The 65,428-nt window shown below is 63.4% G+C and overlaps 6 protein-coding genes across 13 annotated transcripts in view; 2 read left to right on the forward strand and 4 right to left on the reverse strand.

Moving 5' to 3' along the window:
• Positions 1 to 5,261: 5,261 nt before the first annotated feature.
• TMPRSS13 (transmembrane serine protease 13) lies at positions 5,262 to 31,532 on the reverse strand. Of its 5 annotated transcripts, none has more exons than XM_074848867.1 (15): positions 31,470 to 31,518; positions 29,389 to 29,505; positions 23,572 to 23,936; positions 10,726 to 10,897; positions 10,282 to 10,383; positions 9,407 to 9,529; positions 9,191 to 9,320; positions 8,816 to 8,908; positions 8,689 to 8,732; positions 8,250 to 8,409; positions 7,972 to 8,144; positions 7,417 to 7,515; positions 6,991 to 7,133; positions 6,711 to 6,863; positions 5,262 to 6,588 (listed from the first exon to the last, which is right to left on the reverse strand). In XM_074848867.1, the coding sequence occupies exons 1-15, from the start codon at positions 31,483 to 31,485 to the stop codon at positions 6,574 to 6,576; spliced, it is 1,905 nt and encodes a 634-aa protein (XP_074704968.1). In that variant the 5' UTR covers positions 31,486 to 31,518; the 3' UTR covers positions 5,262 to 6,573. The 5 variants fall into 5 exon arrangements, with proteins under 5 accessions (XP_074704968.1, XP_074704967.1, XP_074704969.1 ...); XM_074848866.1 differs by having other exon boundaries at positions 9,407 to 9,634; XM_074848868.1 differs by lacking the exon at positions 29,389 to 29,505 and having other exon boundaries at positions 9,407 to 9,634; positions 31,470 to 31,532.
• On the forward strand, positions 21,101 to 23,516 carry LOC141933814 (interleukin-10 receptor subunit alpha-like). Its single transcript, XM_074848871.1, has 4 exons — positions 21,101 to 21,462; positions 22,349 to 22,469; positions 22,595 to 22,773; positions 23,036 to 23,516. The coding sequence occupies exons 1-4, from the start codon at positions 21,399 to 21,401 to the stop codon at positions 23,209 to 23,211; spliced, it is 540 nt and encodes a 179-aa protein (XP_074704972.1). The 5' UTR covers positions 21,101 to 21,398; the 3' UTR covers positions 23,212 to 23,516.
• Positions 31,533 to 34,971: 3,439 nt separating the features above from the next.
• On the forward strand, positions 34,972 to 43,676 carry TMPRSS4 (transmembrane serine protease 4). Its single transcript, XM_074848825.1, is given in 15 exon segments — positions 34,972 to 35,173; positions 35,176 to 35,199; positions 35,202 to 35,227; positions 38,880 to 38,910; positions 38,991 to 39,104; positions 39,249 to 39,401; positions 39,508 to 39,637; positions 40,958 to 41,059; positions 41,184 to 41,224; positions 41,800 to 41,959; positions 42,237 to 42,403; positions 42,673 to 42,768; positions 42,925 to 43,064; positions 43,240 to 43,389; positions 43,665 to 43,676. Coding segments are annotated over 15 exon segments (1,548 nt in total).
• A 644-nt stretch (positions 43,677 to 44,320) lies between these two features.
• On the reverse strand, positions 44,321 to 52,649 carry SCN4B (sodium voltage-gated channel beta subunit 4). Of its 2 annotated transcripts, none has more exons than XM_074848716.1 (5): positions 52,544 to 52,649; positions 48,541 to 48,704; positions 47,642 to 47,867; positions 47,270 to 47,399; positions 44,321 to 47,153 (listed from the first exon to the last, which is right to left on the reverse strand). In XM_074848716.1, exons 1-5 carry the CDS (start codon positions 52,605 to 52,607, stop codon positions 47,060 to 47,062), a joined length of 678 nt encoding a protein of 225 aa, XP_074704817.1. In that variant the 5' UTR covers positions 52,608 to 52,649; the 3' UTR covers positions 44,321 to 47,059. The 2 variants fall into 2 exon arrangements, with proteins under 2 accessions (XP_074704817.1, XP_074704818.1); XM_074848717.1 differs by lacking the exon at positions 52,544 to 52,649 and adding an exon at positions 52,049 to 52,083.
• Positions 52,650 to 57,575: 4,926 nt separating this feature from the next.
• Positions 57,576 to 63,581, reverse strand: SCN2B (sodium voltage-gated channel beta subunit 2). 3 transcript variants are annotated; one of them, XM_074848876.1, is made up of 5 exons: positions 63,384 to 63,581; positions 61,744 to 61,862; positions 60,519 to 60,685; positions 59,895 to 60,105; positions 57,576 to 59,706 (listed from the first exon to the last, which is right to left on the reverse strand). In XM_074848876.1, exons 3-5 carry the CDS (start codon positions 60,666 to 60,668, stop codon positions 59,507 to 59,509), a joined length of 561 nt encoding a protein of 186 aa, XP_074704977.1. In that variant the 5' UTR covers positions 60,669 to 60,685; positions 61,744 to 61,862; positions 63,384 to 63,581; the 3' UTR covers positions 57,576 to 59,506. The 3 variants fall into 3 exon arrangements, with proteins under 3 accessions (XP_074704977.1, XP_074704975.1, XP_074704978.1); XM_074848874.1 differs by having other exon boundaries at positions 61,744 to 61,892; XM_074848877.1 differs by lacking the exon at positions 61,744 to 61,862 and having other exon boundaries at positions 63,384 to 63,468.
• A 1,751-nt stretch (positions 63,582 to 65,332) lies between these two features.
• Positions 65,333 to 65,428, reverse strand: part of JAML (junction adhesion molecule like) — a 6,477-nt gene continuing 6,381 nt past the window's right edge. The window contains exon 9 of the mRNA XM_074848911.1: positions 65,333 to 65,428. This exon is cut by the window's right edge and continues 73 nt beyond it. The gene's annotated coding sequence lies outside the window, so the exon portion shown is untranslated.

A 65,428-nucleotide genomic window follows, 5' to 3' on the forward strand; every position in this document is an offset into this window, starting at 1 on the left:
AGCATCTGCCACAGGAGCGTGGTGAGCCGAGGGCCTGCCCCGAGCTCCCGAGAGCTGGGCACCAACAGTGTGAGCACTGGTATCCGTGCAAAGCCGGAGCTTCCCACCGGCCAGGCACCGTGTCGGGTGGGCGACGGTGCCGGGAGCGCGGCCGGGCAGCCGCTGACTGGCGAGAGCCGCTCCCTGCCAGGCCAGGCTGGCACACCCCTGTCTGCTTGGCTCCTGCTGCTGCCCTGGAGAGCCATTTCTTCTTGAAAAAGCACCTTAGCAATGCTGTCACCACAGAGCTGGTTCATCCCCTAATAACTCAAATGCATCTTAGATAGAAATCAGACCATAATGGCACATAGTCCATTGTGCATTCATTTCCCAGTTTCCAGTAAAATATAAAAAGAAAATAAACCAGCACTGGCATTTCAGGGCAATTATTCCGAAGGGTCAAGAGCTACAGACCAACAAAGAGGAGCTGGACAACGTCAAATCTCTTTAATGTGCAGGGATAACACGATAAGGCTGGCAGTCGCCCTGCAGCGAGCGAGGCAGGGATCAAGCAGTTATAATCAAGTTTCAGGCTCCTCTGACCTTACCCGCTCCACAGCCGTTATTATCCACTGCACACAGTGGATATTGCGATGCCGTGACCACGGCCTGGGGAGCGCAGCGAGCGCCGTGGGTCTCTCACAGAGCCCCCACGCCGGCAGCGGCCAGGACACGCGCCTGGCTGCGCTCTGCGCTCTCCTGCCTTTACTGCTCTAGTTACAAATTTGCAAGGTGCTGCCCAAAATAAGTAGAACTGAAAAAATTGGCAGCGCAGATTTTTTTTTCTGTACAAGCTCAGGTAAAAGAGACCCCGCTGTGAATGTGGGAAGTGGAGGCTCCGCTGCGCTGCTCCCACGGAGGGAAAGCAGCTCCGGCAGCTGCTAATGGCAAACATCTGCTCCCAGAGCCGCGCTGCCGGGGAGCGCCGTGCTGAGCAGCGGCTTCGTTTCTGGCGGATCTGGGTGAAATCTTTTTCTGGTGTAGTGCAGGCCAGCAGCACCGAGGGCAGGCAGGCCTGATTTACACTAATGAAGGGGCTGGGCTGATCTCCTCATGCTATTTGAGTCAACAGGCGTGCTGCCAGTAGCTCCAAACAGGGTATGATTTCATCTCTGCCGTGTGTCGTCTTACACCAGAGCATCCGTGGAGCTGGCGACTCCTCCCTGCGCTCTCGGGGCAGCGAGGCCTGGCAGGGAGCAGGGGAAGGAGCTGCTTGCTCTCCAGACCCTCCCCCTCCAATTTTAAGGTCTTTCCCTTCTCTGTAATGCCAAACTTGCACATGTTCGCAAACTGCTTCTTCGGTGGCAACGCAGCCCTGAGCGCGGGGGGGGGGCACGGGAGAACCGCGCCGTGACAGCAGTTGTGCAGAGCCCCATGGCTGCGTCGAACCCAGCCCCACGCTCGCAGCAGCCCAAGCCCTCCCTGCTCCGGGTTCCTCGGGAGCCGCCGCCGAAGCAGCGGATGGTGCTGGAGTGGCTGAGGGCCGTGCTCGCTACCCGAGCACCCAGCACAGCCAGCGCCGGCACCGCACAAGCCCAAGTTCAGCGACTCCGTGCCAAGTGATGATGTTATGGCCGTAGAAGGGAACCAGTCCAAAACTGTGGGAAAAACATTTTTGAAGAGAAACGTCATCTCTGAAACCATATAAACGAATCAGACACAACAGAACAAAGAGCTATAAAAGGAGAGTTGGGGAAAAACACCACTAATGGGCAGTAACTCACATGGTGCCTGCCAGACTGTATTTTTGTAATTTATATTCCTTGGGGACACCGGCCTATGATTTCAAAAGCACAGAGGAATATGGAAACAGCCTGGCCAGTTGTGGGGCCACACTTGGCACCCCTCATCTCAGAGGATGCTCCAGAGCGGGACGCAGCCGGGCAAGCAGGTGCCGAGCACGGGGGGCTTTGCCAGAGCAGCAGGCAAGGGCCTGGGCTGGTCCCCGGAGGCTCCTCAGGGCTGGGCTGGCACCCACCACGGCTGAGCTCCCCCCCGGGGGCTACAGGCAGCAGGACCTTGTTGCTCAAATGCACCAGGAGCGGAGGCAAAGCCGTGTCCGAGACGTCTGCCTCACCTGCATGGCGTTGTCTTTGGGAACAGCAGAGCACAAGAGCCGTGGCCAGGCAGGTTCATCAGAAACTAGTTGCTTCTAACCTGGTTAGAAAACTTCAGCCCCTGGGGAAACACAGCATACCCTTCTGCGGGCCTGGGAGGAGAGACCGCTGGATGTCAGGTTTAGAAGGAATAAATCAGGTTTGTATTAAGGGCTGAAATAATTTCTCTGCTTTGAGAGACTGTTTCAGTGAGCAGAAGAGCAATAACCTCCAAGGAGGTAAAAACCACAGCAGAGGAGCAGGTCCTCCACGCACTGAAATGTCACTGTGACCAGGAACATAGTTCCAGCAAGATCAGCTCTTATTAGGTTCCAATTTTTGTTTTATTCTTTCTCAGAAGATCTGTTTCTCCAGCACGCCATCTCAGGCAGCAATAAAACATTACGAGCTGCTGCTCGGTGGGGCACGCTATGACTTTTATGAGCAGAAGCCCTGACATCCCAGAGAGCCTTTGCAGAAATGTAAGCTGGGTCTGTAGCTTAAGACCCACAATTTCATCAGACCAGCGTGAAACAGGGAAGAGCGGGGGAAGCCCCTACTCTTACTCCATCTCGACTCCTTTTGTCAAAAACCCTGTTGCCTTCACCGCTGCACGTGCAGGGAGGTCCGCTGTAGCACGGTCAGCAAAGATGCGGTGCCCGTGTGTGCCGGGTAGCAAGAGCCCCCGTTCCTCCCCGGTGTCTCCCCTGGGACCGGGACAGAGGTGGCACCCAGCCCCTGACGGGGCACCTAATGGGCCTCGCACTGGCACAGATCACACTGGGGTCCCACCCTGGCAGGTCCCTGGGCCTGGAGGAAAAACCTCCACCCGGCAGCCTCCACCGTTCCTCCGCTGCCTCTGAGCAGGGTGTGCAAGCAGGTGACACTGAGCGGTGCCACCGAGGCGCCCACGCCCGGTGCCATCCCTGTGGCTGGCAGCACCGGCGTGGCGCAGCGGGCAGGAACGCCGGCACTGCCGCTCTGCAAAGCTGCTGTTGGGGGGCTCTGCGGGGGGGCTGGTGGCTTTGCAGCCAGCTGCAGGTGAGGCACCAGCCTCCCCAAGTCACCCTGCACTCACCCACCCACACAGCCCGGCTGCAGGGGGGCACCAGAGCACCCTGAAAAGCTTCGTGCCCGCTGGGGAAGTGCTGGAGCCCATCGGGCGCCTGCCCAGCGCTGCCGCTCGCACACCCCAGCCGCAGGCCTGCAGTGGGTTTGCCCCAGGCCCTTTCACACTTCCATTTTTAGCATGGTTTCCAGGGTTATTCGAGCCGCACCAGCTGTGTCAGCACCCAGCAACGCTTCTGCCCGGGCTGAGCGTTTCCCCAGCTGAGCAGCCACCCCCGAGCCCGACCGCGGCCCAGCCAGCCCCTGCCCTCCCCTTGGAGGCTGAGCGGGGGCGGCTGTGACCCCCCCGCCTCGGGATTCACCCCAACACGGGGCATGGGCCGCATCCCGGCACGGCTCTGCAGCCGCCTGGGCACAGTGGGGGTCAGCACGTCCACCTGCCCCCGCCCGCGGGCACCGCTGACCCCGCAGCGCTGCGCTTTCCCGCGGGCACTGCCCCGCTACGAGGGGAGCCCGAGCGGCTGGGCTGCGCCCCGCAGCCCCTCTCCAGCCCGAGCGACGGCAGCGTGATGCCAGCAGCAGGTTATTCACCCCTGAACTTGCCAAGCAACAAATTGTAGAGGGAAAACAGTTCCTTGGCCTCTGCACACCTGCTTCACGGGAGGCTCCCGCATGCCGTGGGAGGTTTCTGGGTTGCTTCTTTGAAAAGCTATTTGAGGTCAGGCTGACTCAGTGTTTCCCAAAAGGCAACAATTTACTGTTTTGGTGCAGGTCTGGAGCAGCTGCCAAGCACCTCCCTGCGCGCTGGGGCCCGCTTCGAGTCCCAGGGAGGGCTGGGTGCTTTCTGCACACAAAGCCAGAGCAGACTGCTATCCCGAAATTCAAATGCAAACCGCAGCTCTCGGACAGCAGGTAAGCTTTTCCACAGCAGGCAGCCAGTTCTGGGAACCCAGGGGATACTCCCAGGAGGTGAGCAGGGGACGTGCCTGCAGCAGCCCACGCACTCTGAGAATTTCTCATCTTCACTTTGCAGGTAATCTGTGCAGCTCCAGAGCCTGTGCACGGTTGGAGACAGCGGTCTCCCGCACGCTTACGGGAAATGAGCCTTGCCAGGGCCCAGGCGCTGCGGGTCAGAAACCAGCTGCCTGGCCCGTGCAGAGTCCGGTACTCACATCACCTGGGGCACTGATGTTTCCGGCTCCTCTCCTTGTCGCGCTGGAGCCCGCAGCACCGAGCGCTCTGCCCACGGTCTGCCGGCCCATGCCACACCGGCCTCCCGCCCAGGGAGGCAGAGGCAGGCCACGGTGGGTGGCCAGCGCACCCCCGTGCTGGGGAGAGAAGGGGCCACCTCAGCTGGAGCTGGCGGAGACAGACCCCTGAGGCAGTTCGGGCTATTTCAAAATCAGTGAGTGAGCTCCCCGAAGCATCGGTCCCTCCTTTCATGTTTCCAGCTGCAAGAAGATGGGTTACAAAGAACCAGTGCAAGTAACCTTTCCTCCTCCCAGGGAAAATTCCGGGCTAGATGCTCATTACTGCCATTTCTCTAACACGGGGCAATTGCACAGGCTGTGCAGCCTTCTCAGGAAAGCGTTTGATTCTGGTCCACAGCATTCACAAGCTGAATTTTGATATGGCTCTCCCCTGGGCTCCTGCCCCTGGATCCCCCCCAGAGGCTTTACCCCCTCACGGCTCCACACCAATGTTACTTCCATACCTGAGCATCTCTGCCGAGCCCCCATAAGACCGAAAACACCCCCTTTCTCCCAGGTCCGAGCAGTAACCCAGAGGAAGGGCTTTTGCAAAAAGCTGCTCCAGCACACGGGCCCACACGCCTGGCAACAGCCATGGAGCCGCTGGCCAGTGGGTGCGCATTGGGGTACTGAGCACCTCCCGCAGACCCCGCTGTGGGCAGCACGGGGGCACACACAGCGTGGGGTGTCCAGCCAGGGCCATGCCCAGGGCCCAGTGCGGAGCCCAGGGGTGGGCAGAGCTCTCCCTGCTCCCTGGGGTGTGCCAGCTTCCTCCCAGCCTGTCCAAAAGAGCCGTCTCCACGTGGAGAACTACCAAAACGTTTATTGAGAAGAGCACAGGGTGGTCGGACTCCCCTGGACCCCTCCCTGCAGCTGCCCACACGCCTGGGGAGGGGAGCGCAGCCTCGGCAAGGGGCAGCCAGCCTCTGCTCACCCCGCCAACCCAGGGATCTCCCATCGCTCCTCGTGTGCCTCAAAGCACCCACAGGGTGATGTGGGCACTTGTTTCCTTGGGGGAAATTGTGTCCCCACTCTGGCGTGGCCGGGGAGGGAAGGCTGGCTGGGCGCTGCCTGCGTGCTCGGCAGTCGGAGGGAGGAGGAAGCAATTCAGCACGGTCACCAAACAAAGAGCTGCGAGATCCGGGGGCTGGCTCACGCTGGAGAGGGGCCGCTCTGCATCATCTCCACCATGGCCTGTGGCTGCTGCTCGCTTCTGTCACACCTCCTGCAGCCACCCCCGCAGAGCAGACCTGCCCCCCGCCGCTGTGGAACCCTCGGCAGAGCAGGTGGGGGGCCCGAGCCCAGGCTTGCACAATCCTGGGAGCGAGTGCTTGCTCAGACCGTGTCCACGGCATGGGAAAATGAACAAACGGGTATTTCTCTCACGGGGAGGAACGCCGTTTAAAAGGCACTTCCTAAACCTATCTGCAAACATGAGAGCAACTACCACTCCCCCCCGAGGGTGCTGTAACTGCACCTCGGGGCTCCCCTGTGCTCAGCCCTCCCTGGAGAAAGCAGGGAGCGTGGTCTCACAGGTGTGGGCAGCTGCTGCCCGCCGGGGCAGCGTGACACGATGCTGCACTGTGGCACATCCCAAGGCTGCAGGCAGCGTGCAAAGGAAAGCCCTCCTTCGCCACGGGCACCCCACGGCTTTCCTTCTCCTCACTTCCATCTGCAACCTCCACTGGCTCGACGGGCAGCGCTAGCAGCCCCTCACCCGCCGAGCGTGCCGCAGTCCTGCCAGGAAGCACTCGTGACTCCCCGTCCGCACACATCTATTTACACCAGAGGAACCACAGACACGGGGCGAGGAGGCGCCGGCCCGCCGGCACAGCCCGCTGCCAGCACAGGCTGCTGCCCCCCGCGCACTGCCAGCCCGGGACTGGCTGGGTGCTTTGCCCAGCCGCCACCAGGCCACCTCCCTCGCACTGGGCAAGGGCAGGGTCACATCGTTGGTGCCATATTTCGAGAGGCTGGGGACAGCGACAGGTCCCTGGCTGCACGGATAGTCCAGAGATAGGTGGGGGGATCTGCTGGTAGCATCATGCCCTGGCAGCGGCCAAGGGCAGGGACCCACGCCGGCCCAAGAGGCACAGCCCAGGCAAGTGTCCATCCCGGCCTTAGTCATTCTCGCTCTGCAAGGGAGAGAGGGGAGAGCAAGGGTGAGGTGCCAGGGGCTGGGCTGGGGGGATACAGCCCCTCTCAATGCTCCCAGGGCCACCTGGTAAGTCTCCCTCCCTGTGCCGTGCCACCTCACCTCCATTTTGCTGTAGATCCAGCTGAGGAGCTTTGTCACGCGTGTGTACACGCCGGGCTTATTCTTCTGGCCACATCCTGTCCCCCAGCTCGTCACTCCGGCCACATACCAGCGGCCATTGTCCTCGCAGACCAGGGGCCCCCCGCTGTCACCCTGGCACAGAGAGGCAGAGCAGTGAGGAGAGGAGACAGGAGATGCCCCTCTGTGGGTACCCAGCCAGGGGACAGTGGCGTGCGGGACAAGTGGGCAGCGCTGGTGGCACCGTGTGCCCCCGGCTCACCTGGCACGCGTCTTTCCCTCCCTGCAGGTACCCGGCACACATCATCCGTGGGGTCAGGTAGCCCTCGTACACCTGGTCACTGTTGCAGATCTTGTAGTCAATCAGCTTCACCTCAGCCTCCCGCAGCTTCGGGGACGTGTTATCTGCAAGGCAGGAGGAGCCATGGGGCAGGGTGGGCCTTGGCCCCCCACTGCCCCCAGGCCCCCCCGCAGCACCAGGCGTTCCTGCAGCAGTGAGGGAAGGAGCTGGTATTTCTTGCAGGCCTTATTTCTGCAGAGCCGCACAGCAGGGAGGGCAATGGCCACAGGTCACCCCTGTGGGAACGGCCCTCAAACACCGCAGCAGAGCCGCGGGAGAGGAGCTGCATTCACAGGTTGGGCAGCGGCACGCGGGAGCTGCCCGCAGAGAGCCGGCGTCCTCCCTCACCTTCGTTCTCCCTGGTCTTCCCAAAGCCCGTGATGAAGCAGGACCTGCCGGTCTGGAATCGCTGGTCGTACATGGGAAGGCAGGCTGGGCGAACCTGAGCTGGAGGGAGACATGATTAAAACCAGGCGAGGAGAGAGGGATGAGTCACCCAGGAGCAAAATAGCCACTGTAGTCACCAGCCCCGTGGCTAGGGAGGAGCGTGGGGCGCAGGAAATGCTCCCTGCTGTGCCCACCCAGGCAGGGTCCCCGCCGGGCCCCAATGTGCTGCCCACGCGGGGCACAGCCAGCGGCATGATGCCAGTCCCCACCGAGCCCACGGCTGCGTGTGCACTGGGCCCTGCCAGGGGAGGGTGGGCCAGCTCCTGACCACAGGATGGGCAGGGGACAGAAGCGTGGCCACAGCAGAGCGGGATACTCTGGCTGGCAGCAGCCCCATAGAGCCCGGAGGACGCTCCGAGGGATCCAAGCTGCCTCTCACTCCTGCCCGCCCCTGGAGTCCCGACTGCCAGCCCCAGCCAAGCCCAGCCCTGACGCCCGGCAAGCTGAGCGCCTCACCTGAGAGCGTCAGCGGCCTGGAGAGCTTCATGAGTGCGATGTCGTAGTCATCGTGATCGTCACTGTAGTTGGAGTTGATGATGACCTGGGAGACGGGGATGCCCTCTGCGTGCTGCTTCAGGTCGGAGACCCCGCCGTACACCTTCCAGTCGTCGAGGATCTTCATGCTGTTCCTGGGCAGGGAGAGGCGGGGGCAGCAAGGAGTGAGACGTGGGGCTGCCGCCGGTGCCCCGGGCTGGAGAGCCACCCTGTGGGCAGCTGCCTGCAGCAGCACTCACATGAAGAAGCAGTGGGCTGCGGTGAGGACCCACTGCGCGTCGATGATGGTGCCACCGCAGATGTGGATTGGCCCGTACTGCACGCTGACTTGCCAGGGCCATTTGCTGACAGAAGTTTCCTTTCCGCCGATGATCCGGCCAGAAATCCTCTGCCCGCAGGCTGGAGGGGAGAGCAGGGCTGAGAGAAGGGCTCGGAGGGGGCACGCTGGGAGGGGGACGCACACGACATCACCCCACCCGCAGGCACCGTCGGGGCTCAGTACGCTCACAGGGGCAGTGGAGACCACGGGAACGCAATCTTTGCTGCTTTGTACTGCCCCAAAAGCTTGCTGGAAAACACCCTATTTGCCCACCCCTGTGCAGAGAAGGAACGCGCTCCCACGCATGTGCTTGGCCTTGCCCGCCCTCAGGCACGTGCCCCACCAGCCAGGCCCCTTACTTGTGCAGCGGAGGGAGACGTACTTCCCCGTGAGACACTGAGAGCTGCAGGAGAGAAGAGGGAGACGCAGCCTCAGCCCCGGCCCTGTGGCACTGGGGCAGGGGTGGCAGGTGGCCCTGCCTGGTACCTGTTGAGGCTCTGCTGGATGGTCTCTCGCTCGTCGGTCACGGTGAGGCTCTTGCCGGAGACGCGCAGGGGAACGTATTCGGTCTGTGACGCACTGGGAGGGGAGAGGAAAGAGGCAGTGAGGGTCCCCCTCTGCGAGGCACTGACCGCCCGGCCCCTGCCCTCTCACAGAGGCTCTGCATGCTGAACGTGGGGGGGCCAGACCGAAACACCCAGAGCGGTGCTGGACACACGGCCCTCCAGCGGAAAAGCACAACGCTGGGGGAAAGAGCACAGTGGATCATGCACCCGGCCAGGGCAGGAGGCCCAGAGTAACGCCCGGGGGGCTGGCAGGGGCCCAGCACCCGAGCAGGACGACGCATCCTCGGGGAATTACTTCTGAAATCCCAGCTGCCGGCAGGTCTTCCTGGAGAAGGAGTCGTTCCAGGCGCTGCTGCACACCGGCAGCCACTGGCTCTCAGCGCTGGAGTAGACGTGGAGCAAGGACTCGTCGGACGCGAAGCGCACTGAGGGATGGAGCAGGGGGGTCAGTGGTAGCCCATGCCCCGGGGGCTCCCCTCCATCCCCCCGCCCCTGGCTCCTGGGGCCTCACCGCAGCCCAGCTCGTCGCTCCTCTGGGAGCAGTCAACGATGCCGTCGCAGCGCACGGGGCTGTCCTTGCAGCTCTCGGCGGGCTCCTTGTACACGATGCCAGTCTGCGACCGCCAGAACATAACTGGAAGCGAGCGAACGCTGCGGTGAGGCCAGGGCTCGTGGGGGGCAAGGGTGCTGTGCCCCCCCCGGCCGGGAGTCCGGCGGAGGTCTGCCACGCACAGGGGCGCTGCCAAACACCAGGCCTGAGCTTGGGTGCAGGGCATGAGCCAAGAGTGAAGAGCTGCAGGACGCCGGGCTGAGGGAGGCCTGGCCAGCCCTGAGCACCCCGCGCCCACCCAGCAGCGTGCTGCTCAGCTGCTGCAAGCCCCTCTCGCTTCACCCCCCGCTTGCTTCCACAGAAGGGTGCCTTCAGCCTGCCAAATGCTTCAAGCCCACCAGCTACGGCAGCTGGAGAACCGGCAGCTCGATATTACGAGGATTAAAGCGAATCCCCCGCTGCCTGTGCCTGTTCCGCCTGCAGACCGCACTGCGTGTGACAGGTCCTTCCTGCTAGCCCTGCGCCCCATGGAGGGCAAGTGGGGGTGCTGCCAGGGGTGCCCCCTGCCTGCCGAAGCAAGCCCAGGAGAAGGAAAGAGCAGTGCAGCCCCCTGCCCCCCCAGGTATCGCAGGCAGCCCAAGAGGCGGATCTCCCTTCCCTGGCAATCCTGCTCCTGCCTGCCCACCGGATCTCAGGAACACTCGGGCAGTGGGAAGAGGTAACATCTCTGCCTGCTCGCTCCAGGCTTCCCAGGGCGCTCCCCAGCGTGGCTCTCCCCCACCTCTGCTGCCCGCCCCAGGGAGCCCCGAGCAGCCCCGGGCTGGGCCCCCACTCACACAGCAGGATGAGGGCAACGAGCAGCACGATGAGGATGGAGATGCAGAAGATGAGCGCAAGCCGTCGCTGGCTCATGCAGGGAGCTCTGAACATGGAGGATCCTGGCAGCAGGGCAGAGGCAGGGTCAGGGTGAGTGGCTGCCTCCCCAGGGTGCCCACACCCTGCTGCCCACCAACACAAGCCAGGAGCTCCCTGGCTCCCCAGAGGACCCCCAAGATGTGGCGAGCAGGGCCATGCACACCCTGCGCTGCCCCAGTGTCCCCCCCCGTCCTGCCATGGTCACCATCCTCTCCCTTGCCCCCAGCACCCCTTGCAGGGTAACACCAGCCCGTGGCTGAGGCTTGTGCCAGCAGTGGGCCCAGACACCCGTTCCCTGCCTCCCTCCATCCCTCCCCACCTTCGGTGGGACCGGGGCCAGGGCGCCCGTGGCACCATCCTCTTACGTGTGCTCTCACAGGCCGTGCAGGGCGCCGGGGCTGGGCTGGACTCCGGGCTGTACGGCTTGAAGCTAATGCCCAGGACGCTTTCGCGAGGCTTCAGAGGTCGGGCACTGAAGATGTTGCTGACTGGGGCGGCATGGAGGCTGGGAGGGACGCTGCTGGGCGATGCCGTGGTCTGCGAGCAGAGGAGACTGTTACTGGCAGCAACCGTTGCGCACCGGAGAGTCCCCGCAGCTGCTGCCCCATCGCTGTGGCAGCCGTGAAGGCAAAGGTGACACAAAGCTCAGCTCCCCGGCACGGCGCCGAGCTCCCCAGCACAACCAGTCGTTCCTCCACAGTATCAGGAACCACATGGAGAGTTATCGCTGCAGTGCCTCTTTCTGCACCACGAAGCCTGGGCCATACCTCATCCAAGAGAGCTGAAAACCTCTGTCGCAGAGCTTGTCCCCTTTGGGTGGCTGCTGGCCAAATTTCCCAAACTGATCACTCTGATCAGAGCAATCAGCCAGTATTTGGCAATGGGTCAGTCACGCTGTGGCCCAGTTCCACGGGGCTAGTGCCCCAATTTATGCATCTATCCTTAATTAGCCATTTGAAAAATACAGTGCAATTTCCAGCTGTTATTTAGTAATACTTAATAATCAGTGTTTTCCAAGCCCTGAAACGTCCTGCACCCTGGAATGCTGCTCTGCAGTTGTGTCACTCCTGATCCATGAATTTGCAAAAGAATATGTATTTGTTTCCTTTCCTCAAGACACAATCTTCCCAGCGCCCCATCAGCTGCAGGCGGCTACAGAAGCGAGAGCCTCTCATTTTCCTTCAGAGAGGTCCTGTGTACAGAGCCCCCAATAAATGCCATTTCCTCTGCCATTTGTCAAATCTCAGGTACGTCTCTGGCAATAAGAAATGGCCACATGCCTGACAAACTGCGAGGGCATCGCCAGCCGGCACACGGCACTGACAGCCCGGCCTGGGCTTTGTTCTCGGCAGTGCCGACCCCGCTGCCTCCCGCCGTCGCTCCCAGCGCCACGCAGCCACCACCCACCGCATTTGCAGCGGGCTGTTCAAGGGCAGCCACTCAAACTGGGACAACGTCTGTCCCTACAGACTGTCGCTGCTGCCCCACGGAAGGGGCACCCAAGGGAGAAGCGGAGCCACCATCCCTTGGCAGCAGAGCGTGACCCGCTTGGCACCCAGACCCCAGCCCACCTCCTGGGGACTCCTTACCGGCCGGGGGTGGGCTCAGACACACCTCTCTGGAAGCCTGGCTCTGACTGTCGGCCCTGCAGCTGCTAGAGATGACATTTCCCCACAACCGAGAACATCCCTTCCCCTGCCAGGCCAGCAAGCAGCTCCTGGGCGGGCGCACGGAACGGGCAGAGGACAGGGGCCTTGGGCTGAGCCGGAGCCCCCGCGTCACCTGCTTCCAGCTGGATTTTCTCTGCCCTCGTGTTTCCTGCCGGGAATCAAGGGCCCTAATGAGCACGTCGGGAGCCTGCTCAGGCTCATGCTTTGTAAATACGGCTGTGCCCTTTCTTGCAATGCGGTGGTGTAACTTCCTGGGCACTAATCCCGTGAGTCACGCACCCTGGCGTGGCCACGCGTGCTCCGGCACGGGGGCTGCCTCGGCCCCCAGCTGAGCATCACAGGGGACGTGCCACCTCTTGCCCTGTGCCTTAGGAACCGCCCCACAGAGCCAGCGGGCTCAGCACCCTGGGCTATGGGGCAGGCTGCCTGGCGACCCGCCCTGGCCAGCAGCCGGGCGCGCAGGGCCACCCCCTGGCACAGACCTCCTCCCACCACCCCAGGGCCCTTGGCACAGGCACCACTCACATCTCCTGGCCATCAAGAGCCACCTCCCCACTCAGGTCAGGGGACAGGGACTGAGCGAGCAGCATCACCCACCCCTTCTCACCTCTTCCCCGCCAGACAGTGATCACAAGCCTGAATTTGCTTAGCCTGCAGCCCAAGGCCAGTTTTCCCTACTCCTGAATTTCACAGAAGCTGCATGGACAAGCCCCGGAGCGCCGTGCCGCAGCCTTGCCTTCTCCTGGGCTCTCCCAAAGGTGCCGGGAAGCCCCGGGGAGCCCTGCCGTGTGCTCGGAGGGGCTGGGCTGGCAGCCAGGGGGGCTGGAGAGTGCCACAGCCATGTCCTCCCCGAAGGAGTCTGAGCAGTCCCGCCGATGGGATTCAAGCTCTTGCAGCAAGTGTTGCACCCCCGCACCATAAAACTTCCCTGGGTACGCGGAGCGCCCGTTGTTGGCTCAGCACGAGAGCCCGAGCTGCAGCAGGTCCTGCCCCACTGCTGGGCAGAAACAAGGCAACCCACGGGCGCCAGAAACCCTTCCTAGGGAAAGGATTTCTGCTGTCTATGTGTAAATGAGCTTTTTGTAAATACCCAGACAGTATCATTTACATTGGCATTTGTGTGCTATCTCCACATGTCTGATATTTCACATGCCTCGTCCTGCAGCAAGCGTAACCCTCCGGTTATCAGATCAGCAGAATTACAATGCTGTTAAGGACAAACCTCTCCATCGTAGCAGAAGACGCAGCCCAGCTTCACCAGTGATGCCGATTGCTAAAACATTTCCACCGCCAGTGTGCAAACATCACAAACTGACATGGGAGTACACTAGAGGTTTAAATTGTTCTTATTATTCCTTAGCAGAGACCACATGACCTTTCTTAGACTCCGGTGTACTATTACTTATTTCCTTAAAAGTCTAAAGTCTAAGTATTTTTTTTAGGTCTGTTGCAGAAGCTAACAAAACTTTTACCACGGGCTCCCGGTAACCAGCAGAACTGGTTGCTGTTGTAGAGCCACTGGAGCAGAGAACAAACAGCAGCGGCTTTCTGAAGATATTTCTGCTACGGAGTGTGCGTTACCCCGGCAAGTGAGCTGTGACTTCTGCCCACAAAACCTTTACTCATCCTCTGCTGGCTTTTGAGTAAAAGTCACACCGGGAGCCGTGCCTCTCACACGCGCGGCTGCGGTTTGGGCCCTTTTTCTGACATCCTCTCTGCAAACGCTCCAGCAGCCATCAGAGCGTTAAGCGCTGCTGTGGGCTGGCTCTGCTCCTTTCCGTTGCAGCGCTGGCTTTCGGACAGCCCAGGGGAGGGAGGCTGGGGATGCTCAGGGGACTCCTGGCCAGCTCTGCTCCCCCTGAGCTCAGCCCAGGCTGCCTGGGGACACGTGGATGGTGCCTGGCTGCCATGCGAGCCCTTTGCTAAACGTGTCACGAGCATAAACACCTCCTCACTCCTTCGCCCTGCTCTGAGGCTTTGAGCAGAGCTGGGAAAAGCACCGAAGCCACCGACAGCAGCGCCGGAAAGGCCTGTCCTTTTCGCGCCGTGAGCTGCCATGTGCACTGACCTCCAGCTCGCCTCCCCGCTGCGGAGACAAGGGCCCCAAATCCACACCAGCAGAGAGCAATCACCTGGGGAAAGGCGGGCTGGGCTGGGTGCTGGATCCACGCGTGATGGGGAGGGAGGGCAGGGAACCCAGCCAGCAGTCACCCGCAGTTTCGGAGTGGGAGGGAGAGTGGAAGCCAGGCAACACCTGGGGTGTTGCAACTGGACCCAGGGCCCAGCCGTGTCGCGGAGGAGCGGAAGGGCATGGCAGCTACCCAGAACTGGGAGCATCAAGAGAGGAGGGAGGCAGCCTAAATAAGTGGCTCGAAGGAGCTGCCTAAATAAGTGATCATCTTCCCAGCGGAGCTTGGCAGCCCACCCCTCACCATGGCTCTCTGCTGCTCACAGCCCATTGTTCGGGGCGGGGAACTGGCTCCTTCGCCTGCCTGTGGAGCGCTGCTTGTCGTGGCAGATGAGCTAGGCAGGCACACAACAGTGACATTGTCCTCGCGCTCACCTGTGACAAAACCCTCCTGAGCCCATGAAAGGGCCCGTTCCCTCCCGGTGACACCCATCCCGCTCAAGTGTCGCGGCTGAGCCGTGCCTTGGTGGTGCCTCCCTGGAAGGGGACAGGCCCCCAGCCCAGGGAGAAACCAGGCAGGAGCTGTAGGAGGACGCTGCCGAGACCCTGATGCCATAAAGGGGCAACGCACGGGGAAGTGAAATGCCAGAACACGCAAGGGCCATTTTGTAAGTGCAGGTGACAAACTGTGTCGATTGAGTCAGCCCGATCTGGCCAGGGACAGGTTGCCCTGTGCCGGTGTGAGCAGCCCTTCAGGAAGAGATCAGAAAATGTTCCAGGGGGTGAGTAATCGCTGCTCACCCCATTCCACAGATGGGCAAACTGAGGCACGGAAAGCTGAAGTGACTCTCCTGCAGTTGCAGAGCCAAGGGTGGCACCTGGGACTTGTAATGGCCCAGTTAATCCAAGAGACAAAGCCACAGTGGCCCAGTGGGGATGCCCGATGTTGGTTAATTGTCTCCATCCAGGAGCATCCCAATTCCTGCCCCTGTCTCACCAAGATGCAGCACTGGTGCCCACTTTCAGGGCCACCCAGAGCCGGGATCAGGCTACAGGGCAGTGCTGGGGCAGGCTGCCCCTCCCTTGGGACCCAGCCAGGATCAGGCACAAGCCCACTGTGCCCCTGTTCCTGGCTGCCTCCGAGGTACCCACACGCCAAGGGGCAGGATGAGGGTGGCTTTTACAGCCTGCCCTGACCCCCTCGAGCCCCATCCCCCACCACTGCCAGCTTTGCACTCCGGATGTCGCCGGCACAGCCGGCAGCACTTGGCACAGTAATTACCCGCTGCCTCGCCTGGGCAGGCTGAGCCCAGTGCCCAGCCAGGGATGGATGTTTTCCTCATGACAGGATGCTCAGTAAGGCCCCACGGCTGAGACCGAGCAGGCCCCAGTCAGCCCAGCCCGAAAAGAGGACGGGGAAAACTGCCGGGAGAGCGGCTGGGGGAGAGCGGTGGGGGCAGCATGCTGCCGGTGCTGCCGAGGTGCTGGCAGGAGGTGCCAGAGGGCTCAGGAGCATGCAGCTCCCACGGGTGCCAAGCGGCACCGGCTCCCACCAGCAGCACCAGCCCACCCCACCAGCCAGTCCCCCCAGTTCACAAATCCACTCCAGCATGGACAAGCGGCGGTGCCAGGGGGCCCCAACACCTCCTCTGCCGGCACGGGGCTGACACCAGGGGTGCTGGCGGCACTCCTCCTCCCTCCATGTGCCGAGGGGGTGCCGGAGGCAGAAGCCCCACGGGCAGCTCGCCCTGGTCCCTTCTCCACGCCGGCAGCAACAGGCTGCTGCAAAGGCAACGCCCCAGAGAGAAGGAGGGAGAAGCTGGGCCCCGAGGAAAGCGGGTCCGTACGGCCACAGAGGCACCCCCGGTGCCCCCAGCCGGGTCAGAGCTGGGGGAGCTGCCCACGCCTTACCGGAGAGGTTTTGCCGTCCATCGGCTGCTGCAGGGCTGGGCTGAGATCACAGCTCCGGCACAGCCATCCTTCGCTGCGCAGCGCGGTGCGGAGCGAAGTCAGGTCCGCGGGGACGGGGCAGAATCTGTTTGGCGAGCGGGCTCGTACGTCAGTGCCAGCGCCAGGTGCAGAGGGAAACCAGTCCGACCTGCCGCCCGGCCCCACTGCTGCCTGTTTCCCAACTGCTCCAGGCACGGCGCAAAATATCAGCCTCCACTGCCGGCTGCCCCAGCCAGCCGTGAGGAGCGCGGGGCAACGGCAGGAGAACGCTCAGCTGCAGCCCAAGGTGTGGGAATTGGGGAGAGGTGAGGACTGACCTGGGGGGGAGCAGCATTCCCAGCACTGTTCTCTCGGCTGCCAACCTGCCAAGGGGCCCCTTCTCCCCTGTGCACCCACCACACGCTCACCCGCACTGCTCCTGCCCCGGCTGAGGGCAGCGAGCGCCAGCTGAGTGTGGGAGAGGAGGGGATGCGCAGCCGTGTCTGACCCCAGCAAAAACCCTCCCGTGCGCCCCAGGTGATCGAGAAGTCCAGAACTCCCCCGTTTCAAGGAAATGAAACGCTGTTTTCCTCTAGTTCCTCTAGAGGCTTTTCCACCCCTTTGCTAATGGAGTGATGCTTTCACGTTGGGCAAGGCGAAAGCAGCCGTCTCCTGCTTCCTCTGTGGGCGTGAGCTGGGGGATGCTTTGCTTAACCCAGAACTCACATTTGGGAGAAACAGCTAAAAATATCCAGATTCAAAGGAAAAAGCCCAGCTCCATTGTGTGCTTTCTGATGTCCAGACCCCAGACCCATGACCCTCGGTGCCACATGCCCCACCTATCCAGCCCCTGGCTGCTGGAGGAGCAGCGGCAGCGCAGCTGAACGAGGCTGGGGGGGAGCCTGTGGCTGTGCCCCCTCTCCTCGCCGGCCGGAGCTGCACTGCGCTCTCGGCTCCGCACGGCACGGCAGAGAGGCGGGATGGCTTCCTGCAGAGGCGGCCAGTGTGTTGTGTAACCCAGGCTGCTCCCAGTCATGGCCGGTGTGCAGATGAGCAGCTGCTGGGATCACTGCAAGAAACAGCCCCCTGTGCCCACCCGCGGGGGCTGGCAGCGGGCAGCGAGAGGGCAGCGCGAGGGCAGTGCGTGGCTCGGCAGGCAGGAGGGCAGCCTCTCTGATGGCCCGATCCCGGGAGGCTCCGTCTGGCTGCGTGGTGCCTCCTTGTGAGCCCCATCCCGACACTCTATTTTCCAGGCACATTTCTCCCAGCATTATTCATAGCGTAATTCCCTTATTCATCCGGCTCCGCACCCACACCCGTTCTTTGGAAGCACAGGAGATGAGCAGGGCCATCCAAGCCTGAAGGAAACCTGCTTCAAAGGCCCCTTGATTTCAAGGCTGAAAAGCCCAGGAAGGATCCTGCTGCCCGCCCTGTCCTGCCCCATCCCATCCCTTCCCAGGGGGGTCAGTTCCTGCCCTTCTCCCACACACAGCCTGGGGCCAAACCCAGGCAGCCGGAGAGGGGGATCGGGGAGCTTGGAGAAGACCGACACCTGAGTCCATCCCGATCTTGGTGTTTACGCCCGTTTTCTTCTGGCAAGGTCACGTTCAGCCCTTTGCCTGCCTCTCTCCAGTGAGCCCACCCAGGGCCTCGCTGCCGCAGCAGGTCCAGCACGTAGACCTCAGGGCAAGCGCTTCCCCAGCCGTGGCCACAAGCCAGGCCACCCACTCTGGGGTTCCCCTGCTTCCAGGGGGTTTCTGAGGCAGCTCTCACTCTGCACCACGCTCTGCTTTAGTTTTCACACGTAGGACTAATGGCATTTTGTTTGCTTTTTGCAGCTCCCCTGTGCCTCTGCCCTGGGGTGCAGGGGTGGAGGGAGGCAGGGCCTGGCCAGGCAGCAAGCTGCATCCCTGGACAGCCCCGAGCTGGCCTTGACTGAGCACCTGCATGAGCTGCCACATCCTCTTCTGAAAAGGGTTTCTCAGAAAGTAGCTCCAGGAATGATTGCTTGCTGGTGTTTCTTCAAAGACACCTACAGAAAGCAAGTTACAGAGAGCCGTGTGTCTGGACTTGACCCCGGCAACCCGATGTTAAATGTCATGTGTGTGCAACACCTCCCGGGTGAGAGCCTCGTGCTCTCGCTGGCAACGGCTCCTCCCAGCCAGCAAACCCAGGGGCTAAGAGCTCACACGGCCAGAGCCAGCCAGCCCGGGAGAGCCTGCCGGCTTCTCTGCTCTCTGCTCCGACCTCCAGGCATGAGGGAATTGGGAAGGGAAGAGGATAACTGCTCTTCCAGGCAAGGTGCTTTGTCCCACAGCAGGGCTGTGCCCGCGCAGAACCAGCCGCCGAGTCCAGCCCAAGCCCCAGGCCGCACGGGGCAGCGCTGGCGCCCAAACCCCTCCGGGACTGCACGACCCCCTGCGCCCTGGGCAATGCTGCCCGAGGTCTGCGGTGGTGGAGGGCAGGGAAAAGCAGAGACCCGCTCTGCCAGGTGTCCCTCGGGCTAGGTTCCTCTGTGGTGCTGACACAGTGGTCCCTGAGGGGATATTTCAGTGTCGGCCGCATGACCCGCAGGGCTCAGGGGCCACTGGGAACCCCAGCCCCACTCCAGCCTTGCCCGTGCCAAAGCCGAGGATGAGGATGTGGGCACCGTGCGAGGTAGCAGCAGCTGGGAGGTGGGAGGACGGAGCCGAGGACGTGCTTTGCCCTCTGGCCTGCCCCACGGACAAGGGCAGCCCCTTCGCCGGGCAGGTGCCCGGGGCTGGCAGGAGAGTCCCGGGGGCAGCTGGGTGCAGGGCCAGGGCCAGGACAGAGGCTCTGGGCAAAGACCTGCTGTGTGGTTCTGACTCAGGTGATTTACAGGTTATTAAAAACATGGCTGTTCCTATTCAAAGATTAGTCAATTATTGTGAAGATGAAAAGGAAACTTGGCAGCATTCTCAAGGGCTGCTTTTGACCTGTGAACTCAAAACCTCTCCTGCTGACACTGAAAACGTGGGGCTGTGACGCTTTGGTTGCAACACGGTGCTCTGGGTGGTCAGCAATGCCTGATGCAAAGCTCGTCTGTGGTTATCGCCGGGTTCCCTGCCTGTGCCGGGGCTGCGGGGCTGGGGGGGCCCTAGCACAGTGTGTGGCCGCAGGACAGGGCTGCGTGCTGGGGGGGCTGTGGTGCTGCTCACAACAGAGCTGGTGGCAGCAAAGGTAGCCCGGAGACATGAGTTCTGCAGCCTCAGGGATGCCAAGTGGCATTTCACGGGGGATGAGGGGAAAGCACTGACAAGATGGGGGTCCCGGGCAGCACCTGCACCACCAGCAGCAGCGCGGGCAGCATGTGGGGACACCGCCACACGCTGTCCTGGCACCAGCCCCTCCTGCGGCACCGGCAGCACCCATGCCTGTGCGGCAGCTCGGGTGCCAGCACGAGCACCGCAGGGTGGCTGTGCCACTCGCGATCTGAGCATTCAGCAGAACTGGCACTTCTCCTCCGCCTGTTTCATTTTCCCCTAAATCGCCAAACATTTCTACCGAGCCTCTGAACCGCCTCACCTACAGGACCAGCCCCAGGGTGTCTTTTCCACAAGGCTCGCTCCTTCCTCATTTTTGGTCCCATTGCTTTTGATTTTCACTCTTTTATACAAAACACGAGCTGTGGTTTTGTGTGGGATGGGCTGTGCTTCATCTCAGGACTCCTAAATTCAGTGGCTGCCAGATCTGACTCACAAGCTGATAGCAGAGTGACAGGACATCAGCTGGTCTCCCAAAGAGGGGAGAATAAAGCCAAGCCAGGGTGAAGCCAGGGCGAGGGTCTGCTGCTGGAGCCGTCCTCCCCTGCCCATCCCTATGGCTGGCCCTCAGCAGAGGCACGGCCGTCGGTGAGGAAGAGCCTCTCCCTGCTGCCAGGCACCCGGCACCACCCCCCTGTGCCCATATTCCCCACGGCCCCAGCGGAGCAGAGCTGAAGCCTGCGTGTCCCCGGGTGCCACGAGAGCCAGGCGTGCCACCGTGCCAAGGTCCCGCTGCCAGGCTCAGCGACACCGCTGGACCGCCCTGCAGCTGACGAAGCTGCCGGTGCTCCAGCAAGGCTGAGAGTTGGTGGAAGGCTGTGGGCTTGCAGGAAGGATGAGTCAGGGGGAGCCTGTTCAAAGTCAAGGAAAAAAGCAGAAATCTCCCACTTCAGGCATTTAAGATGGCTCTTTGAGGAGCCACTCTGCTGCGGCAAAGGGGCCCAAGGTCCTGCGTCAGGGACTGCCATCAAGCCAGGAACTGCTCTGAAGCTTTCTAAGGCTGTCCAGAGCACTCTCGGTTTCTCTTGCTCTTTTTAGCTCTGTCCTTTCCGCTAATTCCCCAGTGGGAAATTCCTCTTCTTGAGACAAATTGCTCTCTATCACGAGGGACCCCGTGTTTTCACAGGCCTCAGGAAAGCCCTCAAGCAAGCTCTATTGTAATTCATCCTGCCAGAAGGCAAAGCAGGGCACTGGCAGTCGGCTCGGTGGTAATTCAGGTCCTGGCAGCAGGGGCCAGCATCACCAGCCAGGCAGGACATTGCCGTGGGGCCAGAGCCCCGCAGCCCCCTCCATCGCGGCTGGGTCTGGCTGACAGCTGGGAGCCCCAGGGACAGCTTGGAGCCCCCTCCGCCGCTCCCAACATCAGAGCCCGCCACGCCACCCACGTCTGTAGGTGTTTGTGGGACACCTAATAGCCCAGAGGTTGTCACTCAGCCCCAGAAATGGGGAAAGGCAAATTGCAGAGTGAAGCAGGAGGGTATGGGCTGAGCCCAAAGGAAGGGAAAGCAAGAACCCCCTCCCGGGGCTCCAGGGCTCCCCAGGGCTGGCTGTGAGCCGGATGGCTTTAGCCAGGGGCAGGACAGGACACTGCCCCATGGGGACGCTGCTGGGGGGGTGCCACGCTCAGTAGAATCCCTGTGATGGGTCATCCGAGGTGCTAATGCTCGTCCCCTGTGCTGGGCTTTTAACATCTCATTTAATAATGAGGCAGCAAAGGCAGACACATGATTTACTCCTATTTACTCCTTTCTCAGCCATGTACCATTTTGTTCAGAAAAGCCCCCAAAGCTTTAAGGCTGCTTGCAGGAAATGCCCAGCCTGGGCTGAGAGATTAGCCGTGGATGAGTGGGTGGACGACAAAGAAAAGTGGAAGCTGCTACACCACTACTTTCCTCCCACTGCGCTAACGCCTCCGAGACGTCACTGAGCCAGCCTCCGGGGGAAAAACAAGTGTTCTGCAGCCCGGCAGAGCAGAGCTCGGCACCCTGCTCGCCCAGCCCCGCGCCCGTGGAGGATGCTGAGCCGGCATGGCCCCCTCCGCCACAGCCCTGGCACTGTGCGTGGCACTGTTCCTCACCCGGCGGACAGACGGTGAGTCTCTCTTGCCCCCTTCACTGTGCCTGAGCCCCACGGCTCCCGGCAGGCTGCTCTGCTCCCCTCTGCCCCCGAGACCCCAACACCGGGCTGGGGACCGGGACAGGGGAAGACACGCAGGGCAGGCGGTGAGCGGAGCCGCTGCGACGCGGGGCTGCAGCTTGGGCACTTTTCCTGGACACGGCCAGGGCTCCCTGCTTGCCACTTGCCGTTCTTTGTTGTTTGGGACCCTAAAGGCTGTGTCAGTCCTCAGGCATCAGCCTCATCTCCACCAGCGTGGCCCGCGGTGGTGACATGCTGCGGTCGGTAGCGTGGTGCTCTGCCGCCAGCTGCGTCCCCGGGCAGCGGCACGGCTCGGTGTTTGCCAGCAGGCAGCGGCTGCTGGGGAAACCACCACAGAAAGGGTGGCAGATGTTATCTAGTGCTGCTCTGCTGCCAGGTGACAATACCGAAATTCAGGCAGGAGGTGCGAAAAAGTCTATTTCTTCCAGCCAGCAGATGAGCAAAACAGGAAAGCTGAATCTAAACAGAGCTGCAGCAAACGGCAGGGGCGGCCAGGGATGCAAATAGAGCCGGCTCCTTTCCTGGGCCAGAAAAGCACCGAGAGCCTCTCGGCTGGGCTGAGCTGGGCTCTCCCCAGGCCGGAGGGGAAGGGAAAGAGGAGGACGAGCAAACACTGAAACTTGGAAGTGAGACAGGCCTGGGCAAATCCTTGCGCTTTCCGGGTGGGTGGGTGGGTGGCCACTGCCGAACACGGGGGTCAAGCTCCAGGCCAGCCATCCGGGAGGCAACAGCAAGGGGCTCTGCCCAGCTCCTGCGGGCACCAGCAGGGTGGGACAGGTCACCGTGCAACCTCGCCCAACGCTGGCCTTCGGTCCCACAGGTGAGATGCTGGAGGGCCCCACGGACGTGCGCTTTGTGGCAGAGATAGCGCATCACCTGCTGCGGTGGGAGCCGGGACACAACGCCCGCAGTGATGTCCGCTATGAAGTGGAGCACAGAGTGTGAGTACAGCGATGGGGGCGCAAGGGGGTTCAGCCCCTGCCCAGGACCTGATACTGACCACGGTGACGAGCGAGTCCCTGGCACCTGCCTGCACTGCTCTCACCCCAGGCACTTTTCCCAACAGCTACGGCACAAATTTCTCCTGGATGGCCACCCCGAACTGCAGGAACATCTCGGAGCTGTCCTGCGACCTCACGTACTACACCCTGGATCCTGCCCTGCGCTACTACGCACGCGTCAGGGCTGTGGCCAGAAACCACACGTCCCCGTGGCAAAGGACCAACTCCTTCTCCCCGCGAGAAGGTAGGCGGGTGTCTGCCGCTTTGAGGAGGGCAGAGGTCAGGGTGCCAAACTGCTCGGGAAGGACTTTGGGATAGGTGAGGGCAGGGCTGTCTCTTCTCGTACCTCCCCGGAGGGCAGCCGGGCTACGGGGTGGGCTGGGACAAACAGGACAGGCGGCACCGGCTGCGAGGACCGGTCACAGCTCAGCCCACTGCTGCGAGGGCTCTTAGAGCTGCGGACAGGAGAAAACCCTAACGTGCTCTTCCACCTGACCTGTTCCCAGCCAGCCTGCGCCTGTCAGGCCAGAGCCTCTCCTTGACGGGCAACACCATCCACGTGCAGCTGCAGCTGCTCCTCAGGGCGGGGAACCTCACTGTCAAGTATGACGACGTCCAGAAGCACACGAGGCGATACTGGGTGTACGTCAGGAGGGCACAGGACAACCGGACGGTGAGATGAGTTGCTGGTCCCGTATTGTCCCCATCTGTCCCATGCAGTGCTGCTGAAAAACACATTCTTAAAGTAGTCTTCTGTAAAACTTAATAGTGACCTTTCTCGCAGCCACAACATTGCAGAGAGGTTTCTCCGCACGTTTTATTGCAGTAGGTTCCCCAACTCTTGTTGGGCTTTTGGGTCTAGCTGCCGTCAGTGATATTGCTAAGCACCCTGGGGACCTTCCCAGGGGACAGGGGAGGACAAGGGAGGAAAGCACGGGGCCCAGGACTGCTGCAGGAGCTGGTGGCTCTGGGGTACAAGCCCATGCTCTGGTCATTGCAGTATAAAGTGCTGAAGACCACCCCGGAGTTCAACATCACCAACCTCTTCTGGGACACGGAGTACTGCATCAGCGTGGAGCCCGACGTGGCCAGCCGCCGCATCCACGCCACACGCACCGACGAGCATTGTGTCGCCATCGGCGGGAGAGACAGTAAGTGGCGGGGGAGCCAGGGAAGGGGGGGTCTCGTGGGATGTGGATCCTGGGGTGCAGGGGTCCACACCAGGGTAGCCGCTCCATGCTGCCGCTGCAGGGCCTTCATGCCATGTGCACTGGGGACTCTGCCTGCCCCCTCTCACCCGGGTACGTCCTCTCTTGCAGGGAGTGCAGAGCTTGTCCTGAGCATCGTCAGCTCCTCCTTCATCACCCTGTTGCTCCTGGGCCTCCTGGGAGCTCTGCTGGTGTGCACCTACATAAAGAAACCCGTGAGGCCGCCATCTGTCCTGGTAAGGCCGCTGGGCACGCGGCACCCTTTGCGGCCAGTGCGAGTGTACAGGCTTGGGTAGCTGTTGGGAGAGGCAGGCAATGAGCAGGGACAAAGCATGGCTCACTCCCCTCTTTTCTCTCCCTCCCAGAAGTCTTTTATAAAGCAGAGCTCGCTCTGGATGGAGCAGGAGTCCTCATCCTCGGGCAGCCCGGACGCAGACCCCATCCAGCAGCTGTTCCTGTGCCAGAAGGAGCCCCAGCAGGACAGTAGCCCGTGCGGCAGCGCCGGCACAGCCCAGCTGCCCCTGGAGAAGGGCTGGAGGCTCCCAGCGTGGCCCGAGGACCAGCTGTGCCTGCTGGGGCCGGGGGCTGTGGGGAGAGGGGACAGCAGCTGCACCAGCACTGACAGTGGCATTTGCCTGCACACCTCCTCCTCTGAACTGAGCTGCTCCTCCAGCCCCGAGCCCCAGGGCTACAAGCGGCAGCTGCCCACTGGCGACGACAGCGGCGTGGGCTTGGAGAACATCTGCCCTGGCCCCACAGGCTCCTCCAGCAGCGGGACCGCCAGCCCCGCAGTGGCCGGGCAGCCCTGCGGAGGGGAGTTCGGCCTCTCCCCTGCTGCTGGCCAGGACGTCCAGCAAGCCGTGGAGTTCCGCGGGTACCTGCAACAGTCCAAGGGCATGGTGGAGCCCAGGCAGGACCCTGCCAGGGGGGTGCCCTTCTCGGGCTGTGCAGGATCCCCACAGGGCCCGGGCAGCACCGACATTGTGCTGGATTTCGAGTGCTCCGAGCTGGCTGTGGCCAAAGGGTATTTGAAGCAGTCTTCTCCTAAGCATCCCCACAGCCACGCACAGGACCTTCCTCCATGGGGGGCCCCTCAGGAGCCCACTGCATGGGACCTCTCCAGCCCGGTGGGGCCCCGAGCCACCACTCTGCTGAGCTATGGGGCTCCAGGTGCTCCCTTGGCCTCCAAAGCCAGCCCTGAGCTCCTGAAAGCTCCCTTTGACCTGAGTATCTTCAACACTGACATCCTGGAGACGCTGCCCCTCATCTCCAGCCTCAGCACCAACAAGTGGCACACGCTGCAAATCAACGCCCTGAGCCTGCTCAACGGGGACAGCAAGGACAGCCGCCTGTGAGCCGTCCCCGTGCCGGGGAGTGGGTGCCCGCCAGCCCCGCACGCTGACCCAACTACCTCTTCTAGCCACTGCCCGTGGAGAGCAGCTACTCCAATAAGCTACTGCCGACTTCTTAATGTTAACACATCGACTGGGCAGTGCCCCAGCCAAGACTCGCCTGAGAAGCACCAGCTCAGCTACTTCTGGGGCTGCTGTGGCCCTGGTACTGCTGTGGCCAGCCCCCGGCGCACCCTGCACCGTCCCTCCAGCCAGGATCCGGTGCAAAGCTGATGAGATCTGGCGAGGGGCTGCGCTAGAGGGGCTCACCCCCACCGCCTCTGACCACCGAGCCCAAGGATACACACCAGGATGTTTCCAAAGGGCGATCCTGCCTCACCTGCCCTCCCCAGCAGCCCAGGGCAGGCCACGCAGCCCCTGGGCTCAGGGTCACCCTCAGGACCAGGGCTGGCACTAGCCCTGCCCTTCCCCTCCCCACTTCCCCCTGTCCCAGGCTCCTCCAGCTGACGTCCACAGCGCCAATGCCATCCAAACCTTTCACAACACAGACAGCAAAAAGCAAAGAGCAGCCTGACATCAGCCATCCTGCTGGGAGCGTGGAGCTCCCACGCTGGCCGACCTCCCTTGGAGGCAGCGAGGGACTTTCCTGACCCTACGGAGACCTTTCAGCATTCAGCCCCTAGGACAGACACCCGGGGTGCTGGCTACCTCCGACAGGGTGCAGGATACGTGCAACAGCTGCTATATGAGCCCAGCGTGAGTCACGGCAGCCCTGCCCACACTATGGTCCGTGTTCTGCCACTATTGTGTACAGACATTATTTATTCTATTTAATTTGTAAATACAGAAAGGATGTGGTATTATTTATTTGGTCTGCTCATCTGACATCCTCTTCTAAGGTCAAGCTACGCTTTCTGTTTCCAGATACAGACTTTCCCCTGCAGCAAAGGGCAACATCCTTTGCCTCACTCGGGGAAGAGCATTTCCACATCACAACTGGGAAAAAAGCAAAACCAAGCCAGGCCACCGAGAGCTTCCCACTCATCTGAGGACCAGGGTAGTGGTGCCAGGCGAGCGTTGTGTTGTGGGAGCACACACCAGAGGAGCAGCGGGGAAAAGGACCTGGGCAGCTTGCGGTGATTTCACAGGGAAGGACAGGAGCAGCTCCAGCGAGGAGCGGAACAAGTCGAAACTTGGGGGTGGGGGAATAGTTTCTGTCAGAATGGAAACAAGCCTGAAATGGGAACAACTTACCGTGGGCTACATTTGACTACTGCCGGGGCACTGAAGAGTTTTTCCAAAAGTCATTGGTTTCCAAGAACCTTCACGGTGGGATAGTCCCATTAAAACTGTTAGTGGAAACCCAACTTGGGGAGTACTTTTGTTCAGGTGAAAACATGACTCATGTCAGGAGAAGGTCTGTTGATGCATTGCTGTTTCCTCCTGTTACGTCTGATGTTGCGCTACTCCACTCCAGATACGCTCCGTGCGTCACGCGGAGGGCCTGGCCCGTGGCCATGCTGGCCGTCCCGCTGCCGATGCCGGCCGTGGGCATCCTCCTGCCCTTCCATTTCCACCATCCCTTCCGCCTCTGGGTATTTTGGGGGTTGGGGTTTTTTTTTTCTTTTTTGCAACTTCCTCTGAAAACGGAGTCATCAAAATTAAATGTGACTTTTTTTTCCTTTCCTTTCAAATGCTCCTGACGTCACCTCTCTGGCCGGATCCCACGCAGTGCCGGGTGCTGCTGGTTCCTGCAAGCTGCAAAAGGCTGCAGCCGGCAGCGTCCAGGGGCAGCACCCAGGGCTGAGAGAGGTGGCGTTTCCCTCCCCCTCCACGAGCAGCCAGGGCTCTCCTTTCAACAAAACCCAGATGAGTTTGTCAGAAAGCCACAGACCATGTGCTTTGGCTTCGATAGCCGAGAGCGTGGACAATCCCTCCAGCTCTGGAAATCCCAGATGCTCACATTTTCCTGAATTAAGCCACAGCCTAACACATGGACGACATGTGGCTCTGACTCCTCCTGCAAGCGGCTCTCCTCTGCCGCTCCTCCTCGCAGCGGGGAGCACTGCGCCTCAGCCGCCCCGGCGAGGGGCTGCGCCCGTGCGAACACCCTTCCTCCCCCAGCACCAGCCTATGCAGATGTTCCCAACACATTTCCAACAGCGGGGCCGCAGTGCCCCCAGCATTGCACAAACCCTGCGAGGAGCAGCACGGAGGGCGCGGGGAAGGAGAAGGGAGGGGGCTTGTGGCTAGCTACCTGCTCCCTTGCAAGCCGGGGTGCAGGCTGGGGCTCTCTGCTCCATCCTCACCAGTTTCCCCACATACAGACACGTGGTGTCCTGAGTTTCGCTTCGTCTTCCCTCTGAGGAAACAGTTTGCAAAGAAACAGCCCCAAAGCCCCCATGCCTCAGCAGCCCCCACCCGCTGGGCCAGGGCCCCTCTTGAGGCCGCCGCAGCTTGGCAAGGGCTGTCCTTGTGCTCCAGTTCCTTGGCCGCTTGCTCTGCCAATGTTGCAGGCGGCCAGCACAAGAAAACCACAAGAAAGCCCACGGGGATTTTCTGAGATGTTTGCTTGCACTACCAGTGTGGAGGATGAATTTCCACATTGGTCCAGATATCTGACGGAGGAGGGAAGTCTGCAGCAGTCTCATTTCCTTATGGCATTTTCCCCTATTGCACAAAACCAGCCATCCAGTCCTACAGCTCACTGCAATCCTCTTGAGCTGGTTCCCCGCACTCCTGCTGCCCTGTTCACCAACAGCCTGCCCCAAGGTCTCCTGGGCACGCAGCCGGCTGGTCCTGAGGGCTGGGGTGGGTCTGAGCCGTGGGGAAGGTGGCTTTTGTCTCCAGGACACATGCTGAGGAGGCCTGGGATAAGGCAGCTCCCTCTTCCTCCATCTCAAGCAAGGGGAGGCTGCGCCCATGCACCAGCGTGGGGACGGCAGCCAGCCCTGGGCACCGGCCCGTAGTGCCCATGGCCAGGCAGGGCCAGCAAGAGAAATGCAGCTGTGGGAAGCAGATGGAGAAGCTCTTATAAAAACAGAAACTGCACTGTTAGGGTTTCAGCAGAAATCCCGCATATTTTGGGCTGTTTTTTAAAGAAGCAAGAACAGAGGACTTCCCCCATGGCCAGTCTTGGTTGCTCTTTCTGTGGCTGCTGGAAGGTGGACATGAGGCAGCTTGGGGAAGTGGCGCAGGGAGCACGGGGCTGCAACCCCAGCCCCGAGCTGCCTTCACCCCCGGCCATGTGCTCAGTCCCAGGCCAAGGACAGCGGGCCATGGGAAGGGAAACACAAAGCAAACCCTGCGCAGGGGGGAAAGCAAAACCAGGGCCCAGGGAAAGCCCCTGATGCCCCACAGGCGTGGCAAGGACTTTTGCAGGAAAACCCTTGGGACTATCCCAGGGAAAGCTGCGATGACCAGGAGGCAGGGAGGGTCTGGGGCAGAGCGCTCTCGCCAGCGTCCGGGCTCCCTGCAGAGGCACCCGCTGCCGCAGCCACCCGGTGCTGCTGCTGTGGGCTGTGCTGGGGGACACGCACGGCAGCGACCTGCTCACCCATCGCTGGGTGGGGAGCAGAGGGTGACATCCTACCTGCACGCCAGCACGGCGCCCGCCTCATGGCCCCCGGTTGTGGAAAGGCATGTAGCCACTGCCCGCTGTGTCCAGCGAGCCGCTGATGCTGAACGGTGGCACCAGCTCCACCGCCACTGACCCCAGCCCGCTGCAGGCAAGGCAGAGATGTTAGCGAGCTGCCTGCCCCCCTCCAGCCCCTGCCAGCCTGGGCGGGCTGTCCCCGAGCAGCTGGAGCTCCCCAGAGCATCTGTCCCGGGGAGGCAGCACCTGTGAACAGCAGATCTCAGCAGGTTTCAGACTGGCAAGGGTTTGCAACACCTCACGCTGTCCGAAGGGAGCACCCAGCCCGCCCCAGGTCCCTGCACAGCCTCACTCACCGGGTGTGGTAGAGATTGAAGACAAAGTCAGGCCCTGGGGAGTCAGGAGGGAGAGATGTCAGAGCCATGCGGTGCCGTGAACTCGCCTTCGTTTTGCCACGAGTCTGTGCGGTGGCGCGGGGATGGGCCAGCGGGACAGCCAGCTGCCCCAGGACATCACTGCGCATCCCCCTCCCCGGCCTCTGCATGCCCCCAGCTTGCCCCAGAGCCACCCTGCGCGTGGGTTTCCCCAGCCCCCAGGGACCAGCAAACGTCAGGCGTGCTCCCCACACCCCGGGCCCTGCAGCCCTTTCTTTTTGAGGCCTCCATGCTCTGCTGCTGCCTGTCCCCTGCCCTGCCCCTACTCACGGTGCCAGCACTGGCCCCTCTGGTACCAGCGGACGAAGGCGTAGCTGAAAAGCACCAGGATCAGCAAGGCCAGCCCGACACCCAAGATAACACCGAGCATGTTGATGGGCTGCTGCCCTGCAAAGCAGAGGGAGAAGGGGCTCTGCAGCCAAACGCTGGAGGTTGTGATCATCCCCTGAGGGGCGACAGGACAGCTGTGAGGCTGGGATAGGTCCCTCCGCCGTGTCCTGTCCCTATGGCGTGGAGGGACTGCGCTCCGCGAGGCTGTTGAGCATTGGGACACAGATTTGTGCTGCCCCCGAAGCCCCGTGCTGGAGACTTGGGATCTTGGTCGCACAGCCACTGCCTCTGCGGTCCCCAGGCGAGTTGGAGGGTGGGATGGTGACCTGGGAAGGGGCCCAGAGGGGAGTGTGGGTGACCCGCTGCCCTCCGCCTGAACAGGAAGGGGCCGGCTGTGAAGAGGAGCCCATGTCCCTGTAAGCAGGATCCCCCGCTATTCCCGCTCCTGGCCCCGCCGGGAGCTCACCCAGAGCCCAGGCAGCTTTCAGCCATGCTCTTGGCAGCAAAAGTGCAGGCAGAGCAGGTAGGTAGCAGGGCAGGGCTGGTGCCAAGGAGACACTCGCTGGCTGTCACCTCAGCCGGGGTGTCAGAAGAGCCGGCAGCGCAGTGGCAGCGGTGCTGCGGCGGCTGTGCGGGGCCGTACCCGGCCTGTCCCCAGCACCAGCCCTGCGCAGCCGCGCAGACCCATTTCTGGACAGGCAGTTCCCTCTAGAGGATGCATTTGCCAGGGCAAGCAGCTGCTGGCGGCGCCGGGACGAGGATGAGGATGGGGCTGTGGGGGAGCTCTGCACCCCCCCATCCCTCCCGTCCACCCTGCGGGGTCTGGCGAGGCCCAGCGCCAGCCAGCGCTCCCGGCACTGTCAAGGGGACACCGAGGTGCCCAGGCACGGCCGATGCGCAGCACTGCTCTGCTGCCAGCAGGCTGCACGCCGCACAGAGCCGATCTCCTGCCACCTGCAGCGCAGGGCTGCGATCACACCTCCCCAGCTGCTACCAGCTCCTGCCCTCCCAAACCCCTGCGCAAACGCCGTCCCGGACCCCCCTCCGCTGCCACAGTGGGCTCCAGCGTGAGCCCGTCTCACAGGCAGCACAGCCTCTTGCACGGCCACCTGCACCCCAGCATCCCTGACCAGTAAGCTGCCCAGTCAGTCCCAGTGTGGCCCATTAGCCAAATGCAGGTGAGAGGGGGGGTGGGCACATCTCTGGGGGCTGCTGTGGCTGCTGGCGACAGCAGGGTTTAGCCACTGCCCTGGCACCCAGCACAGGGACTGGGCGCTGAGCCTTGCAGTATCAGGAGTGAGGCGGCAGCTGAAAGGGTGACCTAAGAGCAGCTAAATTTAGACAGATGCCGGTGGTGTGAGAACATTTCCCCTGTGGTCACAGTGTTTACATAGTGAGCAAGGTCCCAGGTCGTCCTGCAACCCGCAGCACTTGCCCTACCTGATGGCATCCACAGCCGGCCGGGCAGGTGCAGAGCACAGCAGCCGGGCGGGGGCAGCCCGCCCTTCCCCTCCGCTGGGTCCCCCCGGCGAGGCTTGGGAGCCGGGGTGCGGGGCAGCCAGCGTGCCCTGCTTCTGCTGGGCCAGGGGCGAGCCAGGAGCCCCGGGGCCCCAGGCCCCGTCCTGGGCCGGCGTGGGTGAGGTCAGGGAGTCTGCCGCAGGAGTGACTCACGCAGCAGGAGCTGCGGGACGGGAGGAGCGTGATGCAAGAGCCTTCCCTGAATCAGCCGGCTGCCGAAACTGCCCTCTCCCCACGCCCACCGCTGGTGGGAGGATGATGGCTTCGTGGCCAGCCCCAGCCCCATGGTGCACATGGGAAGCACCCACCGCCCCGACACCCTCTGGAGAAGACGGCCTCATGTCCCAGCAAGGTGCCTGTGAGTGGTACCGCTCCAGGCAGAGCCCCAGCGGCAGCCGAGCCCCGAGCCCCAGCTCCAAGTTGGACGGTTACCAAGCCACTGCCTGTGCCGCAAAACATCCCCACCTCTGCTCTGTAAGGGGAGAAAAATGCCACCTACTCACCAGCCCGGGGGTCCATCTCCTGGTGCAGCAGGAGGTGCTCCTGGCTAGCCCAGGCCGGAGTGGCTGGAGCAGAGCCTGTGCGCGCTGGAGCCTGGCACGTCCTGCCCGTCCCCTCCTCTCCCGGTGACACAACACCTCACCACCCGCACCGCAGCCAGGCTGGGCACCGCTCCGCGCCTGCCGGTTCGACTGGTTCCCCGGGGAGAAAGCAGAGGAGCTCCAGCAGACATCGCTCCTCGGGCGAGGGATGGCGCATCGCCCGTGCCCCAGCCCAGCCTCCCCACCCCCACAGGGTGGCTGCTGTGGGGGAGCTCTGCCCGCCCGCTGCCCGCAGGGACATGGACCCTGGCACAGGTTGAACTGGGAACACTGTGAGCCCAAGGGGCAGGGACACCCTGGACATAGGGGTGTCTGGCCCTGGCAGGGTGCCCGAGTGGCTGTATCCTCTGACTGACACCTCCTGGCAAAGAGCAGCAGCCGGGAGAGGGGCAGGGTCCCACACAGAGCCCGGGCGTGGGTGCCTGGGGACACAGCCCTGTGCAGGGCGAGGGCACCCACAGGGAGGGCGGGACCACAGGGTGACAGGGTGTCCCCCACCCGCTGCCCCCAACCACAGACACCTCCCAGTGCAAGACGGCTGTATTCCATCACCTTCTCAAAGCCCCGAGCCGAGGGGTTAGGCGGCAATCACCGCCTGCTTGCGGAAAGTGGCAGAAACCATCTCCCGTGGCTGCAGGTGGAAGGTAGCAGAGGGATCACCATTAACATTTGGAAAGCGAGCAGCCAGGGGAAACAATCCCTCTCCCCCGGGAACCTCCTCTCTGTTCAGGCTTTGCCAGGTGCAGCCTCCGACCCTGCGTGCCGCAGCGCAGGCGGCCCAGGCAGGAGCCAAGACACCGTGCAGCCTCCCCAGGAGCGAGCATTTCGGCACCGAGATCCGGGGGTGACGCCTGGGACATGTGGAGATGCTGGTGGGACGCAGAGGGGGTGATGGGCACTGCAGACCCCCTGACCCTGGCAGCACTCAACTCGGAGAGGCCAGGTTGGCTCCTCACCGGACAGCGGAGAGGGACAGGGTGCGTGTCCATGTGGCTCTGGGAGGCTGGCAGCCACGCTGAGCCCCGGGCTAGCCCTGCCTGAGCCCTGCCTGAGCCCTGCCTGACCCTAGACAGAGCCGGGCTGCCTGTGTCATGCCAGGGCGACTCGGCGTGCAAGAGGCCAGGGAAGGGTGACAGGCTGGAAATGCAGCTGCACTCCAGGAAGCAAAGCCCCGAAGGCAAGTGGAGCTGTGACATAACATCTGCAAACTTCAGCTGGTTCCTCAAAGCCTTCGCTTAACCTCAGAGGAGGAAGAGCCACTCCCCGCCGTGCTCCTGCCCGGCCGTGGGGTGCCTGGGGCTGGCACTGGGGTGCTCGGGGAAGGCTGCTCACACTCGGGGGGGTCTCTGTGGCACGGCACAGGGCTGCAGCTGTGCAGATGGTGCTGGACATGTGGGACTGAGCTTGTTCCAGAGCCTCTGCCCGATCCTTGCTGGCCTGTCAGCACCCGTCTCTTGAGCTGCTTTTGCTTTTAAGTCCCAGTTTGTTCCCTGACAAGAGACAGGCGTGCCCCGACTGGACAGGACAGCTGCTCCACCGGGCTGCATCTGATGCTGCATCTGGTGCCCACACAGCTGTTTGCTGGCGCTGCCCTGGCCAGGACCCACCGAGGCATGCCAGGACACAAGTTCTCTGCCCAGCTCCCCGCTGCTGGGCACAGCCCCTTCAACCAGTTTGCAAGCAGAAAGCTCCCACTGCAGCGCTGGGCATCCTCCTGCACAAAGCCTGTGGCTGGACCTGCCAGCTGCCGCTGCCCACCCTCCATCCCGTGGTCTCAGGGCATCGCACGGACCGTGTGGGCAGGAGTCGAGACTGCACCCTGCCGAGGTCCCACACCTCCCACAGGGGCTGGATCCTCACCGGCGAGCGTGGGGAGTGTGTCCCTTACCTGCAGAGCCATGCGCAGATGCCAGGATCCCTGGTCAGGCGACCGGGTCACGCTGCCCGCTCTCCCCAGAGCGGCAGGGGCGAGCTGGCACAGGGACAGCACGGCTCCCCGGCCCAGGAGCTGCCGGTCCGGGATGCTCCGCAGCCTCCCCACTGGCACCGTGCACACACCTGGCAGCAGCAGCTCTCCCCGACTGTTGGGAAAGCTTGATTACAAAAGGAGAAGAGGGTAATTAGCTGCTCGGCAAAGCCTGCACACCCACCACTTCCAGCGTGAGCCTGCACACGGCCGGGCTTCCCAGCCAGCTGCCAGCGAGGCCGACTGCAGCCCGCAGACTCCCTGACCCCAGCACCCTTCCTGCACCGACATTGGCCCAGCTGGACCAAGTGGCTCCCACATGCCTAAACCTACGTGCCCGCCCTGTCCAGTAGTGCTGCCAGCAGCGCACTGAAGCAAGCTGCTCTTCGTCCCAGAGCGATTATTCCTGGACGCGTAGCCCATCAGAGACGTGCACAGCTCTATGAGCCACCTCAGCTCCTGCCTACAGGCCCAGCACCTTCCCGAAACAGGGCTCAGGGGCTGTAAGAGCTCCTCTCCCCACCCACCCCTGCCAGCCCCACCTTGTGCAACATCCCTGAGCTCAGACAGCCCAGGGCAGCTGCTCTGCAAAGGGACGGGGGGTTGTGAGAGAAGGGCATGGCCAGCCCTGGGCTTGCACCGCCATCCCCCACTTGCAGACCCAGCCTCGGCACCGAGCCCAGCGCATCCGCAGGGATAGCTCTGGAAATCTCCATAAACAGCCCAGGAGCACCCCAGTGGTGCAGGAACCAGCCATCAGCATTGCCACAGCACGGCTGTGCCACAGCAGGGACAAAAGCCAGAGAGAAAGAGGAAGGTTTGTCGCAGCGGTCAGGTAAGGGAGCCTGGAGGGGCCACGCTCAAACCTCTGCCCTGCCCAGCCTGGCGGGGTGCCCACTGTCACAACTGCTGGGCAGGGGTGGGCACCCCGCTCCCACCAGTGAGCAACGACTGCAGTCAGCCTGCCCAGGACACCAGCTGTGCCTGCCTGTGCCTGATGAGCCACTGCCGGGGCTGCCCGTGGCCCCCAGCCCGCACGGCAACCCCAGAGGTAACCGCCACGGGCACCCGCTCACCTTCCTTTTGATTTCACTGGGGCGCTGCCAGGAGCACCCGCCCGCCGCGACCTGGGGCTGCGCTGGGACACACAGACCGAGTGACCTGAGACACGGGAGTGTGGAGTGGCCCGGTAACCTCATGCATAAACTCTTCTCCTTTCCTCCTCCACCTACTAAAACCTCTGTTTAAAAACAACTCGGTGCAACGCGGAAGAGATGGACAAAGAGCGGGACGACTGTGGTTTCTCTTATCATCAGGAGAGGAGCAGGAAAAATCCTGCTCTGTCAGTCAGTTCACTTCTGATAAACTATTTAGTGACAGCAGCTCCGCAGGTGAGTCACCCTCCGGTGGCAGATGCTCAGGAAACTATTGCAGGTGATGGTGCTGCTGATAGACCGGTGTTCTATTACAATACAAATCCTAATTCCTGTTTCACAACTCCTGCTGCGGGTTTTAAGGAGTGCTTGGGCGGTCCTGCCCCAGTGTGAGGACAGGGCGGGCAGAGCAGCAGGGTGGGAGCATCGCTGGCCTGGCTCCCTGGGCAGAGGGGCACCCCCAGCCTCCCGTGTCCCGACTGGAGGAGATTTGCCGGGTTTCTGCGGGCAGAAGACCACGTCAGAACTGGAGGAACATGGTGAGTTACCGAGAGCTTTGCCCCCAGCTCTACCCCCTCCCTCGCAGCTGGGCTCTGCCAGGAGCAATTTACCGCTGAGGAGGCAGCCCGGGCTCAAAATTGCTTCTGCTCCCCAGCCCTAGTCCCCGCAGCATGCGAGCGGGGAAGGATTTTACCCGTCTCTCTCAACACCCCACCATTGCTGTTGGATACAGCACTTGGCTACCCCCACGAGCTCCTGCTCCCACATTTCTCTGTGGCTTGGCCCCCTCCCAGACTGGGGAGCAGACAAGTAATGCTGTGTGTCTTGCAAGTCTGCTCACCAAGGGGAATGTGTCCTTCTGGAGCGTCTTATCCCCCCACCCCGAGAAGGGGATGGTTCTTAGGAAGAACTTAGGCAAGACCCTCGCGCCCCTGAGCCCAGCGCAGCTCCCACGGTGGGACTGCTGGTCCCTCTGCTCAGCACAAGGGACACGCTTGGCTCGGCTTCCTGCAGCGCCTTTTGCAAGTAAAGCCGTGGCCACCAAACCCCAGGCTGGCATGCAGTCCCTCCCTAGGAGGAAAAGACTTCCCTAACAGGGCAGCCACGTACGGCCTGGCTTACTGGGCACCGTAAACCCCTCCACCAGCGATTCACTGGGACATCATCCCCTCGGGGGTGCAGGCAGCAGCAGCTACACATCCCCATGGGTTAAACCCCATGCAGCCAAGGAGTCAGCCCCGGACCCCAGCACCCTGCGCCCTCTGAAGCTGGGCTTTGCACAGGAACATCCCACCTCCCTCACTCGGGAGCGGCTGGCGCAGTGACCCAGTGCCCCCCAGAGCCTTTCAGCCACACACCGTGGGGGCAGACGGCAAGAGGCCGATGGCACCCTGGCTGCCCAAGCCTGCTCGGATGGCGCGGGTGCAGAACTTCATTGGGAGCCCGTGGCTTGTGGGCCAGCATCTGCAGAGCTGGAGTGCAGGCTGGCCATAGCGACATCAACGTGCTTCCAGAGAATACGGAAAGGGAGCTCAATTAGTTATGGTAGCCTCAAGTTCTCCAGGAAATCACGTGCTTCCACTCCACGCAGGAGCTGGCACCGCTCTTGCCTTGCTTTGAATTTAACCAGTGCACCTCTTGCCTGTAGGGTGGTTTGAGAGCAAATGGGTGGACATGGAGAGGCAGCCCCTGGGGCAGCTCCAAGCTGTGAATCTGTTTGAAACAGAGGAGGTTCATGGACTAGAGAGAATGCAAAAAAAAAAAAAAAAAAAATCAACAATGGACAGTACCTTCTCTGTGTGGGAAGGCAGCACGATGTCTCCCACCTGCATCCGCACCAGACCTGCACAGGGTTGTCAGAAAGGAGCCCGACACCAGAGACATGATGGGCACAAGTACAGGCAGCTCATGGGCAGGCGGGGGCAGCTGCGGTGCCCCTCGGCCGCAGAGCCCCGGCCGTGCCCTGGAGCCTGGAGGAGCTCCAGGACCGTTCCTGCAGGGAACCGTTAGGATCCCATTATCGGGGCCATGCCCGGCCCGGGCCCATGGTGACACAAGAGGTCAGCATGAGGAAGGACCAGCCCCACGTGCCCTCGGCTGCCTGTGCTGGAGGATGTAGGTGCCGTCCAGGAGCAAGCCGAGCCGGTGTTACAAAACTCCCAGGGCTTCTGCAGGCACCCGGTGCTGCAGATAAGCACCTTGGCAAGGGCAGCCGAGATGGGAGGTCCGGCAGACACGCTCCCCTTCCCACCCTGCTCCCACAGCTCCCTGCCACCAGGAGCCGGGCTCAGCACCACCGGGAGCTGATCCACAGCTGGGATCCCCTGGTAGCACTGCAGTGCCCTCACGGGAGCCGCAAAGACCCGAGAGGCTGTGCAGGGCCCATCCAGGGGCCGGGTGCTCGCCACGACTTGCCCACGCTCGGCATCGGTGCCAGACAAGCCCAGTGACTTGGAGAAAGGCCTCTGGCATTTCCTCAAAAGAGCCAGACAGCTGCATGCTGGGGCACAGCCACATGCCCACGGCCCTGCCAGCACCGGGCAGGATCTGGTCCTGCCCTGCAGAGGTCACTTCGTGTTCCTGGGCTGGGGAGCAGCTGAAACCGGCAGCCCAAGCCGTGCAGCAGGGCCATGATGGGGAGGCAACGTTTCCTGGCTGGGCGAGGGGCAGCAACCGCTGAGCTGGCAGCACATTAAATCCAGGCTATCTTTGTGTGTTAACCCACAAATAATCGCTTGGCACTTGCCTGTAAAATCCTGCTGGTAGAGTCTTTGTGCATGGCTACACATGCCCGAACACAGCGCCCAGGGAGGGAGGGCTCCACCACTCCCTCCTGCCAGCCCCGGGCGGGAGCACGGCCCCTTCGCAGCCTCACCGTGTCCCTGCTCTCCCCGCACCCCTGTTCTTCAAAGCCCCAACCTCCCAGATTGCAGAGAGCCAAGGAATGCAATTGTCAGCAGCCTTCTGCTGCCCAGGGAAAAGCTCCCGCAGCTCAGCACCCAAATGAGCAAAGCATTCTCCTGAATCATGCTCCTGGATCTGGGGGTTTATTGCAGTGTTTTTAATCTCCCTTACCTCTGTTCATGCTGGGTCCGGGCCCTGCAAAAAGCTCGTCTTGCCTCTCACGGTGGAGTCCAGAAGCAACAGCAAAGGCAAAGAGCTGGCTCAGGGCTGGAAGGGCATTCAAGGGAGAAGCAAGTGTGCTGCTTTCCGCAGCCTCAGCAGGGCAGGAGCACACTTTCAAACCGCAAGCTGCCAGGAAGCAGCTCTCAACAGCGTGGCACAACCACAGCTGCAAAACAGGGCAACAGAATCATCGAGTGTCCACCTGAAACCCCTGCAGAGGGGCCCTGATCGCCCAGCACCAACCTGCCCACCAAGGACAGGGGCAGCTCCTTCAGCAGCGGCTGGTGCAGCTCACGGGACCTTTCCTGCCGCAGTTGGGCATCTCTCATACGAGAAGATAGTACAGGAAAATAGTATCGAAGCGATCAAGCGGGATCGAGCCTTATTCATCACTTGCTCCCGCGCTGACGGCTACCGGAGCTGTGTTTGCTGCGTGTCCTAGCAGCGGCACAGCCCGCCCTCCCCGCCCTGGCAGCACTTGTTCCCATGGGCCGAGCTGGTTTCTCCAGCAGCTCCAGCACCGCTGGGAAGGACTCGGGCTGAGCCACTCGTTTTCTGACCCCACGCCGGGCCAGCCGAAGAATCCAACCCTGTCGTGCCATGTCTGGGTGGCTCAGCCCTGCAGAGCGCGTGTATTTTGACTCAGGGGTTCTCGGCACATCAGCAAGTGCCTCTCCTAACGGCTCTGACTCCTTAAGCCCCTGGTGCATTCAAGGCCGTAACTCTGTAACGTTAATAGCCAGTTACTGGAACTGCACAGGTGGTGTCCATGGGAACAACACAGCGATGATCCCAGGTGACAGCAGAGCCAAGCGCTATCGCATCAGGACGTGCCGCCCCCCCGCTGCCACCTCCATCCCCAGCTGCTCTAAAGCCACCACAGCTGTAGGTTGGGGCAGTTTCCCCACTAATTCTCCTGGTGGGCCTCGAGCAAGCCAGGGAGGGAGAGAGCAGCCTCTGGGCTGGTGTGGGAATCGCCAGCTAGCCACACTGCTGCAGATCCTTCCCACCTGCTTTTGGGCTGAAGTTTCAGCTCGGTAACTGCTTTTCCCCTCTGGTTTGCAGGATTTAGCCTCCGAGCGGTTGAATGGCAGAGGTAATGCCGATGGGAGCCGGGAGCGCGGGTGCTGCCAGGCTGGGCCCGGTGACACAGGGCCACGCTTCTCTGCGTTGCAGGTCCCAGCACAAGGCGCAAAGCCTCCACGGCGCTGGAGTCCTTCAAGCGGATCGGCATCCCCGTCCTGGCAGCGGTGCTCAGCCTCGCCTGCCTGGTTACGGTCGGGTTCCTGGGTATGGCTCCTGCTCTCCTCTCCCCCCTCCTCCTGCCGCTGCTGGGCACAGTCACGGCTCGGCAGACATGGCTCTGGCCCCAGGGCTCAGCCAGGACCTGGCCAGCAGCGCGAGCTCAGCGCTGAGCTCCCCCTTTCCCTCTAGTCAAGGTTTACCTGGACTACCACTACTTCTTCTGCAAGCAGCCCCTGAAGCTGGTGCCGCTGCAGCAGGTGTGTGACGGGCAAGTGGACTGTCTGCAGGGCGAGGACGAGGCCAACTGTCCCCAGTGGGTCCCCGAGGGGCCACCAGCTGGGGGTGAGTCCAGGACACCCTGCTAGAGCCCTGGAGGGGCTGGGCTACTGCAGCAAGCTCCCGCCTGCTAAAGTCACCCTGCTAAAGCTGACTCTGTGTCTGTCTCCAGCCCGCGTTTCCAAAGACAGATCCATCCTTCAGGTGCTTAACAGGGACACTGGAGCCTGGTCCTGCATCTGCCACGATCACTTCAACCTGGTGCTGGCGAAAGCAGCCTGCGAGCAGATGGGCTACAGGAGGTACGTGGCTGCTTTCTCCACAGCCTCTTGCCTGCTTTATCCGGGCTCTCCCATGAGAGCTCTGTCGGAGCAGGGCTCTGTGCACTTACAAAGCACCTGGAGCTCGGCGCTAATGGGTTCAGTCCATCCCCACCACGCAGAGCGCTTTGTGCGTCGCGAGGAGCCGGCTGCTCCCTGCACTAGCAGCCCTGGCAGCTTCCCCCGTCCGCACAGCACCGTGCCAGTGTCCCCTGCTCTGTCCCCAGCCCGCGGGCACCCTGCCCTGCTCCTACCCCTCACCTCACCCCACCTACCCACAGTCACCCGCCCCGCGGGGGCTCCCCCCACCACTGCAGCCCCTCCTGGGGCATGTGCGGAGCTCAGCCGGGTTCTTGCTGCCGATGCAGCTCTCCCGGGGAGGGGTGCAGGGCACCACGCTCCCCTTCCAAAGCCCCAGGAGAGCAGCAGCCGGCTGGGGGTGGGTGCTGGGAGTGGGTGCTGCACAGCTGTGGGCAGAGCTGGGTCCTTGCAACTGCAGTGCAGCTCCACGTCACCGAGCGGTGTCTGCCTCGTGTTTGTGGTGCTGCATTCAACTAAAGCTGGTTAAAGCCAAAATCTGGGGAAGTAGCTTGCTGGCGCTGCATGTTCGCTGTCAGCCCAGGATTAAGGGAGACTTTGACTTAAGTTAGACGTATACTAGGGAGAAGATGGGTTCTGGTGCTTGAGCTCCTCTAGGAGCCTAAGCTGGGCCCAAGATGGTATTTTCCAGTTCCAGAATAGCAGGGACTGAGCCTTTGAACACAGGCCCCAGAGGTATCCGCAGGGACAGCCCTGAGGTCCCCTGGGAGCCCCACACCTCCCTGCACAGCAGGGAATAATCTCCCTTCCTTCAGTACGCTCCTGGCCCTGGTCCTGGGCTCAGGGGCCAGCACCCTCATCCTGCCCCCGGCCCTTCAGGGCTGTGGCACTCCCCTCTTTTGGCACTCCTGTGTCCCTGTCCCAAGGAACCCCCTTTTCCTATGGGGTCTTTCTCTTACTCGCTGGCGCAGGGTCCGCTGTCCCTTCCTAAGCTCCCTCTTCCTCCCCACCTCACCAGCTCTTTGGTGGGGCCAGGGGCCAACATTTAGGACCTACTTGTAAAGCTTCAGCCCCTGAAGTTTTGGAACTGGTTTATACCATCTTTGGCTTAGTCTGAGCCAAACCCATCAAGTTTCCAGGCTCCCGGAGGTGCTCAGGCACCAGTGCTGATCCTCTCCCAGCATCCATGCCCCGCTGGTAGCGTGCCTGGGACTGCACGCCCCAGGGTGCGCTTGCCGACCTGTGCCCCCCCGTGTCTTTCAGCACCCCCACTTTCCGGGCGGTGGAGGTGGGCGCAGGGCAGCCCCTGCCTCCCCGCGAGGTCGTGCTGAGCAACGGCAGCTTCCAGATGCCCGAGCCGGGCAGGTGAGTGCTGGGGCTGTGCAGGGGTGGCTGCCGTGCCCCTCACCCTGCACGGGAGCTGCCGTGTGTGGCCGCAGGGCTGGAGCCTCTCCCCTGCCGAATCCAGCCCTTTTCCTCCCTCTTGCAGGAAATGCCTCTCTGGATGGGTTGTTTCGCTCTTTTGTTCCAGTAAGTATCATGATGCTGTTTGCACCTTGTGGGCACACAGGGCCTCGTGCTGCTCCAGGTCCTTGTTCCTGGCACGGCCCCGTGTGCCACGCTGCGGCCCCAGGAGCTCTGCTCTGGCCCAAGCCCTGGTCCTCCCCGGGTCCCGCACTGCTTTCATCAAAAAAGTTGTCTTTAATTACTGCTAGCCTTCTTGTTAAGCCAGTATAAACCTCCCACAAACCAAACACCTAAGAGAGGCTTAACCAGCTGCCTGGGTGGGTTTACTTTTGCTGATGAATTACCCTGATTAAACTAATCTGCCTGGTGGGCTGGAGGAGGCAAGGAAGGGATGAGCCCATTTTGGCAACCCTGGGGATGAGGTGCAAACGGGGAACAAAAAGCACGAAGGGGTGCCCCAGGCAGCGTCGGGCGGGGGGGGGGGGGGGGGTGAGGCACCTGGGCCATGCTGCCCTTCCTGAGAGGCACGGGAGCCTCCACCCCTGCTCACCCCCGAGGATGGAGGAGGGTAGAGCGGGCGCTTTCTCTTCCCCACCGCTGACATGTCGCTTTGTTGCCGCTCGGCCGACTGGCAGAAGACTGCGGGGAGACCACGAGGGCTCCGCGCGTGCTGGGTGGGAGCCCGGCCGCCATCGAGACGTGGCCCTGGCAGGTCAGCTTGCAGTACAGGAGGGAGCACATCTGCGGGGGCAGCATCATCGACCCCGGCTGGGTCCTGACGGCAGCGCACTGCTTCAAGTGAGTCAGCGACATCCCCGCTGCCGCGCGCCGCTCAGCTGGCCCCGATGTACCAGGGCTGGGCTGGCTACTCGAGGCCAAGACCCTCTGGCTTTACGCCACGTGTTGCTTAACTGCCCCATAATGAGCAGGTCTGCGCGGGGCTTTGTGCCCCTTGGGCCAATGCAGCTGACTGATGCTGAGCAGGGCAGCGCCTAGGCAGGGCTTTGGCGCCCGTCCCCACCGCAGAGTCACGGAGGGGAAAGAGGGGAGCAGTAACAGACGTGTCTGTGCACAGGAACAACCCCGTCATTCAGAGCTGGCGTGTCATGGCCGGCTCCGACCTCCTCTCAGGCACCGCCACGCTCGCTGTGGAGAAGGTCTTCCTGGCTGAGGTGATGCCCGCGTCTCCCAAGGACAATGACATCGCCCTGGTGAAGCTGCGGTCTCCCCTGCGTGTCTCAGGTGAGAAGTGGCATGCACCTCCTTGGAGCAAGAGTCCCAAGTGTCTGCTGATGGCACCGAGGAGTGGGCTAGGAGTGCAATGCCCCAGGTGGCCACGGTCCATGGGCACCAAGCAGTGGTGCAGAGGGGGCCACGCATGAGCGGTGCCTTGCCGAGAGCGCAGCAGGGAGCTGGGTGCCCAGCTGGCGCATGGCCCTGGCCACTCCAGGCAGGGGCACCTTTCCCCCGCGCCTGCCCAGCCCCCCCGGCGCCTCACCTCTCCCTTCCAGACAGCAGCAAGCCCATCTGCCTGCCCTATTTTGACGAGGAGCTGGTGCCGGGCACATCCCTGTGGGTGCTGGGCTGGGGCTACACGCAGGAGCACGGTGAGTGGGACAGCGTGGGGCCAGCACCGTGCCCGGCTGCGACGGGGGCTGCCCCGGGGGTGAGGGCAGAGTCCCCCAGCACCACGTGCTGGAGGAGATGGGCCAGTGGGCTCGTGGCTGCTGGGGGGCCCCTCTGAGCAGCCCCACGTTGTGCAGGGAAACTGTCGGAGAGCCTGCAGCAGGCGGAGGTGAAACTCGTAGACAAGGAGAGCTGCAACCTGGCCGCCTACCACGGGGAGGTCACCGAGAAGATGCTGTGTGCCGGCCTGCCCCAGGGCGGGGTGGACACCTGCCAGGTGGGGGGGGCCTGCTCCAGAAACGGGGGGGGTCGGTCTGCACCCCTCAGTGAAACAGCCCCTTCCAGGGACGAGCTGTCCTGGAGGGAAACGGCTGCAGGCTGGAGCTGTGGGCACCGGCACCTGCCGTGCCGGGGGCTCCTCAGCGCCCACTCAGACGCTTTGTCCTTCGCAGGGGGACAGCGGCGGGCCCCTGCTGTACTCGGGGGGGCACTGGCAGGTGGTGGGCATCGTCAGCTGGGGCCAGGGCTGCGGGACGCCCAGCACACCCGGTGTCTACACCAGCGTCCGTGCCTACCTCAACTGGATCTACGCCGTCCGGAGGGTCAGTGCCGTACCGCTGCCACCGCTGCTGCGTCACGCAGGTTTTGGGGGGGGCGGTCGGGAAGGGTCAGGGTCCCCTCAGCGGCTCTGCACAGAGGGGAACGGCCCCGGCGGGGTGCAGCGTGGCAGGCTGTGGGGCTGGGGCTGCGGGCAGCCAGCCCCCTCCGGCTCTGCGCAGGAGCTAAGCCAGCTCCTTAAGGACACAACGCTCTTTTCCTCCTAGTTTCAGCTGCCCTATCAAAGCTTGCAATTTCTTCTCTCCCTCTCTCCTTCCAGTCGGAGCTGTGAGACCTGCTGGGCCAGGTCCCTCCTCTCTCCCCAAGCCCCCCTCCCCATCCCTACGTGCTCGGCTGTCTCGGCTCTGGCAGCAGCTGGGAAACGGATCTGAAGCCACGGAAGGTGAGAGGTGCCTCCCAAACCCTCGCTGCCACGCTGTGACTTAGCGTGCCAGAGGCCAGCTGAGGAGGCAAAGGGCAGCTCAGAGCGACGGCCACCGATAGCGGGAAGGAATCTGACCGGCTCAAGCTCCCTTCCGGAGAAAGATTAATTTATTGCCCTGTGCTGGCCCCGCTGTGGCAGGAAGGCTCCTGTGGGGCTGAGCTGCTGTTTGCTCCCTCCTGTTTGTGCCGTAGAGTATCCCCATTAAAAGTATTTGTTTTTTCACGCATCCTCTGAAGGCTTTGTCCCTGTTGCTTCCAGGGGTATTTTTTGCAAGACCCTGCGCTGTGCCGGAGCCGCTGTCCCCACACCCTTCCCAGGGTTTATTTGCAGGCTCTTGTGAACAAGCTGTTCCTTCACACAGGGAAGAAAGCTCTGCGTGGACCGCTGTAGCTTCAGCCCCAGTAGAAATCAGGGCCATTGCCATGCAACGCGGCCCAGGGGGGTCATGGTCAGCCTAAGCAGACACTGACAGCAACCCAAACGAGAGCGAGTTTCTCTAGTAAACATAAACTTTATTTCATTCAAGGCAAAGCTAACTAAACCTCTACAGTGCAAAAAGGTGCTGTAAGTCATCACACAGCATGTTGTACACATCCGTGTTTATTTGCAGGTATCTCCTACGTGTATTTGTATGTGCTTATACACATACGTGTCTGTCGCAGCACGCACCCCCGGCAGGGCCTTCTCCCCCACGTGCCCCAGAAAGCCTCTGCGGACCCCCCCGAGCCCCTGTGACAGCAGGGACCCCGCAGGAGCTGGCACAAGCTCCCCGACCAGCCCGCTCCCCTCCGCTGCGTGCAGCACCCGCACACGTATGTGTATAGAGTTACATTTCAGAAACTGGTTATGTTGACTTTGTCCATCAAGCCAGAGGAGTAATCCATGCATAGTACAGCATTGCATATCCTGTGGTAAGTGGAACGGTGTCCAGGTACCGTCTAAAAAAGGCCAACAGGTTAGGACAGCTAAAAATAGTTCTTTAAAAAAAATCCCTTCCTCCCCTCACTGTCCTCTCCTGCGGGAGGTCTCCTCCAAGGATGGGCTGGGGGGGTCTCCTGGGGCAACTGGGAGGTCTCACGCCTTCCTGCCCTGACGCTCACGTGTGACAATGGCATGTTAACGATCCTTGGCATTTCCAGAGTGCCTTTCGCCCAGGATCTCTGAGCACTTTGCAAAGCGATGCAGGGAGCCTCACACCTCCTGTGAGGTAGGTCAGATTTACGGTCCCCACTTTACAGGTGGGGAAACGGAAGCACAGAGAAGTCAAGTGATTTGCCTGAGGGTCCCTTGGATCCTCAGAGAGGGGACCGGGATCCCGGGGACCTGACTCCCACTTGCCCGTCTAACCAGCAGCCAAGGAAACCTGCCTAGGGCTGGGTGCCTGGACCCGACTCCTGTCCCAAAGGCGAGGCCCCGCTCTGGCGGTGCCCCTGCACCCAGCGTGCGCGCAGCCAGCCAGCCGTGCACCCGGGTGAAGGCTGCAGGGTGCTCTCTGTGCCACCGTCCCCGCAAGCGGGCAGGCGAGGTCCTACCTCTCCCACAACAGTCTCCACAGCGGGAGCACCCAACCTTTCCGCATTTGCCTTGCCTACCAAATCCTCGCCTCCCTTCCAGTCCGGCACCTCTGGCGGGGTACAAGCCCCCGCAGCTGGGGAAATCAGGGCTCAGCTTTGATTCTCAATTTTGAGTGGGGATGGGGGAGCTGCCTGTCCTGTAGCTTCACTGACAGACACCCACAAATAAAGGGGAAATAGGGAACAAATCACATTGTAAAGGATGTTCTCAACTTCAGTTGTAGGACCAGCTCATTCCCTTCACGTCTGACGTCCTGCTACGGCCCTTGGGAGGGGGGCTGGGTTGCCCGGATCCCCACTGCAGGTATCCTTCGCAAAGACCCTCTGGCTTTCTGTGGCACCCCTCACCCGAGGATCTCAAAGCACTTTACCAATGTTAGCCAAGGAAGCCTCACAACCACCCCTGTGAGGTAGAGCAGTATTATTATCCCCATTTTACAGATGGGGAAACTGAGGCACGGGGAGGCAGAGTGACTTGCCCAAGGTCACCCAGTGGGCCGGTGGCAGGCCCGGGAGCGGGCCGGCACAGCCCCAGCCCGGCTCCCCTCACCAGGGCTCGACCGTGCTCCCTCCCTGCATTGCGGATGGAGTGCCACAGTCTTCCTCAGGAGAAAGGGAAACACAACCAGCCGTTTTCCCACTGGAGTCTAATATAAAAAACATTCGCGTAACGAGTTAAGCCTTGGCGAGTCAGCATCGAAAGCATCGCTGCTCTGAGTGCTGAGCTTTAAAGGGAGGGGAGGAGGAGCAGGAGCAGCGGCAGCACCAACCCGGGAGCACCTCCCGAGAAGGCTGCCTGGGGGGGAAGCCCCCCACTGCCCCCGGGGCACGGCCCTGCGCAGGGACAAAGCGAGCGTGAAGCTTCACGCCAGCGTGCTCCTGGCGCGGGCCGGCAGCGACCCCAGGACACGGCCAGCCCTGGCTGCCAGTGCCCCCAGCCCCGCCATGGGAGGGACCGGGGCACCTCGGGCCAGCCTGCCCCGCCGGAGCGCGGCCGCTCACTGGGAGGAGATGACAGCCCTGACAGCAAGGGGCCTTCCACTGATTTGGTTCTCAAGTGTGTGTAACAGGAGAGCTGAAACCAAGCCCCGTCACAACAGCCCCACGCCTCCCTTCCTCCCGTGCCGGACCCACGAGAAACGCAGCCAAGGCAGGAGCCTCTGTCTCTACGGCGAGTTTCGTGCATCCTCGCTCTGCTCCAGAAATCTTCCGCGTGGGGCAGGCAGCGGCTGCCCGCCCCAGCTCAGCACCCCCGGACGCAGACAAGACGCCCCAAGACCTCGCAGCCCGCACCCCCCCAGGCACGCCGGTACCCCCGGGAGCGCAGCGCCAGTGGCACAGCACCCTCGGCTGCAGGGCAGGGTGCTCCCCAGCACCCGGCCCCTTCCCTGCCCGCCTGGCACCCTCTTGCCTTCGCTTGGAGAGGAGCGGGCGGCTCGCTCTGTCCCGGCAGCATCCCAGTCCGAGTCCGCAAGCAGCTCCCAGTCCCCACGGCAGCCGAAGTCTTTTCCGAGAAGCAGTGCAGGTTGCAGGCACGTGTGTAATAGAAACATGTCTCAAGCGTTGGCAGTTTGGCAAGAAAACAAAAGGGAAAGGCTTGTCCCCCTGCCCAGCCTCCCCGCTGCTGGGCGGGCCGGGGCTCGGGGCGCCGCTGCTTCATGCCTTTGGTGGTGCTTTTTGTTCCGCCTTGGAGCCAGCCAAGCCGTTCTCGGTGTTGTCGTTCCCCGAGGAGCTCACCAGACACTCCTTCCTGGGGGAGAGCACACAGCCAGCTGACAGCCCCCGGCCCCCCCCGGCCCCTCTCGCCACGACCCCAGCCCCGGGCAGCACCCGCCGAAGGGTGCTGGGACCGGCCCCTGCACTCACTTCCCATCCTGGGTCTTCTTGATGATGAACAGGACAACCCTCTTGACGAGCATGAAGAGGATGAGGAGGCCGATGAGCCCCCCCACGATGCTCACGATGATGAGCGTCACAGTGTTGTCTGCCTCCACCACTGCAGGAGAGAAGGTGCTGAGGGGCCCCGGGAGGGAAGCAGAGAGCACCCAGATGCACAGACACCCCCTGAAAAGCAGCGACCCCTCCAGCATCCCACTGCAGAGGGGCACGAGGCCAAGCCTCACCCTTAGGGGATGCCAACTACCTCCCAGAGGCCAGGACACTCCGGGCACCGGCACAGCCGTGAGCCAAGGTGGGGTCAGGGGGGTCTGCGTCCCCGCTGCCCCAGCCGGCACTTACTCTGCTGGACCACCGTGAGGATGATGGTGGCGTTGTGCTGCGCCTTCTTCTCCTTGGGGTTCTTGACGTGGCAGGTGTACCTCCCAGCATCGCTGAACTCCACGTTCTTCAGGACGATGGAGATGTTGTTGTCCTTCCCGGTCGTCGAGCCGACGAACTCAACCCGGGGGTTGCGTTCCACGAGGATGGGCTCCGAGGCTTTGCTCTTTATCTTGCCGTGGTAAATCTGCAGAGGCAGGGACGTGGGGTCAGCCGGGCTCCCGCCAGCCCCCGCTGAGGGAAAGGCTCAGGTTCTCCCGCCGGTGCCCGGCCCCAGCGCCGCACGCACAGACACACCGGGCCAAGCATCCCGGCACGTCCTGTCAAAGCCGGGGTGGCCGTGGAGGGGACCTGACACACAGCCCCCAGGAAGCAACAATCAGTCTGAGCTGCCCTGCAGCGATGTTACAGACCACACGGGAGGACCCCGGGGCAGAGTCTCTTTGCTCTAGGGCCACCCAGGGCTGGCCAGCCTGCGAGGACAGACCTGCTCTAACCCAGCCCTCCTTCCCAGCAGGAAGCAAATCTGTACAGAACCTTTAGTATTTCAGAGCAAGCACAGGAGGAGAAAATTAACCATATTTTGCCCAAAGTGTAGACTTGCCGAACAGCCAGTCTATGACCAATTTCTGAAAAGAAATGGGCCTGTGGGCAGCAGAAAATCCAGAACAGCTTTGTGCCAAAAGCACAGATGTGCATTTGAGTGACCCTGTTTGCACAGCCCCGTCCCCCTGAGTGGGAGACACTTGGAGGGGTGGCCATCCTGCAAGAGGAGAAAGGGAACTCTGCGAGACCTGCAGTGCTGGGAAAGTACAAAAGGACCTACCAGGAAAACAGGCAAAGACCAGAGAGCAACCCACCATCTCTGTCAAGTTGAAATACCATGTGAAGTCCAGGTCCTGAAAGCCTATGCAGGTGGTGAAGATGCAGGGCAGCAGGACATTGGAGTTATTCAGAGCCATCACAGTGTTGGTCTTCCCCACCGACACCTCCAGGGCGAAGGCGATGGCCAAGACGTGCAAACCTGGCAGGGAGAGGGGAGAAGAGAGTGAGGACACGGCACAGGTACACAGCCCCACGTGCTGCAGGGCTCTGCTGCCGACCTGCACCCTCAGGGCAGAGGGGACAGGGAGGAGAAGGGTGCGCGGGAGGGACCCCCTCTCCCCCACCGCAGGAGGGACCCCTTCCTTCTCCCCCACGCAGCCTGGCCTCCAGCTGCAGCATTGGCTGCAGTGGGGATCCCCTCCCAGGGAGCATGTGGGGGGCTTGGCCATCACCCCCTCTAGGTCCTGCTCCCAGCTCCACCAGGGACCCACGGCATCCTCCTCCTCCTCCTCCTCCTCGCAGCCTCAGCACAGGGGCACGAGCCCAGCGCTCCCCCTCTCCCAGAGCCCAGGGACGTGTTTGTCACCCCTCGTCCCAGCAGGCTGTCATGGCGGGAGCAAACGCGCCTGTCCTCGGCCCCGGGGAGCTCAGCAGGGACAGGGGACCTGCTCCTGGAGGAACGGCAGGGGCTGGCTGGCACCCAGACACAGCGCGGATTCAAAGGGAACCGTAATATCACCACGGATAAAGCAGGCGAATGAAAGCCCTGATTTGCACGTTAGCCACAAGGCCTTCAGCTAAACTTTAAAGGGGGAAAAAAAAGCCCAAAGCAAAGCAGAGCGCTCTGTTCTTCAAGCAGGGTGCTGGAGCACTAATGAGCATCGCTGCCCTGGCCGCCTGCCACGCCGCCCGGCCCCCACGCCAGGCGCGGGCTCTCCGGCACGGCACCCCCTCACGCCCGCCTTGCAGGGAGCGTCGGCTCCTGCTGTAGCTGACAGATGACCTTCAAACTGCAGCACGCAGCTCTCCCGCTCCTCTCCTCCCCATTAGCAGGGAGAAACGCGTCGAGGAGCAGGTACAAGCCCAGCTGCAAGAGCCTGAGAGCTGCCGGGGTCCCACGCAGGGGACTGGCACTGCAGCCCTGCGCGCCGGGCTGGGCCAGCAGCGTCCACGCAAGCCCTTCCAGGGGGCACAGGGGTGCTCTGCTCCAGGGGATCAGCCCCCCTCCCCATCCCCATCCCATCGGGGCCCCGTCCCGCTTGTATGATGTGGTGTGGCCAAGATGTGATACAACCCAGCAAGGCGCTGCGCTCCCCTTTCCCAGCCCTCAGCCACCCAAGGGAGCCAGCCGTCCCCTCAAAGCTTTCCCTGGGCATGGGGACAACCGAAACACGGGGTACACAGCTCTTCCCACAGCTACAAGCCAGTCCCCAGCTCCACTGGCACCTTAACTCGGATACGCTGCCGTCAGCTTCAGATTCGCGTTTCTCTGCAGCCGCTTCAGCTGCTGATTTATTCTCCCACACATGCCGGTGCTAACAGCTCCCCAGGCACGTCGCAGCCCAAGCCAAGCCCGAGAGCCCTGCATCCTGGGCTTCGGGCCCTGCTGCAGTGCTGCATTGCAAGCACTGCAGGGAAGGAGTTCCTCCACTTTACAAAGAAGCACTTTTCATTTTGCTTGAGAGGCTTTAGGTAACACTGGGGAGTGGCTCCCACCAGACGGAGGTCTCCCGCAGTAGTTGGGCTCAAAGGCCAGCCCTGGGGATGCTATGGAGGGGACTTCACAGCCCGAAGTGCCCCGGGGGATCGTGCTGCTGCCTGGAGTAAGATTTGGCAGAGGCATGCCTGGCTCTGCAGGTATGCCTGAGCAGGCAGGGTGCTGCAGGCGGACAGTTACTTACGGGAAAGACAACTCCTTGCAGCTTTTAACACCTTTAATCCTGTCTGCCACTGTTACAATGTCATGAACGTAATCTCAATTGAATGTGTGGGGTAAACGGAGGCTGATCTTGTTCCTGTCATGCTGTGATCTCAGGAAGACAGACTTGGTATGCTACCACTAAATAAAGTGCAGAGGAAAACACGTTGGGAGGCTGGGAGATTCCTGACTGGACCTGCCACACCAGCTGCCACCGTTACTTGTCCATGTGCCCAAAGCTGCCACGCTTCGCACCAAGCTTCAGTGCACAGGGCAAGCGGCTCGGGGAGGGGGGGGCTCCAGGCCCCCTCCCATGCCTGCGGGCACAAACCTTCCCCCAGGGAAGGAGAGCAGCCACTCTTGCTGCTGCCAGAGCCCTGGCTGCCTGCTCTTTGCTCTCACAGAGGGCGAGTTCCTGGGACAAGCCCCCAGACGAGGGGTCCCAGAGCCACCGAGCCACGTGCCGTAGCGCTGGGTGTGCAGGCCGGGCGCCAGCCCCAGCAGCAACAGCCCCCCGACCCAGGCCAGGGCCCAGAGCAAGACCTTCCCCCCACGGGCTGCTGGCACCCCCCACTTTTTCTGCAGCCTGTCAGGAACCTGGTCTGGGAAGCACTGTCCGAACAGAAAGGGCACGCAGGATTCACCTGAAAAGCCCCGGGACACCTCTGCCATCTGTGAGAAAGCTGCTCTACCAAGACTTTCACTGCCCATCGAGGTCAGTGACCTCCTGGCACAGCCAGCAAGCCGGGCCTGCCGAGCCGGCCTGGCTCCTCTCCCCGGGGTCAGGAGGGAGCAGCTCCCGGGCCAGCCCCAGCCCAGGCGGGACGTGCTCCGGGGCAGGACATGTGCCCTCCCCGCGGGCACCGACGGCGCAGCTGTGCTGTGCCTCCCTGGCACAGGCAGGAGCCTGCTGCTGCCACTCCCTGGAGCGCATCCCTGACAGGCACAGCCCCAGAGACCTGCCCGGACCCCTCTCCCCTTCCCATCCACCCCCCCCCAGGCTCCCAGCCCACCCAAGCGGCCTGGGGGGTGCGGTGCCCACCTCCTGGACCCCAGACCCCCAAGCACCCTGGTCTCCAGCATCTCCCGAGTCTCTCCTACTGCCCCACTGCCAGCCCCCCGCCGAGGGCAGCTCCCACTGCAGCCAGCTGGGTGCCAGCCCCCAGATCCTGCAGGGAGTCGGGTACTTACGTGTCTTTTCGTGTCTCCAGCTCACTTAAAACAAACTTAAGAGCTCTGCCCTCCAAAACGCCTCGCAAGGGAGCTGCGCTGCAAAAGCAGCCCCTGGTTCCAGGCTCCCCGTGCCCGTCGACGCAAGGACGATCCCTGCGAGCAGGAGTGCGGGCGGTGCGCGGGAGCGATGCGGGTGCGCGGGAGCGATGCGGGTGCGTGGGGCCGGTGCGGGGTGCGCGGGGGCCGGTGCGGGTGCCTCAGAACCAACCCCCAGGGCTGCAACGGGAGGGCTCGGCCCCCGCAGCTGGCGGGGGGGGGGATCTCGGGCACCCCCGGACACCGGCCCGGGCGTCATGCTCCAAGCAGCGGCCCCGCAGCACGGGCTCGGCCCCGCGCCGGGGGAAGCGCATGCGGATGGTTGGTTGAGAAGATGAACTGTAAAAGAGAATGACCTGTCGGCGGGTGTGCTGGCGGCTGAAGCAGCGCGTCGCCTCCCGGCCGCGGCTCCCCGGTCCCGGCAGCGGGCAGGCAGCGGCCCCGTCCCCGAGCAGCGCAGCGGAGCCGGGCAAAGCGGGGCGCAGCCGCAGCGCCGGCAGGAGAAAGCTCTGGCGGTGTCAGCGGCCGCAGCCGGGACGTCAGCGCCCTCCGACTCGGCTGCGAAGTCACCTTGGCCAAGTCACTTATCCTCGGCGCCCGGGGCCGGGAAACTCATCCGAGCGGCGCAGCGGGGGCCGGTGCGGAGCGCCCACGGAGGAGGGGGGGGCTCCGCAAGGGTCACCCCGCCTTGGGAAGGCGAGGGGGCGGCGGGAAGCCGGGGGGCTGCCCGCGGTGCCACCCCGCGCCGGGCAGCCGGAGGTGCCCCCGCGGGGTCCCCCGGGGCGCAGCCCGGGGCGGGGGAGGAGCGGGTCCCCGGTGCCCCCCGGCGCCCCCCGGTGCCCCCCCCTTACCCAGCAGCGCTCCCAGCAGGCGCGGCCCGGCGCGGCGGCGGGCGGCGGGCGAGCCCGGGGCCATGGCTGAGGAGCGGCGCGGAGCTGCGCGGTCCCTGCTCCCCGCAGCGGCCCCGCTCTGGCCGCCCCCGCGGAGGGCGAGCGGAGCCGGGCGGGGCCGCGCCGGGCGGGGCCGCGCTGCGCCCTCCTCCGCGCTTTGCTCCGCGCCAAACCCGCCGCGCATTCTTCCACCGCCCCGCCCGGCAGCGGGGGGGGGGGGCTTGGTCCGGACCACCCCGTCGTGTGCCCCCCCCACCTCCGTGTCCCCTGCTCGGGGGGGGCTCGGCGCCCTGCGGGGGTGTCCCGGGAGCGCTGGAGCTGCCCCGGGGCCACCTCTGGAAAGGGGCGAAGTGCCACCAATGGTGGTGGCACTGCTGCCGGGAGGATGGGGCGGGCCGAGGCTGGGGCTCAGCATCGGGACACCCCCCCCATCTCCGTGCCCTCTGTCCCCACTAGCCACCCCGCTAGCCCACGGGCAGTTCTGTGGCTGCAGGAGGGGACACAGAGCCCGACACCGACGGGCAAGGCTCAGGGGGAATCCGCCCGACGCCAAAGGGAATGCTTCGAAAACTTGTTTTTCTCACCACGAGCTTGTTCCAAGACACTTGGCTGCACAGAAGTTCACGTCTCAGGCACCTTTTCCTCCGCATCACATCCATTAGCCCTGACCTCAGCAGACCACATCCCAAAAGGTGGTGGAGGGGCCCCGCTAATGGAGGCCTCGGCGACGCGGCGTGCGGCGGCAGAGCCTCACCTCTGCGCCCAGATCCATTAGACGGGGCCTCTCTGCAGAGCAGCAGTTTGCTGGAGGTGACGCAGCCTGAGAAGCCCCGGCATGGCGGGAAGGGGGAGGAGGTGCTGCCGTGCCCGCGGCGCAGCACTGACCGTTCCTCCGGGCTGTTTTCTCGTTGCTGGCACAAGGCGCGTGTCCCAGCAAAGCTCACCCGGGGGCTGGGCGAGGCTGAGCTCGCCGTGCTGGCTCCAGCACTACAGCAGGGCTTCCCCGAGCACGATGGCTTCTTTCGGGTGTCAGAGCAGGTCACCCGCAGCGATGCTGCCCAGGGCCCTGCCAGCATGGTCGGGTGCCACGGCCTGTCGGCGCTGGGGCACTGCGGGAGACTCCTCAGCCCCACTCCAGCCCCAATGCAGCTCGCTCCCCTTCCCACCTGGCCAGGAGCATGAGCAGCAGGGAAGAGGGACGGCAGGAGGCTTTGCAGGGCACAGGGGACCCTGAGAGAAAGCCAGCAGTGCCTCTGGGTTGAGGAGTCAGGGCTGCAGAGCTGACAACAGAGGCAGGAAAAGTACAGGCAGAGCGGGCTGGGCAGCGCGGGCAGCCGGCGCTGCGGGAGTGGCCCGGAGAGTGCTGCTGATGCAGCAGAAGGTGGCTCGGCGAGCGGCTGTGATGGATCCAGCTCGGTGATGGATCCGGCTCGGTGGTGGATCCATCTCGGTGAGCGGAGCCACAGGCACTGGCGACCAGGCAAGCCGTGCGCTGAGACAGGAGGAGGAACAGTGCATCTGCTGGAGCCTTGCTAATTGTGAGGGGGGTGGCACAGCTCTGAGGAGCTCTGCGGAGAGGCCCGAAGGGGTGGAGGGGTGCCTGTTGGCCCTGCAAGGGTGCATGATGGCTGCTAGGGCCACGGTCACAGGCGCTGAAGCAGGGGGGGCACATGAGGCTGAGGCTGGACGCCCCAGTGTCCAGCGAGCAGGACCACAGAGACCTGCAGCACTGGGGACCTGAAACAGTAGCACCCATACCCTGGCACGGGAAAAGGGCCTGACGCGTGGAGGACTCATTCCTGGGATGCTCAGGTTCTGCCAAGTTTGCCTCCAAAAAGGTGGGTAAAGCTGGGGTGGGTTTGGCCAAACTGCCGTTGTGAATCCCCCCAGCAGAGCCCTAAATCCTCCTGGAGGCAGGGAGGTTGGGAAGAGCAGCAGCACCCAGCTGGGAGGGGTGGCCAGTAAATACAAAAGGGCTCCCGTGGGCGCTGGCACGGAGCGGGTGTGCTGGGCAGGCGCGTACCCAGCTTCCTCCACAATGACTTGTCCCTGCGGCCACCATCTCCCTGCTGAGCATCTCTGCAGAGCCAGGGCTCCGCGTGCCCCGCCAGGGAGAGGCAGCGAGCCTGGGGCCGTGCCACCCTTGCCCACTGTGTGCCCGGGGCCAGCCGTGCCCTCCTGTGCCCTCAGAGCAGGACGCTGCCGGTCACAGGAGCCTGGTGGAGCCGTCACCCTCGGCAGCGCTGGCCGGTCTCCTCGGCCGACTGATCTCGTGAGACATCGGCCGCTGCCACGGGCCTGGGAAAGGCTCCGCTGTCCTGCAGCCCGGCCTCGGGGAGCGGCGTGTGCCGTGGCAGGGACGAGCACTCACAGCACCTGGCCCTGGGATTTTGGCACAATGCTGAGATGTCCGGCATGGGACACAGGGATACTGCGACTCAGCGGAAACTTGTTTTGCTGAGTCCAGCACAAGGCTGCTGGGTCTGGTTTCAGGGAAGGTGAGCACCCTCTGCTTGGACACTGTCACCTCCCCGGGGGGACAGGAAGAAGGGCTCGGGGGTCCTGCCAGCTGGCTCGCAGCCTGCCAGGGGGGGTCACAGCGCCTGCCAGGCCCCCGCGCATGCCTCACTCCCTTGCACTAAAGGAACTGGGAGGGTTAAAATGCCAGGCTGCTCTCCGAGGAGGGCTCCTGCTTCCCTCCACGTGGGAAGCGAGCGGGGTAGGGCTGAGCAGAGCAGTTGGGCTGCAGCCTCCCAGCTCAGTGCAGCAGGTGCAGCGCTGGCCCCGGCTGCCCGGGAGCATCCTGGCCCCCTCCCAGACCTCGCAGAGCCAGGGGATGCCGGGCTCCCGGACCACGAGCAGGCAGAGCCCTCCTGCCGATGGAGGAGGTGGCGATGCTGGAACAGAGCTTCCCATCAGCACCTTATATTTACTGCAAGGTCCTCTGGCTGTGACCTTTCAAAGACAAGGTAGCCTGGCAGCCCAGGAGCTGGCCGCGGGCAGGAGGCACTCGCAGCCATCAGCCATGCTGCAGGATGGTCCCGGCTGGGCCAGGCACGCCGGGCTGGGAGCCGAGCGAGAGGTCCCGGGGACACGGACTGCGGGTGAGTGCTTGGCTGCCTTTGTCATTCTCAGCCCTCCCCTGCCTGCAGCTCTCGCTCGGAGCGATGCTTTCCCCTCTGCCCGGCTTCTTCTCCCTGCACAGAGCCCTCCTGCCCGCTGCCCCCTCTGCGCTGGCCAGCACCGACTGCCCTCCAGGGTGGGCAGGTCCCTCGCCCCCTTGCACGGGCCCTTTGGTACAAGCAGGGGAAGAGGAGCAGTGTCCCCCGGCAGCCACTGCAGAGGCATCTGCAAGGAACACTGAGGCAACCGTCCGGTGGCCCAGGAGAAGTTTCTTCCTGACTGGGCAGAGCCTGACGCAGCCTCCCCAGCTCTGGCTCTCTGGTCCTGTCCTTCACACCCCTCAGCTCCCCGGGGCTCAGTGCCCCAGGCTGCCCCATTTCCAGGTCCCCCCTCATTACCTCTCCCCCAGGAGTGGGTGGCCAGGCTGCAGGCAGCATCGCAGGGACAGTGGCTCTGGGCTCCCCCGAGGCGCCCCAGCAGTCCCCCGTGGCTCTCTGCACGGCCCTGAACAGGGGTCCCTGCCACCTCCCGACCCACTTTCTTGCTCTTCAACACCTCTGATCCCACCTGGTCCAAGGAAATTTATGTGGTCCATACAAGGGACTGTCCCGGTTCCGGAGAATCTGCGAAGCTGCGGTGCTGGGGGGGTTGCAGTCACTGCCCTCGGTCCCCTGCGGTGATGAAAACTCACCCTTGTGGTGTCCCGCGGGGCTCTCCTCCATGACTCCGCACCGCCTGCCTTCCTCACCAGTTTCCTGCCAGAGACTCTCTCAGAAGCGTCCCCAAACCTCCCAGCTGGGGGTCCCCCATCCCCTTGGCTGTATTTGCCCCTCCGTGGGGCTGACTCCCCCCAGAGCTGGGTGGGCAGGCAGCCGCCCGCCCTCCCCCAGAGAGCTGCTCCTTTCTGCAGCGGCGAAGCTATTCCCGGCCACAGGCCCGGTACCAACTGCAGCCCAGCGCCAGCCCAGCGCTGTGGGACTGTGTCTGTGGAGGGCACTGGCGGGGATTTCTGGCTGTGGGAGTTTTCCGCAGAGTTAACCCCGCTGGCACACGGCGAGGCGTGTGGGGTGCAGCGCCCGGGCCAGGCAGGCGGCACTGGGAAGAGCTGGTGCTGCTGGTGCTGCTCGCTGTCACCCCACTGCTCGGGGCTGGGCAAGGTGGGGCAGCTGGGGCGCAGGCAAGGCAGGGCGGGCAGCGTTGGCCCGGGAGAGGCGCGTCGGGGCGGCAGACCCTGCCTGTGTGCGGGCCTGGGGTGCGCAGGCACTGGCGGCGCCAGCTGAAGGGCAGCTGGGAGAGGCAGGGCTGAGGGCGGCTGCCGGAGCTCCCCCACCCTCCCGTCTCCACGGCGCGTGAATTGATGGATGTGCCCGATAGCTGTGCCCCAGTTGTGCCGCGCCGCTCCGGCGTATCCACGCGGTGTAGCTGGATTGCTGGCGGACAGCGGCGCGGTTACGAGTGTCGATCGCCCAGCGCGTGTCCTGGGCTCCGCCAGAGCCTGCTGAGCCTCACCTGCCGAGCCCCGGCAGCCACCGTCCCCGGCTCCCCGCGCAGCAGAGGCGGGCAGGCGGCAGGGCGCAGCTCCCTGGCCCCGCAGGGTGTGCGGAGCACCCCTGAAACCTCAGGACTGGTCTCCCACCCCCAGCGCTGCCCTGCCTGCTCCTGGCTCTGCGGCAGCTCCCAGGGACCGAGCGGTGGAAGTCGGGCTGCCCTGGGCCCCTTGGCACCCAGAGCAAACCTGCTGCCGCAGCAGAACCAAGCTCTGGGCACACAGGAGCCTCCTTGTCCCCCTGGACAGGAGGAGCAGAGATGAGGGCCCCTGTCCTGCCCCACCAGCAGGCAGCTGCAGCACAAAAGCACTGAGTGCAAAGTCTGTGTTTTGTTGTTCTTTTGTTCATTTAACTGTACAAAGAGCAATAAAAACATCCTACACTCAGCAGAGTGTTTGGCAAAGGAAACCCATCAGAAGGCGCAAACCCCACACTATAGTTACGACCGATACCAGCCCCTCCTGTGTGGATATAGATATATTTGTAGAGATTCTCTCTGCTGTGTACAGCTATGTACATACAGATGCATTGGCAAGTTGCAATCCAAGGACACTGCATGAAAGAAATGAAAGGCAGATGCAAGACTGGTCATGTGCAACACTCAGAGGCCTTTGGCCGCAAAGTTGCCAGCTCAGTCCCGCACGGAGCCGCGCACAGCCCAGCTTTGAGCAGCAGCGGTCCTGGGGAACTGGCCTCGCGGCCGGCTCCCCACCGGCACTGTACGGGGAAAGGCATCCGGCGTGGAGCTGTGCGGGGGCAGGCGGCCTCAGCCCAGCCCTCCCCAGGCAGGAAAGCCCGCGGGAGAGGGGGAAGCCACGCGGCAGACACGGCGCATTCCTGCTGCAGAGGCGAAGGGGAGCAGCACAGAGCCCAGCGAGGTCGAGCGGGGTGGGGAGGGCACGCGGGGCCAGGGCGGGAAGCAATGGGGGCAGAGCAGGGAGCGCACGGCCATCCCTTCGTCCCCGGGGCCGGACGGCATCGCTGCGGGGACGCGGCAGCGCTGGGTGGCGGGAGGCGCGGCGGAGGTCTCCCTCCTCCCCTGGCAGTGCTGCTCGTGGGTGACACGGGACCCGTGGGCCCCAGGCAGTGCCCCAGGGGCTCCGTGTGCTCCCCCCCTGCCCGCGCATGCAGGGCGGGTGCTGGAGCGTGGACGAGGCTGAGGCAGGCGCAGCGGCACTGCGGGGCCTGTGGCTGGCCGGGCTGGCAGTGCATTGCCGTGGCAGTTACGGATTGTGCAGTGCTCTGCGGGGAGGCTGCAGGAGGCAGCCTCAGCATCGCAGGGTTGCTTGGGAGTGACAGAGCTGGCCTGCCTCCAGGCCCACGGTTGTGCCCAGTCCTTCCCAGCAAGCGCCCAAACACTCCTCTTCCTCCCAACAGCCCTTTGTCCCTGGCAGCTGCACCCCGCTGCTCCCCACCACCTTGGTTTGGCACATCAGCAGAACATTTTCCGTTAGAATTACCCTCCCCAAGAAGGAAACAAGCACAAAAAAGTCAGCCCAGCGCCTTTGGCTGAGATGCTCAGGCCCAAAAATAGCCCAAGAGGCAGAAGGGTACATCCGTTATACACCGGGAGCCATTAGTGGCTCCAAACACCAGCAAAGCTCAGGGACAGCACATGGACCGACGGCGTTTGCCCAGCTGTCAGCTTCTGAGCAGACCGGGACAGTCCCCAAGGAGCACGAACTTCCTGTCGCAGCACCCTCAGCACTGGCACGCAGGACTTGCAAGGAGGAGACGGGCAGCTATCAGGGATCCCTCGGGGACAGAATCCACAGCGGGAGCGCCCCGGGGGTGAGACGTGGCCCTGAGGGCAGCCGGCTTCTGGCCGCTGGCCCCCGCTTTCTCTAGTGGGACAGGGTGCAGACATCCGGGCATGGGGCTGCCCGGCCCCCCTCCTGCAGCCCCTCTGTGCGTAGGGCCCGCGCTCGTCCCCCCTCTCCTGTGCCACCCCAACACGTCCCCGTGGCCGCAGGCCGTGCTCCGGCGCTCGGGATGTGCCTGGCGGGAGCAGGGGACGAGCCGAGCCCAGCGCAGGCTCAGGGGCAGCCTGGAGGCGCTTCAGCCACCCTCCCCAGCCCAGCCCGCTGCGGCCAGGCTCCGGGGACCACCTTCTCGCCGCGCCCTGCTCCAGGCTGCGTTGGGTGTTTAGATGGAAGGAGGGATGCTCTGGGGAGACAGAAATCCTTGCTCTGGGAAGCACATCAAGGGGGTCACACTGTACAGGGGTGAAGGGGGTGGGGTGGGCAGGGGGGCGTTACTTGGTGCCCTCGTCCGGGTTGCCTTCGCCGTCTGTCTTCCCCTCCTCCTCCGTCTTCTGGTCGTCCGTGTTCAGCCTCTGCTGCTTTTTCCGGCGCACACACTTCACCACCATCAGCACCAGGATCACTACGGCCAGGAAGCCACCCACAGAGGCGCCCACGATGACAGCCACTGTGGAGTCGTGCTTGGGGGGCTCTGGGGAGATGGGGCACGGGCTCAGGGCGGGCAGCCCGCGCCTGGGGCAGTGACAGCAGGGCTCGCTCCCACCGCCGGGGAGCAAACCCTGCACACACAACGCGGGGTGGAGGCAGGGCACAGGGCGGAGCAGGGAGCCACCAGCACCCATGGGTGCACGACAGCAGAGGGACCACTCTGCCACTTACCTTGGGTGAGCACCTTCAGGCTGATGCTGGCATGGCCCCGCTGCCGGTCCGGGGGGTTGAGGACATAGCAATTGTAGGTGCCCTCGTCCTCCAGCTGCACGTTTTTGAGGGTGAAGGACACATCATACTTGGTGGGGTTCCCGGTGAACTCCACCCGGTTCCCAAAGCGGTCCAGCTGCTTATTCATGATCTTCATCCGGAACTGCAGGAACTGGGCAGCCCGCGCAGGAGAGGAGGTGAGACAGTGCTGGGCCCCCTGCGCACTCGCCTTCCCCGGCCAGGCATCCCCCTCCCCTGCACGCACGGCCCCGGGCGCACACCCACGCCGCAGGCTTGGCCCCGAGCAGCCCGGGCCCCGCTCAGCTCCAGCCCCCGCAGTGGTCAGGGCCGGGGTCTCCCCGCGGTGTCTCGCCCCCCCTCACACCTGCCTGTCCTGCCACACCAGGGCAGCTCCCTGACCTCTGGCTCTCTACATCGTCGGTGGCCAATGCTCCCTGGGGCGGAGGAGGGCCGGGGAGCAGGAGCACGCGTAAGGAGAAGGCTCGGGACCCCGGGGAACGCACACGACTACTTCACGCTGGTCCCAGGGCCTCTCAGCAGATCCCCAGCCCCGGCGAGACTCACCAGCTCCTCAGAGCAGTTCCTGCACTCCTGGTACGTCCAGTTGAGGGAGAACTGCTTGTTCTCCACCTTGTAGCAGGAGTTGAAGGTGCAGGAGAGCTTCACGGAGGAGCCGTTCAAGGCATTGATGGTGGCAGGAGCCATGACCTCCATGCCCAATCCCGCAGGTGCTGCCACAAGCACGGAGCAAGAGCAGAGAAGCAGAGGAGTTAGAAAGGCGGCAGGAGTAGCCGTCCTGCGGCTGAGCTGGCCATCCACCCCCCACCACCACCGGCTGGCTGCTCAGAGCCCACCCCGGGGCCTGGGGTGGCCTTCCAGGCACATCAACGCACAGACCCCGCTGTGGCCAGCCAGGACCAGGGTTCCCCTGCACAGCAGGGCCAGGGGACAAGGGGGGAGCAGCCCCAGCCCTGGCACCACCCTTGGCCCTGCTCTGCACGGGCTGATGACCCCTCCCTGCCATGCCTGCCCTGATGGTGCCCGCTGCTGAATTCTGCTGACTCCAGGCAAGCCCTGCTCCTTGCGCTTAAACGAGGCTTTCCTGCTGCAGAATCAATTACGCTCTGCGAAGGGCTGAATGCAGCATCAGCATGCAGGGCTCAGCGCCACATCCGCGGAGAAATTTATGGCTGCGCTCATCAGATTTCATTCCCGGCAGAACGCGCCACAGCGGCGAGGGCTGGGATCTGCCAGGGCCGGCCCCGGGGGGCTGCAGGGGGAATGCAGATGCTCCCCGCTCCCAGGGGGGGTCACGCAAGGATTCTCTAGCTGGGAATGACCAGGTCAAGATCTCAGTCACTCCTGGGGGGACAAGGCCAGTCCATGCCCCGGCCTTGCTGTGGCAGAGAAACAGGGGCATTCCCCGGTGCAGCTCGCAGGGCAGGACGGCTCAGGTGGGCCATGGGCAGGGATGAGATGTCTGTGCCCTGCTCCCTCTTCCAATCCTTTCCTGCAGCTCCCCTCATCTGCTGGCTGCCCCAGCAGCACCCCAAACCCAGCGCCTGCATGCAGCATGTTCTCCCCAGCCTGCAAAGGGGAGGGTGCGCATGCTGAGACAGGCTCCTGTGCAGCCAAGTAGCTGCAGACGCTAAGGCTAAGCCCCACGAAGCACAGGGATGGCAAGCCCTGGAAGGACTGCTGGGAAGGACGAGGCTGTAACGGGGGGCTGTGGCACCCCACAGGGCAGGGACAGTGGCCCTGGCAGCAGGTGCTTTTCCGATCACCTCACCTCTCCCCTCTGGCTGCTGCTCTTTGCTCTCAAACCTTCTTCCTGAGGTGCTCTGGAGTCCAGCCCTGTGGCCAAGCTGGATGCATGTCAAGGCTGCTCCGCTGGCTAATCCACGCCGTCTGCAAGCAGGGCAGGAAAGGGGCCAGGCTCTGCAGCCAAGGAAAAGAGGCTTTTCCAAGTTGCAGATATGGCTGCTTCGAGCCACAGGTCTTGCTGCGAGGTGTGAACCAGCAGCATCCTGAAGCCAGCGCTCTGGAGGCAGAGGGGTGCCCTCCAGGTACAGCCAAGCTGCGGGAGGTGCCGAGCGGCCGTGCTGAGCACCCTCCGTCCAGCCCCCGCACAGGGAGGGCTCCTCACAGGGTGCTGGGAGGCAGGGGTGGGGAGAGCTGGCACCTGGGGACAAGTCACAGCACCCAGGGAAGGCAGAAGTGTCCACGCCCAAGCCGGTGTCCCAGCCTTGCTGCCCTGTCGCAGCCCACCCCGTTAGATGCTTTCCAGAAAACCTGGCAGGGGTGGGAGCGGAGAGCTGGGAGCCTGTCTGTCCCAGGAGAGCCCTTCAGAGACCCAGCCCAGCGGGCCTGGTCGCAGGGCTCCCTGCACAGAGGCACTGGCTTGAGTGCCCGGCGGCCCTCGCGCGACTCCCTCCCTGGCTGTGGTTGGGTGGCGTGGCTTTGGGTCCTGGGGGTGCCCCGGGGCTCTGCAGAGGGCTGGGGTGGCACCAGGAGCTCCCCCAGGCTCTGCAGCGATGGGGCAGCCCTGGGCAGGACCCTACGGCAGCCAGCGCGCCACAGGCACGTGTCCCGGGAGCACCTACGCGCGCAGGGCCAGGCTCTGCCCTGCCCCGGGCACCCAGCGCCGGGAGACAGCAGAGGTGGGGAAAGAAACTGCTAAAGCCCCTGGGCCCCACCGGCCAGGCTGCGTCCTTCGGAGCTGCGCACACTCCCCAACGCTGTCACACGACACCCGGGGCTCGGGAGGTGACGTTACACGCAGCCCCTACGGCGGAGCAGGTCGGGCTTTTTGACCTCCGTTTCCCGGCCTCTCTCCTCAGCAAGGGCAACCCACCAGGAGCCCTGGGACAGCGGGCACAGCGCTTCGGAGAGGCGATGCCTCCCTGTTCCCAATCAATACAGCCCCAAACGTGCTGACACGCGGCTGCGGGGCAGGGCAGAAATGCGGAGACCACAGTGCCCCCCCCGCCCCATGCAGCACCCGCCGCCCCAGCAGCCACAAGCCAAAGGCCAGTCGCCAGCCACCCGCAGCCACCAGCCACCGCCTGCCCAGCGAGGCAAAGCCAGAGCAGCCCCTCTCCCCACTGCAGCCCCCCCCTCCCCGCCGGCATGCGGGCAGAGCCTGGGCAGCAGGACGCGCAGCGTTCCCGGGACAAGAGCCCGTTGCAGTGTGTGTCCCCCCCGCCCTGCCGGAGAGCGGGTCACCCCGGCCGGCGGGTCTGGGCAGGGTGCGCTGGGGACCAGCTCCGTCCCTGTCCCCGCAGCATCCCTCGCCGCTGCTTCCCCGGCCACAGGAGGGGCTTCTCGGGGCTGACGTGGCGAGGGGGCTCCTGGCCGGGAGGGGGTTTCTCGCCAGGCGGGGGGCGCCGGGGCAGCCGCGTGCATGCAGGGGCTCAGGGCGGCACTTACCCAGCGAGAGGAGCAAGCTGAGGCCAGTGAGGAGCAAGGTGGGCTGCGGGAGCCAAGCTTCCGGGCTCATTGTGAAGGAATTTTGTGTGTGCAGAGGACCTGGTGTCGGTGGGGGTGGTGGTGGTTTGGTTTTTGCGAACGCCCGGGTTATTTGCAGGTGACACACGACATTAGAGCGCTCCACTTCCACAGCCCAAGATGGCTGCGGAGCGGGGGGGACCGCAGGGGCCGCTAAATGCTATGGTTGGCGGATTTCGGCAGGGGAAGCGGGAGGGCAGAAAAATTTTCCCCTGAACAGACGGCGAAGGCTGCGGCTCCGCGCTGCGGGGTCTGTGGTGGAGCGGCTCCTGCAGCGGGGCTGAGCCCAGGCCGGGGGCAGCGGGCTTCTGCCGGGGTCCCCTCTGCCCCTGGAACTCGCTGCTGGAGCAAACAGCACTCAGGGTTTCTCTTCCCCGCAGAGGCCAGGAGCCCAGGGATGTGGCCTGACTCTGAGGGCTCCCGTGGCCCCTGCAGCCCCCTGATTTCAGGGGCGGCATGCAGCCGTGCCACCCCTGCCCTGTTGGAGCCTGCCCACCCAGCCCCGCTCACACCCTTCACAGCAGCAGCTCCCACTCTTGAGGGCCTGGGAACATCAGAAATGCCCTCCTGAAGCCGGGGAGGGAGCGGAGGGACTGCTCAGGCCTGGGAAGGGCAGAGGGTCCCGAGGAGGCAGCTGGCACAGCAGCCCGGCCAGCGGGCCCGGGAGGAGGCATGGCCACGGGCAGGCAGCCTGCAGCAGGCAGAATGGCTGCCGGTGCGCCTGCCTGCACCCGTGTGGATGTGAGGGCAGCCCCGTCACTTCCCAGGGGTGCCAGACTCCACCAGCCCCTTTCCCCTTCCCCAGCAGCATGCTATCCCCAGCGCTCGGGACATGGGAGCTCTGCCCAGCAGTAACTGGGCTGGAGAAGGTCTTTGGTCCCCTTCACAGCATTGGCCAAGGAAGCATCTGGGCCGTGGACTCAGCCTGGATTCAGGCTGCACAGACCGGTGCAGGAAGGAGGCAACACGTTAGCTCATGGAGACCAGGCGGCCTGTGGCAGCAGCCGCTCAGCAGTTCTGGTGCTGCTGGACGCAGCACAGGGGGTCTGCTGGGGCAGTGGCAACGAGGAGAAACACGAGGGGTGCCCCGGACCGGAGCACATTTCCACTCCTATGCACCAGAGTCCCCGGTGGGGAGGCAGGAGGGATGCAGAGGTGCTCTGCCCCCCAACCAGCTCCAGGAAGGGCCCTGGGGCGGCCAGGAGAGAAGTGCCGGGGGGCAATCCGCTTAGCAAACACACTGCACGCACAGCACAGTTCTCCAGCCACGCTGGGCAGGCAGAGCATGCTCCGCTCAGCTGGCCAGGGTCCTACAACCCCGCCAAAGCAGCAGAGGTCAGACGTAACCCCCAGACCCCCCAAAACCAGCTCTGGATCCGATTCCTCCTGCCATCCCACTACTTGGCTTCATCCAGAAAAAGAGAGTGGGGTGTCAACGTGAAACCAAGGACTGCGGCCCGGAGCAGCCTGCTGCAGTGTCGGTCTGGCAGCGCTGGGGGGGGGCGGCCCCCCGCCTCTTGCCGGGGGTCACAGGGCTGTAGGTGGTGTGGGAGCGGGGCCAGCACACCCCGAGGGGCCCCCGGCCCGCGGGTAGGGTGCACGGGCTCACCCCCAGCAAGCAGCCGGTGCGTGGGACACGTGTGAGCGCACACATGTGGGGGGACCCCGCTGCCCTCCCGAGACTGGGCAGCAAAGGGGGGGTCCCGCCTGCTGCAAGGGGACCCCCCCTTCACCACCCACTGGGGCCAGCGCGGGGGCCGTGTGCCGGGCCACACGAGGGTGCTGGGGCTCCCAGGGCCTGGGCCAGGTGGGTTTGGGCACCCTCGGCCATCACACGCTTAAGCAGGAGGTAAAAGGCAGGCGGGGACAGGGAAGGTTCCCTGAGTTTTATTCTCTTTAGAAGATAGCCCTGGCCCGCCTGCACGGCTCCCGCTGCATCTCCCCCTTCCTCCCGCGGCCAGGCTCTC

This window comes from Strix aluco, chromosome 23 (assembly GCF_031877795.1).
Source record: "Strix aluco isolate bStrAlu1 chromosome 23, bStrAlu1.hap1, whole genome shotgun sequence".
Lineage (NCBI taxonomy): Eukaryota > Metazoa > Chordata > Aves > Strigiformes > Strigidae > Strix > Strix aluco.

Excerpts from the sequence above, each read along its gene's own strand:
- LOC141933814 (XM_074848871.1), top strand. The coding sequence starts at position 21,399 with ATGGCCCCCTCCGCCACAGCCCTGGCACTGTGCGTGGCACTGTTCCTC. Across the intron at positions 21,463-22,348 it reads CCTCACCCGGCGGACAGACG|GTGAGATGCTGGAGGGCCCC; the intron begins GTGAGTCTCTCT and ends TCGGTCCCACAG. Across the intron at positions 22,470-22,594 it reads TATGAAGTGGAGCACAGAGT|CTACGGCACAAATTTCTCCT; the intron begins GTGAGTACAGCG and ends TTTTCCCAACAG.
- TMPRSS13 (XM_074848866.1), bottom strand. Across the intron at positions 9,321-9,406 it reads GAGCGACGAGCTGGGCTGCG|TGCGCTTCGCGTCCGACGAG; the intron begins GTGAGGCCCCAG and ends TCCATCCCTCAG. Across the intron at positions 8,909-9,190 it reads CGGCAGCTGGGATTTCAGAA|TGCGTCACAGACCGAATACG; the intron begins GTAATTCCCCGA and ends CTCCCCTCCCAG.
- SCN4B (XM_074848716.1), bottom strand. The coding sequence starts at position 52,607 with ATGGCCCCGGGCTCGCCCGCCGCCCGCCGCCGCGCCGGGCCGCGCCTG. Across the intron at positions 48,705-52,543 it reads CCTGCTGGGAGCGCTGCTGG|GTTTGCACGTCTTGGCCATC; the intron begins GTAAGGGGGGGG and ends TCTCCCTGCCAG. Across the intron at positions 47,868-48,540 it reads ATTTCAACTTGACAGAGATG|ATTTACCACGGCAAGATAAA; the intron begins GTGGGTTGCTCT and ends CTGCCTCTGCAG.
- SCN2B (XM_074848877.1), bottom strand. The coding sequence starts at position 63,453 with ATGAGCCCGGAAGCTTGGCTCCCGCAGCCCACCTTGCTCCTCACTGGC. Across the intron at positions 60,686-63,383 it reads CAGCTTGCTCCTCTCGCTGG|CACCTGCGGGATTGGGCATG; the intron begins GTAAGTGCCGCC and ends TGCTTGTGGCAG. Across the intron at positions 59,707-59,894 it reads CCTGAAGGTGCTCACCCAAG|AGCCCCCCAAGCACGACTCC; the intron begins GTAAGTGGCAGA and ends CCATCTCCCCAG.